General features: G+C 31.3%; 5 protein-coding genes across 11 annotated transcripts; 2 read left to right on the top strand and 3 right to left on the bottom strand.

Moving 5' to 3' along the window:
- Positions 1–708: 708 nt before the first annotated feature.
- LOC148278881 (uncharacterized) lies at positions 709–9,908 on the bottom strand. Its single transcript, XM_088230754.1, has 3 exons — positions 9,533–9,908; positions 5,066–5,252; positions 709–4,376 (listed from the first exon to the last, which is right to left on the bottom strand). Exons 1-3 carry the CDS (start codon positions 9,704–9,706, stop codon positions 4,156–4,158), a joined length of 582 nt encoding a protein of 193 aa, XP_088086880.1. The 5' UTR covers positions 9,707–9,908; the 3' UTR covers positions 709–4,155.
- A 3,040-nt stretch (positions 9,909–12,948) lies between these two features.
- LOC148278880 (protein Son-like) lies at positions 12,949–36,953 on the top strand. Of its 6 annotated transcripts, none has more exons than XR_015823047.1 (14): positions 12,949–14,728; positions 17,372–17,491; positions 17,632–17,739; positions 20,069–20,247; positions 21,359–21,537; positions 24,015–24,211; positions 26,026–26,126; positions 26,420–26,499; positions 26,578–26,688; positions 27,652–27,765; positions 33,509–33,617; positions 34,209–34,376; positions 34,522–34,692; positions 35,719–36,953. XR_015823047.1 is itself a non-coding variant. In XM_088230748.1 (13 exons), exons 1-13 carry the CDS (start codon positions 13,797–13,799, stop codon positions 35,830–35,832), a joined length of 2,574 nt encoding a protein of 857 aa, XP_088086874.1. In that variant the 5' UTR covers positions 12,949–13,796; the 3' UTR covers positions 35,833–36,953. The 6 variants fall into 6 exon arrangements, 4 of the variants coding, with proteins under 4 accessions (XP_088086874.1, XP_088086875.1, XP_088086877.1 ...); XR_015823048.1 differs by lacking the exon at positions 35,719–36,953 and adding an exon at positions 29,477–29,498 and having other exon boundaries at positions 34,522–34,676; XM_088230748.1 differs by lacking the exon at positions 33,509–33,617.
- A 4,222-nt stretch (positions 36,954–41,175) lies between these two features.
- Positions 41,176–44,357, bottom strand: IscU (Iron-sulfur cluster assembly enzyme). Its single transcript, XM_088230744.1, has 3 exons — positions 44,099–44,357; positions 43,568–43,871; positions 41,176–41,982 (listed from the first exon to the last, which is right to left on the bottom strand). The coding sequence occupies exons 1-3, from the start codon at positions 44,186–44,188 to the stop codon at positions 41,915–41,917; spliced, it is 462 nt and encodes a 153-aa protein (XP_088086870.1). The 5' UTR covers positions 44,189–44,357; the 3' UTR covers positions 41,176–41,914.
- Positions 44,358–46,835: 2,478 nt separating this feature from the next.
- Positions 46,836–47,558, top strand: LOC148278878 (transmembrane protein 230). The gene is made up of 2 exons (XM_088230747.1): positions 46,836–46,971; positions 47,059–47,558. Exon 2 carries the CDS (start codon positions 47,070–47,072, stop codon positions 47,412–47,414), a length of 345 nt encoding a protein of 114 aa, XP_088086873.1. The 5' UTR covers positions 46,836–46,971; positions 47,059–47,069; the 3' UTR covers positions 47,415–47,558.
- A 992-nt stretch (positions 47,559–48,550) lies between these two features.
- LOC148278877 (uncharacterized) lies at positions 48,551–53,688 on the bottom strand. Of its 2 annotated transcripts, XM_088230745.1 has the most exons (5): positions 53,546–53,688; positions 53,153–53,367; positions 52,529–52,692; positions 50,899–51,038; positions 48,551–50,126 (listed from the first exon to the last, which is right to left on the bottom strand). In XM_088230745.1, exons 1-5 carry the CDS (start codon positions 53,626–53,628, stop codon positions 50,105–50,107), a joined length of 624 nt encoding a protein of 207 aa, XP_088086871.1. In that variant the 5' UTR covers positions 53,629–53,688; the 3' UTR covers positions 48,551–50,104. The 2 variants fall into 2 exon arrangements, with proteins under 2 accessions (XP_088086871.1, XP_088086872.1); XM_088230746.1 differs by lacking the exon at positions 48,551–50,126 and having other exon boundaries at positions 50,895–51,038; positions 53,546–53,680.
- Between the last annotated feature and the right edge of the window lie 7,260 nt (positions 53,689–60,948).

Below are 60,948 nucleotides of genomic sequence, written 5' to 3'. Positions count from 1 at the left end.
AGATATGTGCACGTACAGTTTTAAAAAATCAAATTAGTAAGAAGGGTTAACACATATTCAAGAAAATTTTAACGACTTTCAAAATTTTCGACTTGTTGTTTTATATTATCTCTTTAGCATAACGACATCAAATTATGAAGAAAGCAATACGCCCTGAATCAGCAATGAAAGCTAATACTGAAAGATATCAAACAAAACATTGCATTATTTGTCTAAAAAGGCTATTTTATTTATTGAATGCTCTTTATTTTAACAAGTAGCGTCGTAGCTAGGGTCATGAGCGCCTCTGGCAAGATTTAATTTTACTCTCCCAAGATTTTATTTTCTATAGATGAGAAGGCTATGGGTCTGCAAAGTGCACCCCCCGGATGGTTGCGCCCCTGGCAGCCTCCCGCCTGGCCACCGCATTGTCTCGATAGCTACTTTCGGGTAAAAATTCTGAAAAAGAAATCGAGTGGAGATAAGTCCACCTCGTAGTGTACGAGTAGTTGTAGGCAAGAGCATCTACCATATTTGAGATCCTAGTTTTAATTCCTAGCAGAGTGGATGAGGAATATTTTTGTTAAAGGAAGTTCTGTACAACAGTCTATCAAAATGGGTTTAGCAACATTAAATACATTGGATATAATCTATGTCCTATAATAAACTAAATACATAAATAAAATGAAATTTTAACTAGCCAAACAAAAAATAAGTGAAAATGTATCATTTTTGAACATCGAATATATATTTCCATTAAAGTGATATCTGACATGAAAGAGTAAACATTTATGAATCAAAACATAAATCAGTTATTTTAGCATAAATAACACACATTTTTATACAGGCCATAACAATTAATACATTCAAGTTTGTTGGTGAAAATTCTTAGAGGAAGATAATTGTTATATATTTAAGGACGTATGATACAAAAATCCACAAATTCAGAATAACTAGAGACAGGCTTTATCGCTTCATCGAGACATCTTCAAGACTGGTATTTTTATTTTTAAAATAAATCAATTTATACTAAATAAGTAAGGTAGAGTTCAAATTTATATAATAGTAATTACAATAAATCGACAGGCGCCGTGGCGCAGTTGGTTAGACGGCTATCTGTGAAACTGGCGTCGCGGGTTCGATTCCCGCCAGTTGCAAGAAAAAAATCCAAGAAAGATTTTTTTCTCAATTGGTCTGGGTGTTGTGGTGTATTTTTCATAACCTTCTTCCATATCCCCTCTATCCCACCTGCTGACAAGCCTTAAAATAGAGGCTTAGCGGGTTATTCCTTTAAAAAAAAAAAATTATAATTTAATTATTTTTGCTCAAATAACATATACATAAGTTTATATAATGAATTTAAATAATAGATTATTGTGGCTCATTTTTTATCAGCTATTTGATTCTCCTGGTGAACTCTAAGGTTCAACGTCCTAATTGACAATCTTGAAGATATTGCGAAAGCGATGTAATCGGTCAGTGGTTATTCTAAATTTGTGAATTCAAGTATCAGTACTCTTATTTCTATAATAAACATACATATAGTTTACACTTTTGATATTTTAAATTTTGGCTTTCATAAAAATTAAATATATGTATAATCTAGGTACAGAGTATTTTTAACATCAAATATTTTTTTAATGCATACGAATCCATAAGTGATAATTTTGGCACTACCTTTTTTTATATATACTTCTTATATCTATGTATTTTAACTAGAAATAGAAAATACATTAAACTTGTTTTTTGACAAACAAATACTATCACATGAAGTATTTAAAAATTAAGCTGCATCAATTTGCAATATAAGTTAGTATCACTTTGCAATAAAATTTCATATAATAATTGAAGACATGAGTGGATTATTATGTTATGTGACAAAAATAAAAAACAGACATGTCTGGGGTTAAAGTTTTGAACACCAATACAATTATTGATAAAATAACACCTTAATTCGCTCTCAAAATCGGTTTTCTGCTATTTTTTTATGATATAGTTGGCTTTATGTGAAAAGCTGTACATAAAATCTTCATTTATGTAAAAAGTACATTTTTTAAAATTTGCAACAGAATGCCTTGTCTTCCATTGTATTCGACAAACAACATTGATTAAATGATCGGGGAAAAGATGTGTTGACTTTTATTTTTTATTGTGGTCAGCCTCATGGTGCAGTGGTCGGCGCGTTTGCCTGCTATGCAAAAGGTTTCGGGTTTGATTACCGACATGGTTGACATGAAATAGTCATTTAAAAAGTTGTTTTTACACTAAAATATTTCATAGTCCTCTGGACTGGCACCTCAAGCGTAAGACTGATCATCTTACCTTCATGTAACAAAAATGATCAAGATACGCTGCAATTGGTGTGCCGATGTAGTACCCTATGCACCACTAGGTGCAAAAAGTGGAATGATTATGAACCAGTAATTTATTAAAACAGGTACACATACATCATATAAGCTGGACGAAAAGTGATGAATCCTGGCTTGAATATTATGTATTACGCTAACATAATAAATTCCCACTAATAAAATTTCAATGCAGTTTGTTTAAAAATGACGCTATCAATATAGTCTTACAAAAGGAAATAAAATGCATAGTGTACCCTAAATTAACTAGAACCTTAGATTTTTTTAAAACAGTCATCATTTTTATAATCTACTAAATATTTCAATAAAATATTATATTAAGTTTGGTAACACATCAAGAATTCAAAAATTGAGACAAATTTCATATAAGTTGCGTTCATATGAGTCACTAAATATAGAGAAATAAACGGCACATGTCATCCTCGTTTGGATGAGTATCCTAATTAAATACATTTCTCTATCACTTAAATAATAAAATATGGAATAGGGGACTTCGAGAATATAAGCCTAAAATTACACAGACGGAGTATTGAACTAACATCAAAACATCGATTCTATTGAAGCAGAGATGACACTGTTATAGGTAATACATTACTTTTAAAATAAGCTCTAAAATGATATGAGTAGTCAATCAATTATCAATTTTTCAAAATGTTGACCAAAAATACACATTCGACCGCTTTATGATTAACCATTGTCGTTAATTCTATAATTCAAGTTGAGAGAGTACAACTGACCGATCCTAAAATTTGGCTTCATTAGATACCTATATAATTTTTAATAAAGAGCAAAGACGGCTTATAGTATTAGATCGATATTTTAAGATTGATTGCTAAATAGGTACAGGAATGAAGTAGACGTAAATCTTTTCAGTGGAAAAATATTTTAGATCAGTTTTAATCATATTTTTTCAACATAAAGGAATTACCTCATTTATATTTTGTTTAAAACCTTTTACTTTATATTAGTCAATGTGACACAGAGCTTAAATATTGTTAAAAAGAGTCAAGTTACTCGATTCGAGTGATTGAAAAATACACATAAATAAGAATTATTATATTTTGCATGGAATAGACAATCAGTTCGTACTTTTACTTTAAAATGTTGCAAGTACTTTTACTTTAAAACGTTGCAAAAAACTAACAAGTACACATTATTCTTTAGAGCGCTGTCAAAAATCTCCTGCGTACCATGCCATCCTTGCCATAAAGAGTCTGTTATAGTGTAGTAAAATGAGATATCAGATTTTGAATGCCATCGTATCTTCATACCACTATGACTTAAGCCAAAATTTGAATTAGTGTCACTATGTGAACAAAACGCACCCCTTGAAGTCACTGTCAGCAGTTTAATTTAGCTATTTTGAATTATTAATGCGGTTTAATCACAGTTTTTCCTCTTTCTCAGAAGAACATTCACGTATCTCTATGATTATTTTGAGCGAGATAATACACACACTTCGGTATTCTTTGAAATCAATTGAGTAAAATATCAAGAAGAACACTGCAATAATTATGATGCTAGTGTTGCTCTCATACTTTAACGGTCAAATGACCAAATACCACAAAAAATACTGGGCATTATATTGTCAATACAAGTGAAGTTTTTGCTCTCCTGCAAAATGGCCGATTTAGACATATTACAGTGTACTTCTGAGGGTGAGATAAGTATCTCACAGTGTCTGAACATGTTAGGAACAAATATTAAGACAATTTTACAAGAAAATGTTTCAGTAGGTACATTTCAAAAGTAATTTACTCTGGTTATAATTACAAAAATAGAGTATTTAATATAATCTGGACTTTATTTTTTAGGCTGGATACTGGTGAGCCGTTAAATCGAATTTAAGTTGAGCATCATCTTTTAATAGTTGTGCTGCTTCGGTCTGGAGTATTGCGCATCTCAAGTTTTGGCGAGAAATTTTCATTTTCATCGAATGAGCTTCCCGATCTTGCTGAATCAGAAGTTTAAGCCTCCTTGTTTTCAAAAAATTTTCATCAATCTTTTCGTCACAAGAGTTCAATGGGGAATCTTAAAGTATACAAATTATGTTTAATTATTATTAAGGAATATAATTTATGACAATTTGAAAACATTTTGTAATTCATGTTTTTTCTGATGTCCAGATCGCCATGTCCAATCGCAGGATGAAGAATACAGTTCTATGTGTTAATTGGAGCCAGGACTCTGCACGAGTGTATTCCACTCAATGTCTACCCTCAGGAAAAATTCTGAATAAGACAATCCGGTCACATTAATCCATTTGCTAGCAATGCCTGTGTGCTGGGTTTGATTTCTGGCAAGGTCGAAATCAAACAACAGCTTGATTCCCATTTTCTAATAAGTTAATTACAAATTGTTGAAAATCAGCTCAAAAATTGATATATTTTGGTATGCAATAATTTAAATTTTACAATAAATTAATCGTAAACTGGATCTGAAGCACAAGACTTTTCATCTTACCTACATGTACCAAATCATAGATTCATCCAGATATGCTGCAATTGGTGTACCAGTGCAGTGCCCTACACACCACTGAGTGTGGATATGATAAAAACGATGAATTCCAATTTTGGAAAATATCGGGGGAATATTTTCCATTAGCATTCCAAATTCTGGTAAGATTTTACAAAATGTAATATTTTGTGAGTTTAGACATTTAGGATATAATAATCACTGGTGATAAATTTCATGTAAAATTTTTTGTTGATATAGCTAACCTAGATTGGGCACTGACTTATGGCTATCATCGTCATTCTTGACAGTATCATCAGACTCAAATTTAGTATTATAATGCTCTTCGATGCTGAGTTTTTTAGATAGCAACATATCAATCGGATTATCGTCTAACAGACGTTGTTTATCTTGAATGTTTTTCCAGCACGATCTTAGTTCAAATTCGGATCTCTGAAACAAATTGAATTGTGATGTTAATAATTTTAGAGCACACATTATTTAAGTTTTTAGTGTAATCATCGTATACAATTAATAATAGAAAAGAGTGATACTAAATGCACAATTTTGGAAAGTGTTAGCATACAGTACTCTCAGTAATTTGTCGCCTAATTATCCGGCAAATTGTTATAATCTGCTGCTCAATTATCCGACAGCTAATATAATCTACTGTTATTTTTACTAGTTGAAAGCACAAAATCAGGCTCTATAATTTGCCAGTATCCGTATGTCCAATTCAGTAGTCCGCCACGTACCTATAGACTAGAGCTTTGTAAAACCTTGGCGCTCAGATCAGGTTAAATAATTGATAAACATTGTTTATATGTAATTTTATAAATAATTTCGATCAATTAAACCGTAAGGTGCAAGTGAAAATTTCAAAATGAAAACAGTTTTTTCCAAAATAAATAAATGGTTTGAAATTTTGCCAAATTTTGCATAATCGTCGGGTTTCTGGCACAGAACTTACTTACTACTTACTTGTACTATATTTTTACTAATTGGGCACTTGCCTGGTTCTTAGGGTGGCAGATTACTGAGAGAGTACTGCATTTATAAAAAATAATGTTACTATTATATAAATTTTAATCCTTTATTCTTATTGATTTTGTACAAATATGTTTATTTTTATAGTAAAAATATCAGTCTCGAAGATGTCACGAAGGCAATGAATCCAATCACCGGTTATTTCAAATTTGTAGACTGAAGTATCACTCCCTTGTATTTTATTTCCATAATAAAGCAATCGCAAGTGCTAATGAACATTCATAATTCTTATAAATATTTTTATGTGGTATTCTTGTTGTTCGCATTATCCTGAAATACATTATCTAATGTTGTTTCATTTTTATTGTATATCGGTGGAAAGTTTAAGCAAGTGTAACTACTTCCATGAAAATAAACTGCAAATACAATAGATGTAAATAGTGTCTTGCTGTTTCCAAATAAAGTCTGTGAATAAATCCTTAAAGTTTTTTAAAAAACCAGAAAAAAGTCACATATTTTTCACTGCAAAACACGGAACATTGAAACCAACAATAAGTCTCATCAACAGATGTTATTTTATTTATTAAATATATGGCCTAAGCCAATTACAACAGTTATATGAAGAAACGTATGTACAAGAAACTGAACAAAAATAACATAAAACAATGTAGCAAAGACAAACAAAGGATGAAACTAAAATAAACTTTTTTATTTTTTTTATTTATTGTATTTTTTTTCTTACATTTCATAGCATACAATCATAACATAAAACAGAATAAAATAATAAGAAAAAAATCCCACATAGGCGTAGCTTGTGAGTCGGTATACATGATTTAATCAGTTTTACTTTACAGCACGTACAAAATGAAAAAATACACAGTATAAATATTTTAATATAAGAAAAGAAAAGAAACCAAAAAGTAAAGATGAAAACACAATGTTTCCCAAAAAACAGTATCTCTAATAAACTCTTGTAATTTGTTTATAAAGACTTTACTATCTAGAGACTGTGGATGATATACATTTTAGTCAAACTTATGCGAGCGGCATTTGAGTAGTAAAATGTTATTGTAGTAATATTAATATTATTGGTAATTTCTGTATTAAGAAAGATTTATAATTTAGATTTATATGATATAAACTACATTCAAATGTAAAATAAATATTTTTTTAAATACAGTAGTCTCTATCAGTCTTCATATTCCGAAAAATTTAAAATCAAGCCGGTTCGGTTAAACTCATTTTCAGATTAATTAAATCTTTAAAAAATTAAATATTTTTTGCATGAATAAGATTTATTTTTGAGAATAAATAATATGACGGTATTTTCTTTAAAGAAATTCAGTAATAAGATTCCAAAAGTGACATGATTTTGTAACTTTATCATTTTTTCAACATCAAATATAATATAATGTTTTTTCCAAAATATTTATAAATAAATCATACATTTTAAATATGAACTTATTTTGGAATAAATGAATAGTAGATAGAATAGAAATCACTCTTAAAGACTTTAAAGAAATCAAACTATGCTACATACTAAATTAGTAACAGTTTGATCACAGCTGACTATAATTTTATTCTGCATAAATGTCATTCATCGGTACAATTTGTCAAGTGGTAAAAACTTGTGCCAAAAACATAAACACGGTTGGCTGTGCCATATACTGCGGATGCCTCCTGAGATCCTTAACCACTCATGCCCACAAGGCATCAGGTTCTCGACGCCCTGGCTGCTGACTGTTCGTCGGCAATTCATGTTGGAACTATGGGACACGAACCTGAATTGGGAGGATGCGCAGGAGCTGGCAGCCAACAGAGATACCTAGAGGCTCTTTGTGGACAGCATATGCTCCAACTAAGGAGTGAACATGGAATGATGATTGTTTTTAGGTATCATCCTCTATAATATTAATACTCTAGTATTTATAAATTGTGGATGTCCCTTATACGCGCGCACAGGAATTTTAGTCTTATTATCGTGGTATTGCTGCTAAATCAGGGTCATTTTCGTGTGTTAAAATTTAATATTCGAACGGAATAATAATTATCTCTCTATATTTGTACTATATTTCAAATAACTGAGGATTTAATAAGACCAAGAGGACAGATTCATTAAGGCTGACTAAATGAGACCCGAAGGGCTGAATGTACTAGCATGTAACAGTCAGCCACAGCCTGTTATCTTTTTTAATTACTTATTATTTTCTTTTTAATTTTAATCGCTTACTAACTAATATTTCTATGTAGATATTCAATATTTCTGTAAATTTTGTGTGATTTTTGTAGCATTATATCGAGTGTGAGACATTTAGATTACTCCAAACAAAAAGAAAGTGAGGCCCAAAGAGTTGATACTTCTACCTGACCGAGATCCTAATCAACCGAGCCTCGAAGAGCCAAAAACTAAAGCCCGTAGGGCCGATAAAACAAGGATGGGAAGACCAAATTCTCTGGCATGTAATAGTTGCTGTCTGCTCATTAATATTATTCTTCTAATTAGAAATCCATCTGATGTTGCTGTTTTCCACAAATAATGCAAAAGGTCCATTTTTGTATGATTTCTTCAGTATTAGCTTTCATCCGGTACATGTCAAATATGCATAGCAGGTACATATGGGGTTTTCAAAATTCATTATATCTAGTATAAACTAATTTTCGATGGAGGGGGTTTGGACCCCTAACCCCCCCCCCCTTCCCCAATCCCCTCATATACGTCGTTGAGTGCGAGTGCTTTTTATATGAGTAGAATCTCAACCACATATACCTCTACTAGTCTATAAAATATTCCCTTTACTTCTCCTAGAACTATCCAAACTCTCCCTACTCATTAAAATATAATTTCTACTTGATTCTTCTAAACTTCCTATTCTCATACTCCTGTAAGAGTCACCCGGAAATCAATTTTCAGTGTCAGCACCTACTATCGTATTAAGTATGTGCAGAAACGAAATCACACATTTCCTGTAAACAATTCATTATCAAAACATTCAATTGACTATTAACAAACTGCTGATACAAGCAGAAGTAAAATCGCTGAGAAATTAGGAAATAGTAGGTACACGATCTCAAAATCTCATCGGGAAGTAAAATGAACACTGGACAATATATAAGTGATAATATTCTCAGTTACATTATGCAGTTCATACAATGCGGTTACAACATGTGGTTTGGAGAGCCTCAGACAATTTCAAAATATAGTCCAGTTCTGTGCCCAGTGGCTCAAAATAAAATGTCTACGCAGTTACTCTATTTATACATCATGTAATAAATACACTTCAGTCCTCAACATTGTTCTCTTCTTTCTACCACCAACTGGGTAGGAGCTCCCATACCTTTCCCCAAGCATCAATCCTATACTCTTATTAGAATTCCTTGAAATACACCTTATTTGGCTGTGATCTATTATAAACATGGCATCGGCAAATCACTATAATATACTGATCCACTTTGAATAAGGAAATAAAAATAGTTAACTAGATATACTGACAAAGAAATCGTATTTTTGAATTTTAATTTTAATATGGCCGCAAGCCCCCTAGTCACGGAAGATGTCAAATTAAAAACCAAGTAGACTTATCGATTTATTTTATGGGTAGGTATTATATGATACGATACCATATGTGTCTTTGAAAATGAGCAAATGCGAAACAGGCGTCACATTATCGAAATGAAAAAATTGCTGCTTAAGTGATAATAAAATAATCTACAAATAATAATAATTATGTATTTAAAAATGCACCAACGTCATGGGATTCAACGGAATTGAATGCATTAGTTATGTCATTCCAAGCTTTACTCCGGTCCGCAAATAAACTAAGATCAAGAGGTAATTCAATAACCACAGGGTGATTAGAAATCAAAGTCTTCAAGCACTCTACTTCCGATGGTGTAAAAAATATGTCATCATTTCTTTCCATTGTTAATTTAGAGCATTGCTCCACTTCTACAAAACACTAAATAAACAATGCGATACTTTCGTTGTTTACTTTATTTTTAACTATCTAGAGTGTCCAGCGCGAATTTGCACTAGAGTATGAATTTACACCATAGGAAATCTACGCCCCGAACAAGTTTTCAACAACTTGCAACTTGCAGCGCCTGCAACCTGCAACAGTGTGCACACCAACATAATGCAACAGCGACAGCCTTTAAACTTCAAATTCATGAATGTAGATGTAGGTACAGAATGTACCGATTCTTAATAGATTTTCGACTATTTGACAGTTGAGTACCATAGATTAATATAATTAGTGACGTGACTATCGGATATAGAAATCGAATACCTACTTCGAGTTTTTTAATTATTTGATACCATTTTTAAATAGGTTCGGAATACCACATAAAATATTTGATTATTAAAAATATTATTAAAATACATACAATAGTATATTAATATTAACTAATTAGTTGAAAATAAAACCCTTACGCGTTTACGTTTAAAAATGACATATTATTATTTATTATAAGTACATACAGTCCAGTCAAATTAAAAAGTTAAACCGTTGCATAGTTGCATTGATAAGTTTGTTTTTTAAATTCAACATTTTTTTTTACATTTTCGTGCTTAGATTTATGTTATAATTTTATATTAAACGTTTCTACCCAGATAGCAGTGAAACTTGGTACAAACTTGATTTTAGATTGATGGAAGGTTGAAAAGGAAAATTTGACGCAACAAGTTTTTATCAAAAGTTGCTGGAATATTGTTATGTCAAATTTGAAGAGACAAGTTTTGACAAAACTTGCTGGAATCTTGTTATGTCAAGAATGATTTTTCAGAATCCAAAAGTCATACAGTCATGATCAACACATTGCCATATGCATAAAAATATGAAGAGAATTCCTTTTTTTATTTAAACTGTTATATTTAATCCCAGAACTTTTCTACCAGACCAATTTTTTTTTAGCCCCACAACAGGCCGTGAGGCCCAATCACATTGGTGAATTACAGCACGGTACACCCAGCCTTAAGAAAAATCATATTTAATTTTTGTGTTCTCACCAGGAATCGAACCCAGAACCTTCCATGTGTGAGCCAAATGTCTTAACCACTACACCACAAAGGCCACCGAATTAAATTAGTGCATGACAAATATCCAAAAAAGTGGTTAATTCCAAACAACATTCCGATTGGCAATACTTCAAAGTCATAGAATAATGATATATTTCACCGTTTTTGTCCGTGGGTTACATGTCATTCAAAATGCGCAGTTCTTTAATTACGCATTTATCATTGGACGTTTTTCCGGCGATTTTAAAACTTTTAATATTGTCGAAGTGTTAATACTCAGTTTAAAGAATAAACTATTGATATGCCACTGAGGAAAAAACATTAAAAATGAGTTTTTGTTGCACTGTCACTCGACAAAACCGTCTTGTCAGGAGCTCTTTAAAAGTAAGTATGATTTTAATATCTCATCCACTGCATAATGCTTACAATAGTTTAAACTGATTAATTATTAAATATCACAAATATTTTACTATAATTGAATTGAATTGATTGAATTATGTTTTATTTACAGAACGAAAAGGCTGTTGATAATATATCGATATAAAAACCAATACTTTAACCCCAGAGGCTCTTATACTTCACAAAAGTTAATAGATGGAAGAGTTGAGGAAATGAAGATGTTTAAACATAGGCAGAACGCTTAATGTTACACAGTTTGTAAAGTGGCCACTTCAACCAGCCAATGACAGTACATAAGCCCAGTAAATACCTAGACTTCCATATTTCCTTCCCAAAATGTTTTCTCTCTCTGTTGCAACAAATTTTGATTTGAATGTCGGATACTTTTTACCATGAGAAATCCCGCTAGTCGAAAAGCTAGTAAGTCATAAAACAGTTTTATTTATTTGTTTCAGAGTTGAGAGACAAAATAATGCACCGGGCTCTGATCTCCAGTCAATTGACATGAATTATTTGACATCACATCATCTGACTTTCTTGGCAAAAATAGCCCGTATTTTTTATTTTTTATTCAAAATAAATATACTGAGTAATAATAACAAGATATTTTATTTAATATTTTTAAGAAGCTTCGTGTATTTTTTTTTGTTTTTTCTTGTTTTTTTTTTCTTTTTTTTCCCTTTTTTTTCTATATTTTTTGTTTTTTTTTGTATTTTTGGTTTTTTGTTTTTTTTTGCTAAATAAATCCAAACATCATGCAAGTTTGTTGGATGGTAACTAGGAAGTTTGCTTTAAACTCAAGTTTACAGAGTTGCAATCTCAAACTTGGGTCAAGCTTGAACTCTTGGTACTTCGAACTTGATACAAGCTTGAGGCAAGTTTAAATTGCCATCTGGGTACCTCTCTAATTGAGCAAGATGCTAATGTTCAGAGGGAGAATCGATTGAATTATTTGTATGTTGTCTTGGGATGATATTACGAACGCAATTTTAACACGTTATAGCGCATATTTAGAACGTAAATAGAAATAATGTGTTAAAATTGCATTTACAAAATCAGCCCTGGTCAGTACCACGACCTTTATTAATTTTTAAATGATGGATCATGATAAATTAGGTTAATTAAAATACGTATAAAACACGTAGATAGTTTATTATTAGTTGGCGTACAAAAAAAATCTTTTCGGTTTTTACTAAACGTGAAATATGAATGGCAAATAATGTTTAAATGAAATAATATGCTGTTTTTTTTATAATTTTTGACGTCGTCTTTTCGAAATGTTAGTTATTATAACAAGATCAGTAAATCACATACAGTAGTTTAGTTTATACAACAACCAATCGAATTATTAAATGTAAAAGTAACGTATTTTGAGTAGTTTCTTTAATAATTATAATATTTCTTGTCACAAATGTGGTAAAATAATAAATGATTTGAATGTCATCCTTTGAAATGTCAACAGCAACGACGTTTCAGGACATGTATTCAAATACAATTAAATTTCTTGACCCACAAAGTAAATAAACGAATTTCCAAAGCCATCTTTATTTAAGTTCTAAATTAAAAGATAATAATTCTACTGATCGACGATATTTATGATTTTTTCCCCTTTTTGTTAATTAAAATATTCATTAAATAAGGAACACAAATATAAAAGCCTGTTCTCAACCAAACGCTCGTTTTTTTTATTTTATATGTATTTTTTTAAAAATTCGTCGATTAAACTTGATCTCATTGCAAACATGTGTTTAAAATTCTTTGACTAAACTCCACTCGCTCGCGTTTTTTTGCTTTAAAAGTGATGAATTGCTGTTAAAACAACAGTGAGTTATTATAAAAACAATTTTCGCGCATATAAGAAAGATTTTGACTTATAAACATTGTTAATAAGCGGCGTGTTCCTAATTGCAAAGGTAATTATAAATCTGGTACAAAAGTTTACACTCTTGTGTTTTCCACTGACCTGATTTTACGATTAAAATGGCTTAAAGCTGTACATCGCAAATATTTTACACCAACGAAATACTTTTGTCTGAATAACAATATGTATTTATGCCTAGTTACCAAAAAAATAAACACCAAACCCTAAAATAACCTCTTATGCTTTATAGTTAATAAGGTATTCATTATAAGAAAAATACGCATAGTTAAATACGTGTGTTCTCAGTTACTTTCGTGTCAGAGTTTTTGAAAAGCCAACAGAATCATAACCTCAATTTTTTTGACGTTTACAAATGTTGAAAAAATGGCCCACACCATTTTTGTGCCAACGCCTTGAGTCTAGGTGGTGTTGATGGACCGTTGCTTGTAGTTTGTGGTGTTGGAATGTCTAAATGTGTCCTAAATCTGTGTTATTGAAAAGCCTAAATTAGTCCTACATCTATGGTTTTTTTGGCCGAGTTCTGACTTCTGGGCTACAGAACAATATTCTCAGTAATTTATTTACATATTGCCGGCTTCCAAGAATTTTGACATTTTAGCGTTTCGTGTAAATGAATGAAGTTTTCTATGTATTGGTGTTGAATTTCAGTGTCATTTATATTTTTTATTGCCTTTCATTGACATAAAAACTGAACATAACTTCCGTCTTTAAAGACATGGCGGAGATTTCTGAAACCGTGGCTAAATGTCAATTTAAAAAAGAAAAGATATCTGCACCTCCTCTTAAGTCTTCAACAGAAATTCTATCCGAACTTTTCGGCCAATTCAACGCGAAACCCCCGGAAATTTCCGAAACTGATCGGTATGAAAAGAAACTCAAAAAGAAAAAAAAACACAAGGATAAGAAGAAGAAAAAATCTGTTAAGCGCTCAAGAAGTAGTTCCAATGAAAGTTTGAGCAGTAATTCGGAATCACCCAAGAAAAAAACTAAAAAGAGCAAACGGAAAAAACATAAGAAGAAATCTAGAAATAGTGACTCGGAAAATGATTATATTAAAAAGGAAAAACGTTCGTATAGTCCTATTTTGCCTCTTCCCAAGAAAATAATTCCTGTTGAAAGCGTCCCTAAAATAGAAACAATCGACAGAAAAGTTACTGCTGATATGGGAAGCTTTTCAATTCAAGTGAATAATGATATTAATAACAAAAAACCCACCAAAATTTTGTTTGATTTACCTAATATTAAACCTGATATTTCAAGTTTAAATAAAATGGATAATATTCCAATACCCAAAACTCCTGATATATCTCAAATAAAATTACCAGATGAATTAATATCAAAGTCAGAAAAAGCCTCTGACAATACTGAAAAAAACAAAGGTGGAATGAATAAAATTCAAATTAAAAGTTTAAAGTTCAGTTCTGTATTTGAGGCAAATGTAAAGCAGGCTGAAGAAGAAGCGAGAAAGAAAGCTGAGATGTATGAAGATGGAGAACTGTCTTCAGATTCTTCCAGCTTGAGTTCATTAAAGGTTCCGAGTGAAGTTGATTCTGAACCAGATAATGCTCCTGACCTAAGAGAAAAGCTAAACATTCTCGCCCGACATAATTCGGAAACTGAAACTAGCACAACGAAACCATCAAAAAGGTATGCTGATCACTAAAATTCCCGTTTATTTTTTTCTCAACAGGCTATGTAAATTTATTCTTGGTGGAAGTTCATTATATATTATAGAAATAAAAGACAATTGATTCGTAAATCCATGAATTTGAAATAACCGGTGACCGGTTTCATCGCTTTCACGACATCTTTGTCACTGGCGTCTTTCCTATAAAATTCAAAGTATACAAAAACAGTCAGGTTCGCGTCCCGTAGTTTTAACACGAACTGCCGACAAACGGTTGGCAGTGGGCATCCAGGACGTCGAGAACCTGATGCCTTGTAAAGTAGGCAAGCGTGGTTAAGGCTCTCGGGAGGCATCCGCAGCACATGACCAAGCCAATCGTATCGCCTCCGCTTGATGACAATTGTCACTGGAGTTTGCTGCTTCCGTTCTCTTATTACTTCTTTACAAAGTCAAACCACCGCACACCCAAGATTCTTCTGAGACACCTATTCTTAAAACTCAGAATTTTGCTGTTTACGGCCTTAGTGAGGTGCCACGATTCACATCCGTGGAGAAGAATAAGTGTTATGCAGGCGTTATATAGGCAGCATTTGGTTTTCACTGAGTAAATATCCGATCTCCAGACAGCCTTCATACTGTTGAATGTGGCGCCTGCTATTCCTAGCCGCACTCCCAATAATTTTTGATTTGGATAGAGAATTCAAAATGATATAATAGTAATTGAATTTAGTTATTTTTGTCGGAAGGACCTTTTTTCAAAGTGTTGCGGGGCAAATACAAGAGTTTATACAACGTTATTTTAATGATTTTAAATACATAAATATATTGTTGTCGTTCAAGTGCTTGACTATCCCATCTCGGTTAGACCAATGACTGTCAATTTAACATCTGAAAAGTAGAATATAAAAAAAAATAATTTGTAATGTTATTGTAATGGATGCAGTAATGAGAAATGAATAATGCAGTAAAACTCCATCTATCTGGATTAATGAGTGCCGGACGTTATCGTGATATGCAGAAAGCCGGATAATTGGATTAACTGTTAAATTAACGCAATGTTCTCAAAGAAAACGCAAAATTTATACTGAGATCACTTTTTTATCGCTTTTGAAATAATACAGCGAATTAGAATCACATTTAAAACTAATTTAAACGTTCCCAGCAAAGTTGATTGCTTTGAGGAATAAACTCATGTACGAGCAGCGAGGTCCCGCATACTCGCTTGATGATAACATCTCCTACATTGTTTATTTCCTGATAACAATCTGGATATTTGGCAATTCGGATGATTGAAGTTTAGACAAATGAAGTTCTACTGTATATGCGTTAGCTGTTTATTTAATGATTCTACGCCAGGTTTATTTTTTAACCTATTGATTTTGGGAATTATCAATCTATCTAATTTATGGCATTTTGGAGCAATATGAATTCCTTGATGAAGGCTATTGCTATATTGACTATGTATACAAATAAAAGCTTTTAGATTTTCAGTCTTTCAGATACTGAAAGATGTCTGTGTCCAGGCGAATGAAGAATGCAGTTCTGTGTGTCAAATAGAACCAGAACCCTAGGCAAGTGTTTTCGATTCGATGGCTGCTCTCAGGTAAAAGTCCTGAAAATTGAGCGGAGAAAAGTCTGTAGTAATTGGAGCGCTCGCCTACCATTCCTGGGTTCGATTGCGGGCAGGGTAAATCTGAAATATTGATTTGAAGGCTTTTTGAATAGCACTTTTTTATTAATCCTGGACTGGCACCTGAAGCATGAGACAGATCACCTTACCTTTATGTAACATATTATCAAACTACGTTGCTTTGGTTTACCAATGCAGTGTCCTTTGCACCACTGGGTGTGGAAGGGAGATGATGATGCAGATACTGATGTGTTTCTGGATTGTTGTGCCTTGTGCCACCCGTGTATCTGCCCAGTTGATGGATGCTGCAATATTTTTCGTAATATCTACAAGAAGGATGAATAACATACCGCATAATAACCTGAAATTCTCCTTAAATATAAAAATTACCATGATGAGTGGAACTATTAAAAGTCGGAATCACGATGTCTGATATTGAGAAAATTAGAAAACTAATATATTTTTTTTTAAATTTTATCATCATCATCATAAGATCGACAGCCCTGGCTGGGCCTTGGCTGTAAACCAGGAGCGTCCTCTACTCTTGTCGGTCTGCTCTCCCTCTCCAGTTCCCCACTTCTAACGTTGTCGTATCTACGCTGATGCAGTCCATTCATCACATTTTGGGCCTTCCTGGTCCTTGTCGTCCTTGAAGCTCAGAAAGAGTTGAAGTTTTACAGGGTCGTCGTCGACCATCCTAATTATATGGCTAGCACACCTCAAGCGCCCCACCTTGATAGAGCTGATCACATCGGGCGCTCCATAGGCGTCACATAGCTATCTGTTGTAGCTACAAAGCCAATGGTTGTTTTCTTTCACAGAGCCATAGACAACTCTGAGGAGCCTTCTATTGAATGCCGTAATGGTTCTCTCAATATTCTTTGCCATAACCTTGGTTTTGGAGGCATATGTATGTCAGGATTGGTTTGATCAGTGTTTTGTACAGTATTATCTTAGTGTTTCTTCGTATTATTTTGGTTGATTTTTTTTTTATTTGGAATGTCTAAAATTTTGTAAATCTCATTGTTCACAGTGAAAGGCATCATTCACATACCAGCAAATCAGACGGAAAACATAAAGAAAGCCACAATAAGTCCAAAAAGCGATCACGCAGCAAGTCAAAAGTTAGATCAAGAAGTAGATCTCGCAAAAGGTAATCATTATAATATTTAAACTTGTTTTATTTTTTTGTAAAATATTTATTCAAATACCTGTATTCCTCTTTGTTGCAAAAATTTAATTCAATTTAATAAACTAAACATAGTGTACTTATGTTTTTTTTTTCAATTTTAGGAGTCGTAGTCGATCAGGATCATATAACCGTGCCCATAGAAGGTCTACCAGTAGGTCACGGCATCGTCATTCAAGAAGCTCTAGACATCGTCATGAAGACGAAAAAAGGTATATTATAATGATAAAGCTCAGTGGTTTTTTTTTAATTTGTTTATCGACTATCAAACTAAGCCAAAAAATTTGTTTTTATTTTTGTATATCGTATTATCGGCCTATTAGGCGGCCTCCGTGGTGTAGTGGTCAAGACGCTTGACTCACGCACGGGAGGTTCCGGGTTCGATTCCCGGTGAGAACACAAAAATTAAAATGTGATTTTTCTCAAGCCTGGGTGCTCTGTGATGTAATTCACCACTGTAATTAGGCCTCCTGGCCTGTTGTGGTGCAAAAAAAAAATGTAAAAAAAAATCATCGCTACCGTTTTTTTTGTTTTGTGTTTCATTTATTACTCTGCGCGTGACATCACTATAGTCCTTAAAATAAAGCTTGATTAAAATGACAGCTGCCAAACTAATGTCAATAGTGAGGGGAAATTATTGATCACTGATCGTGTACTGACCAAATCGATTTTATCAGTTTTTTCATGCAAACGTGAAATTCTGTTTCCGAAAATTAATATAAAAACGCAAAAACAAGCCTATTATAATGTGTTTAACACAACTATTCGCCAAAAAATAAGACATTTACACTTTTTTCACGAACAATATCAAATGAACTATTTTTTTTTATTCAATAAATTTGTCCAATTAGCTGACAACTGTCATTCTAATCAAGCTAATTTTAAGGACTATAGTTCTCTTCGGTGAGTTGGCTTCCTGGAAACTGGAAATCTATCTATTCTATATCTATGGATTTAGAATAATTTGTGACATCCTTTAAAGTAGTTCATTCTATTAAAATATTTTTTTTGAATTTTTCCATACATTTTAGAGGAACTTCAGCATACAATTAAATGCTCTAATTTTTACCACTTGTAAGAAAAAAAAAATTAATCCAATTTCCCGTTGCACTAAATTTCCTCATTATACACAATATTACTTTGATTATTTTAAAATAATATACATACAAGAAACACAATTCTGTGTTCTAATAAAAACCATGGGATATTCATTAACCTTTTAATTTTCCTTTCTTCGTAAAAAACTTTTTTATATTTCATATGTACTTTTTTACTGCCTTGTATAAAATAGTGTTATTATCATAGTCTTCTTAATAAGATTCTGATCTTTTCCCTGTCTTTGATACGAAGTATCAATCAAACTATGGTCCAATTGGCGACCTCCGTGGTGTAATGGCTGAGACGCTTACCTCAAGGTAAAAGAAATGTGCCAAGTTTAATTCCTCAAAATGTGTATTTTTTCTCAAGTCTGGGTGTTCTGTGCTATAACAGAAAAAACAAATATACCAATGCTGTGTCCTAGGTGTGCAAATAGAAAAATGATGATCGATTAATAAAATGATAGTCTTTTGGCAATATTTATCACTAAATAACGATATTTTACAGGAGTGAATTTGAACTCATTTTATGTTTAAATTTAAACATAATTCTAATGGTTATTTTCCGATATTGAGAGGTATTTAATGAATAATTTTATTGTGAATGCTGTACGGTTGCATTACTTTTGATATGAATAGTAATAATTTGGATAAAGAGTCTTGAATATTCACCCCCTAACGCCAACCTCACAACTGAATTCCGCCCTCCGGGCTCTCTCCTCCCCCCCCCCCCACCCTAAGGCTACTCGATGATCACATACGCAGTGCCCCTCTCCGCAGTTTTGGATCTACCTTTGGGCCGTAATATGTCATTTTTGCGACAATGTGTCGTCCGTTAGTAACTGGTCCATATCCTGTAGATCCAGAATTCATTATCGTGAAATAATTGTTCATCTGATTACGTCTATATTTCATGGTTCGTTTAAACCGGTGAAATAATCGGAGACTCCTTTGTAAAAGTTGCCACGCGCAAATTGGTTCTGTATTCATAACTGCGCTACAGACGAAAAATACATTTAACGCGGGTTCAAAAATTCTAGAACTTTCCGTGGAACATGGAACTTTAAAAATTCTTAAACGTGGGTAGTATCATTTTAATGCATTTCGTACGATGTGGTGGCGTATTTGGCTTTATAAGTGATTCATTGCAGTGAAGAAAAAACATTAAAAAATAAGATGGTCTGTGGCTAGTGTCTCGGACTCATGGACCAAAGGTCCGTGGTTCGAATCCTACTCTACCCTAACTTGATTCCCATTTTCTAATAGTGATTTATTTACAACTCGTTGAAAATGGCCCTCAAAATTAAATATTTGGGTAAATCATAAGAACGCAAATATTTCTTTTTTACAAAAAAAGAAAGAAAAAAAAAAGATAGGACATAAATGTCAGCATAAAAAAAATTGTATTTGTGTTTTAAATCAACTTTTAACGAACTTCTTCCAGAACTAGTCGCTCTGAATACAGAAGAAATAAAGAAAGCCGATTTGAGATAGATAAGAAACGCTTATTGGAGATAGCCAGGAAGAATGCCATCACCATGCTGCAGAATGGAGCTCTGCCTGCTGCTGTATCCCTCGGGCCCCTTGCTCAGCAGAAGGTTATATCGGCTATCAAATCTGGAGGTTAACAACTCATTTTACTTATCTGAAATTTAATAAAGTTTTTACCGATTTATTTCATATAGTTTTCGTGTACGAGTACCCTCTAATCTTAAAATATTAAATAGGTCATATTAACCAATAATATTTCGATTGTGTTATTTTTGTAGACAAGTAGATGCTGGATTTTACTCCCTAGGGAGTTGATCAAAATTAATATATGTATGCAACAGACTTGGAGAACATTTTTAAGAAAGAAATATAAAAATCTAGACATTCACAGGCCTGTCGCTGGCTGGTTAATGCAATTGCTTTACACACTGCAGCATTCACCATTCTGCCTGTATTTGAACATCCATAATAATTGTTAAATCCTTCCTTTTGTTGGTTTTTTTTAGAAGTAAAAGAGCTGAAAACTTTTTCAATGTGGGTGTGATTCACCAAATTATTTCACCTACTAGGCGACGCCTGCAGATGCATAGTTTTACATTTTTTCTCAGACTGGTTCAAAAATATTTTGGGTGTGTTAGAATGTTTGTAGACATCTAAGAGGAATATAATATACACGGTTTTTCAGGGCCAGACCGCGAAACTTCAGAGTAACATTCCTCATGGTAAGCTTTAAAAAAAATTGTAATAAAATTTTTCCAGTCATTTTAAAATAAAAAAATTATCCTAAAATGTAGTAAATTCTTAATTTCTCGGACAAGCAGTCCCTCCACAATTTTTTTAAAGCTACCATGAGGAATGTTCCTCTGAAGTTTCGCAGTCTGGCCCTGAAAAACCGTGTATTTAATTGCCCCGACAAATATGTCATTACGACATGAAAGATGTGATTTTTTTCTAAGTATGTTTACTATATCATGCTAATATTTAATAATAAATGTATGTATCTATGAAAAAGTTTAAAAAAATAGTAACCTCAACACAGCCACTAGAAAGGTTACTGAAAAACTCCGATTAAAAATTCATGTATATTTTCTGAAATAAATAATGTTGCAAGAAATATGGATGTTCAAGTATAGGCAGAATGGTTAATGTTATACAGTGTAATATTTCACATTTTAATATTAAAAGCAGCTTAAAAATTATTTCTCAAAATTATATTGTATCAATTTTACTTTGCATTTTCTAGGTAAATCTGTGGATGAATTGACAGATTTTTGTAAAAATTTATCCAAACAAGAGGCATTGGGGGAATTGTCTTCAGTGTCGGAAGATTCTGATAACAGTGAAATCAACGACTCTGAAATAAGAGCGTTCCATCACCCATTCCAAGTTAAAGATAAGGCTCCTATTGTTTTGAATATCAAGGTAAGTTCAATAGTACTTTTTGTAGCTGAAATAATTTGAACTTGGTTGAATTTGGAAACTTTTAACAACAATAAGCGCCATCTGAAGCATCACACTATAAAAGTAATGCTTACATCGTCAACCTAAAGCTAAAGTAAAGTAAAGCTCATAAATCCGCAAATATTTATTTATTTATTTAACACGTTATATTCAATATATATATATATATATATACATATAAGGGCGGGCATATTGACTTAAGGTAATTTCTTCCTACCTACCCAAACCGTTCAGTTTGAGAAAATTACAAATACATGGACATATTGAATCTTACAATTTTATACAAAAATTAAAAACAAAGATTAACAAAATAAAAATATATAAAGAAATAAACACTATACTATGAAGAGAGGAGAGGGGATGGGAAGGAAAGAAGAAGGATAAAGAAACAATTTAAATATTTGGATATTGACATTTCAATCTTGACTTAAATGTAAATAAAGAAGGGGCGTCTCTAACATTAGTGGGTAGATTATTCCACAATCGAGCGGCTACTACTGTGAAAGAGGAGGCAAGAAAATTAGAGCGATGACAGGGTATTAAAAGGGTTCTCTCGTTACTTGAACGAAGAGATAATCCGTGTTGTGAAAGAGGTTGGAAGAGCTCTCTCAGATAAACAGGCGAAGTGGGATTATTTAAAATATTGTGAAGAAGCGATAGAATGTGAATGTTTCTTCTATGCCTGATATGCCTGATACCTGAGCCAGTGTAGTTGCGTGCGATACTCGGTTATGTGGTCAAATTTGCGAAGATCAAAGATATTACGTATACAAATATTCTGCAATCGTTCTAACTTATCAAGTAATTCAGAGTTAGCATCTGGATAATATACATCCGCATAGTTAAGGAGTGGAAGAAGTAAGCTCTGAACTAATGTTTGCTTAACATTAATTGGCAAGAAATTCTGTAATCTTTTAAGTGAGTGTAAACTGCTATAAAGTTTACGACTAACTTCGTTAACCTGATCGTGCCACCCTAAATGCTTATTAATGATAATACCTAAGTTTTTGACTGAAGTCGTGAATGGAATAATAGTAAAAAATAATATTTTGACAATGTCTGTCAGGACTTCAAATAATCTATATGTGCGTAAAACTTGTATATCCTTACAGTGTTGCATTATTTAAAAAAAAACTTCACCATGGTTTGTGCTCCTGATATAAAATCTATTTTTACTCTACCCTTAAAAGGAAAGTTTGGGATTTACAAGTTGTTCATGTTAGGCCGACGATATTAATAAATAATTCAGTACTGTGATAAACTTACCTTACAGTGTTTTATTATTCTATATGGAAAACTAATAAGGTAACATAGTCTAAATAAATAAATGCGGGATGTAAACTTAATTAATGGAAAATATACAAATAAGTATTACGGAAACAATTTTTATAAAAAATAAATACTCTTATCACATTCACGGGATTTAAAAGAAACATATCCATAAGAGAAAAAAGGCATAGCAAAAAAATATTTTTATATTATTTGTGTTTATTAATATCTATACAGGTGTTCATTAAACCCTGTCACATCTGAAACCACGATGATCAGTATGAGCAAGAAGACTTATTGGTACATTAAAATAAATTTTTGGAATGAATAAAATAAAATAAAAATATATTTAAAAGAAAACAAATGGTTGCTTACTTCTGCAGGGGAGGAGGGGAGAGGGGGGATTCTGATACACCGTCAACGCGCGGACGCACTCCCCTCGCTTCTTCCCTGCAGAAGTAAGCATCCATTTGTTTTTTTTAATATTTTATTTTTTTAAATTTTCTTCATTCCAAATATTTTTTTAAATATGCTAATATGTCTTCTTGCCCGTACTGATCATTGTGGTTTCGGATGTGACAGAGTTTAACGAACACTCTGTGTAATAATAATATATAAAATAATCTGTCTCCATTGGAGAAATGTAGAACTGCGATGGAAATATATGCATTTTCAAAATATTTAATGCTATAAGTGATGTCCCATCTCTGTTGCCATCAATTTCTTTTCATGTTCCCAACCATGTAACCAGAAGTCAAAATCTGCCATTTATTCATTCTTCTAAGAGCAACTTTTGTTTTTATGCCCCAATGTGTAGATTAGTCAATTTGTCACACAATTGTAATTCTTTGGGATAGATCTTCCAGCTTTTCGTAGATCTTTTCACGACTAAAACAGTGTGGGATGAAGTTGGATTGGCATGGTTTAGCTCGAAGTCGTTCTTTTGTTTTTATGAATATATTGTATACCATTATTGTATTGCCCTCGTTTGTCTTTGCCACATAGTTTTATGTTCTTTTTGTTCAGTTTATTGTATTTATGTTTCTTTATGTAACTGTTGTAATCGACTTAGGCCGTATATATAATAAATAAAATAAAATAAAAATAATATATATGTATTTGAACAAAATTGTAAATTTTCGTAACTCTTTTTTTTTTTTCATTTTAAGGGAGGAACTGCATTACCAATACAGTCTTTTCAAGAGAAAACAATGGAACAGTCAAAAGTTTTGCGTCTGCAGTTTCCCGTTTCTTCGGGCAGCCAACATCGTGGGGCTGAAGGAGAATGGAGGCCCGTTTCTCCCTCTGCCTTACCCCCTCTACCCAAACATGTGCCCAACCCGCCGCTCATCAAGTCTTCGAAACCGTGAGTTTACACACCAGTATTGAAAGAAAAACAAAAATGACAAAATTTTCTACATTATAATAAAGTTTAACTCTGAAACATCCTTTCCATGACAAAATTGACAACAACATTACAAAATCTAAAATTATCAATAGTTTCCTTTTCATCGTGAAATCATGTCAAACAGAAATTTAAATTTTTAAATTTATTTCAACAGAGAGGGAAAACATTTTTGAGAAGGGAATATGGAAGTCTAGGCATTTACAGGGCTTATGACCTGTCATTGGCTGGTTTAAGTTGATACTTTACACACTGGAACATTCACCATTCTGCCCATGTTTGAACATGGGTAGAAATTTTAGTTGTCGTGTTTAGGTTAATTTGGGATTTTTTTTTTTTTTTTTTAAAGAAAAAGAAATATTTGCGTTCTTATGATTTACCCAAATATTTAATTTTGAGGGCCATTTTCAACGAGTTGTAAATAACTCACTATTAGAAAATGGAATCAAGTTGGAGTAGAGTGGGATTCGAACCACGGACCTTTGGCCCGTGAGTCCGAGACACTAGCCACGGGACCACAACCCGATCAAAAGTTTTTTTTCAACTCGATTGGGAAAACAGGCATATAGCTTCTAGTTCCCGATACATTACAATTTAGCTCATGATGATCTTTAACATTTTATTTTTCCCGAAAGCTATCCAACCTCTTATCATGAGTGTTCTTTGAATTCTTGGTAAGGGTGAGTGGTAACCGATATTCAATCCATAGATTGTTATCTGTAAAAGGGATGGTTGGTGATGTTGTGTTACCTGGAGTGGTATTCTGGATCTTCTCTACCCCCTCCCCTAGAGAGTGATTAATTTGAGGATTTTTATTTTTTTAATGCGACGACACTTTGCTTCATATAATGGCCACACTGATGATTAAACGTCAAATGGTGTATAAAACTGCTTCAAAAACGGAAATAAAATTAATACGGTTTGGTCAATTCAACCTAATTAATTGTTTTGGGTAATGCTTAAGGTCGCAATAATCTTCTAAATGAAAATCATAATGTTTGATCTCACGTGTTCATATTTTTTGCAAAAATTAGCTGCTTGGAAAAAATTAATATCCCCAAATTAACCATTCTCTAGGGGATAGAGAAGATTTATAATTGCACCCCTGGAGGCAAACCATAAGAAGAGTGATAGGGTGCAGCCGCCATCCTCAGTCACAAGGGCAAGGACGAGAGAGAACTGATGTATTGTATTTCTTAAATAGGAATAAAAATTATTACATGACAGACTTTTTAATAAGAGCAATTAAAACGCATACTTAATCATATTTTGAAGTACATATTTTTATTAAAATTAAAACAAAGCATTTTAATACTTATCTAACATGAAGGTTGAATCTGATGCACTTCAATAAAATCAGGCTTGAATTTACTTAAAAATAGCTTTAAGTCGCAGGATTCGGTGACATGCAGCAGATTTGTCTATTTAGTGAAAAACGTTGCTACAGAACTAAATCTACGTTTATACGAATACGACAATAGCAATACTGTCAGAAATAGTTGAACGTGATTGCTCCAAACACAGCACATAGGCTAAGTAAGAAAGCTGTGATAAAGAAAACAAAACAGGGTAGGAATAAGAACGAAGTTAATTTTAGTTTGAAATATCAGGAAAACAGCATTTTTCACCTTTTTTTTTTAAATCAGGCATCGCCCCCCAATTTTTTCTGGGACTTCTACCGCCTTCTTGAAGGCCTCAGCGCCCACAAGGGGGTGTTATCGCCCACTTCGAGAAAGATTGGTGTAACTGCATAATTTATTATTGAATCATTCCAGACCATTACCAAGCAATACTGCTCCACTGCCTATATGCGCTCCTCCAGAACCTCCTAGTGCTCCAGAACCATATACTGCCCCTAGTGTACCTTCGCCAAATGGTAAGAACCATCCCCACATTCAATAATCATGGTTGATAGATGCATATTTCCGCAGGGGTTGGGAACCTCTTAATGATACTTCCATATGGTACCTACCACTTTCCATTATGTTGTATCCCAACTCAACACAGGGCCCTTGGCCTCATAGAGTTTGGGATACATTATTATTGTATCTATTTGTATGAATAAAAATAAAATAAATACTAAATACTTAAACTATCCATAAATCTTGATAAACTCCCAAGGAGAAAAATTTTATGCTTGTCTATAAAGATTTTGACTTAATTTCACAGTTCCGAGCATTACTCCGCCTGCTGTTGCTCCCGTTCTTCCTCCTGGACCTCAAGTCTTCCCAACTGAAGCTAACAACCTGGTAAGTTATTTTTTCTGGGAATAAATTATCCCGCTCAAACAGGCACTTATAAAATTCTATTTTTATTTATTTTTTCAGTCGATTGACATTGGATCGATTGTTTCTCAAAGGCTGACCGCAATACGAAGACTTCAGCAAAATCCAAATGATATTAGCGCTATTAGTCAAATGTATCAAGTAAATAAAGAGGTATGCATTTAATAATTATACATATTTGTAATTTTTTTACATTTTATTCCTTTGTGTATTGAATTTATTACAAACATCATCATTATTTCACTATCTGCACCTAATGGTGTATAGGACTCTGTACTGAATGCAGTGTGCCTATATCGATAATTTTTTGTTACATAAAGGTTAAATTATAATCTTACGATTCAGATGCGTCAGTCCAGGGTTAGAGTTCAGATTAAAGAGTTTTATGGGATAACAAATTTTATTTTAACATAAATTATTTCAATTTTATTGCCGTAAGAATTTTTACTCTAAAAACTGACAGTGGAAAATGAAGTATATCATTTTCTCCATACTCTTTTCCGAGCCGGTGTAGTCTGATGATTAGAAAATTTAAAAATAATTATGTCTTCCAGACGCCACAACAAAGGTATATTGCACATATATTTGGTACTTCAATTATCATCAGTCTCATTTTTATTTTATTTATTGATTCATACAAATGTACGTATTACAAAAAAATAATAACGTAAACCTAACTCTATAAAGCCAAGAGCACTGTGTTTAGTTGGGATACAACATAATAGAATGTGGAAGCATGCACATTATTAAAGAATACTAAAAATAAAAAATATTACATTAACATAAATTTAAATTAACATCTGGACAACACGCTTAATAGTATATATCTATGCAATGTCTCGCAGCAGTCTCTTCCCTAAATTAAATAAAATAATTCAATCATTCATTAAATCATAAACTCCAGTGTGTCACTCGCCATTAATAATATCTTCTTTATCTCGCTCTCTTTCATTCTCCTTTTCTTTTAATATTTGTTAATATAATTAGTGATGCGAGTATTAGTCCTGGAAACCGGTCGATACTGTAAATTAACAAATTTATAATCAAAAACATGTATTATTAAGTGTTCAATTATTTTTTGTAGAATGAAATACATGCCATATTGAATGTTTTCAGATGTCGAAATGGGCGCAATCAAAACAAGAACCCGGGCAGTTTACCGGTAGTACCGGAGCGCAGATCCTTACGCCGCGAGAGTTAGCTAGTGGGTACCAAGCGTGGGCTAAGAGGGTAAGTTATATCACTTTCTGAATATTAATTACCATAACTTAACTTGGTAGTTAAGTTTAATCATTGGACCCACTTTTTACACTTAATTATATCAAATGTCATTGTTTTATGAATATTTCTTTCCATAATAATCTAATTATTTTCTGTTATAAAATAACTACAATGTTTTATTATCTCCCAATCCAAAAATTTAAGTGCGTAGATAATATTTATTTACTTCATAATATGTATGTATATGTTTTGTTTATCTGAGATGCAGTATAATTAAGCAGCAAAAAAGTAATGTTTAGACATTACTTTTTTGTTGCTTAATAAAAAATGCATAAATAAAATAAAGAAAAAGTCCTTAAGACCAAAAAATATTGTATAATATGAATACATATATTTTTTTTTCCAATTAAAATACATGGTATTATTTTACCTATTTTAGATACCCCTGTCATCATTAACTCTTTTAATCCTAGCCTATTTGGCAAAAATCACAAGCTGTTTCCTAACAAATAACAGTAAAATACCTATTAATTTAGTTGATTTGAGTTAGATTTGCAAACTTCAAAAATATAATTTATATTTTACCTTCAAAGTTACAAAAATAATTCTTTAAGATGAAAACTTTTGAGGTCCGTGTTAAGTGTCCGTGTCCCTATGGAATTTTCGGCATATACCAGTTGAGACAGGCCTCGTGGGATTGAAAGGATAAATAAATAAGTTTTTTGATGCTAAGAACCAGAGTTCTGCTAAATGTCAATAATTTTATACAAATAATCTTCCTATAGTCAAAGAGTCGGAAATTATTTAATATTTTTCTCAATATGGACTCTAATCCTTTTTATGCGTTGATATAGTTAAAATATTCCTTAAATAATATGTATTTTTTTTTTTTTAAACGTAAATATAATTTTAAAGAAACATTTCTGTTTGTGTGATTTACCCAAATATTTCAATTTTTGGGGCTATTTTCAACAAGTTGTAAATAACTCACAAAAATTGGAATCAGTTTGTGGTGGATTTAATATAACAACCTTGGTATGTATTTTAAAAATCATCAGAATTTGTAATTGACTGTCTCAAAGATTCAATCAAATGTTTTATTTACATTTTTCTCCTGTTTTTTTTTCCAAATTTGTATCATACATTGTATTTTATATAATTTATATATAATTACTTTAAGTATGTATTTTTATTTTGTTAATCGAAACTTATTTTTAGATCCCTTGTAACAAAAACTCACCATTTATACATGTCAGAGCTCAAATCAGGCTAAAAAAAAATTTTTGTGCTTATAAAAACTTTTTCATTCATAATAATGAGCTGTTTTCTTCCAATAAGCTTAATTGTTATGAAAAATTGTAACCATTTAAAGTTATATAAAAACTAGCTGTCTTTCTTATAATTTAGGATATAAAAGGAACTTGGCACTGCTAAATATACCATTAATTAGTTTGATGAATATATGAATTTGTGTGGCTACAGTTTTATCTGTAATTTTGGCACAAAGTAAATCAATAATTCAATGGGGTCGACTAAACGAATAAAAATGAATAGCATTAACAATATTTTCTACCACAGTATGAAAAATATAAATGCATTATTTTGTAATGCATATGTTGATATGTATTTTACTTTAAAAGTTTTGATTTGATCCCTGATACATAAATATAAATGGTGTGTTATTTGTTAAATGATGAGACAAAACTTACTTTTCTTTCAGTTGGATATTCTCAGACTTATCGGTCAGTGTTCAAGAGGATGACTTCAACTCACATTATTATGTTTTCTAATTGTCCTTATATTTAATCATTTCCCTTAAGAATCCCAAAATTTGATTCAATTTTTTTAATTTTATTTTAGGTATTCATATTTTCGTAAATATCTTAATCTAAATAATCTATCGAATTCATTAATGTTGTTGATTTTATCTCGGATAGAATGGTAGGGTCGTGTAATTTGTGATGTGATAAAAGCAAAAAGACCACTGTCCACTGTTTTTGGGAAGACCAACAAAACCAATAGCGAAAAGACTTGATTTTAAGTTCAATGTGCAACTTGTTTTAACGGATAGCTATTTATTTCAAGTTGAATGTGCAACTTGTTTTAACGGATAGCTATTTATTTCAAGTTGAATGTGCAACTTGTTTTAACGGATAGCTATTTATTTCAAGTTGAATGTGCACATTGAACTTAAAAGAAATAGTCTTTTCGCTGTTGGTTTCGTTGGGCATCCTAAAAAGAGTGATCATAGACAGTGGCATTTTTGCTTTTAAACCCCTCATATTTGAAATTTGCCTAAATTTTTTTCTTACCAAAACATAACTCTTAACATAATCCCTCTGAGTTTAATGCACTGGCTTAAGAACAAATAGTCTGTGCCTTACCAGACTACTTCGGTTATTCTACACTGTGTAATCTAGTGCCTTACCAGACTACTTCGGTTATTCTACACTGTGTAATCTAGTGCCTTACCAGACTACTTCGGTTATTCTACACTGTGTAATCTAGTGCCTTACCAGACTACTTCGGTTATTCTACACTGTGTAATCTAGTGCCTTACCAGACTACTTCGGTTATTCTACACTGTGTAATCTAGTGTAATACTGACTTCATGTAACAATTTTTTTTTTTAATGTTTGTGCTTTATGATTTACCCAAATATTTCAATTTTGGAGTCCATTTTCAAAGTCTTCAAAGAACTCATAATTAGAAAATCGGAATCAAGTTGTGGTATAGTGGGTTTCGAACCTCGGTGAGTTTTTGTGTACCGATGCGGTGCCTTTTACACTATTAAGTTTGAGTATTATTATTATTCTTTATATAGGATTCATTGAATCTCTTATAAAATTATAACCATAAAATGTAAATCTATAATTAGTAAATTCAACCTATCAAATGAAGAAATTTGAATCAACAACACAATTTAGATCAAAAAACTAAAATCAACAAATTAGCAAGGACAAAAAGATAAAGAAGATTCAGTTTTTAGATTGCAATACAGTGAATGATTACTAAGAATTAGATTATTTACTAATAAACTTTACAAAATTTACATTAGATGATGATAAACTGTAAAATTTAGGAAACATATTTATCTACACATTTATTATGTAAATCATAAATTATTATCTATATCCTTTATAATCAAATCAAATCATTAACACTCCTTTAACATATTGATTTAAATTATGGGATAAATTTGAGTTTATTGTTTATTTATATAAGGACAACTATAAAACACAAAGGTCTAGACAAAATTGGAACTTTTTTGTTTCATATCGATGTGCCCTACGTAAAGTACTCTAACTGCATTTTTGACCATCTGAGATTTTATGTTATTATATGATATTTTTATGATGTACATAAAAACATATGTATAAAGACACGTAATTTAAAGACGTATACAATTCGATTCAAAGGTTAATTAATAAAAAAAAAATATGGAGAGAAAACCTTTTCAGTTCTCTCCTGCAAAGTGTTTAGTATATAACAGCATTTAACGATGTTATTCCTGGCCGATTACCTTTGTTTCCCATCCTTCCCTTAACCTATCCTTATGGTACCTACCTTACATCAAGATAGAAGAAATGCAAAAATAGAGCATTTGGATTTGGAACATTATAAAAAAAAAATTGACATTACACATAACATTGCATAATTATTCTTGGAATTGTCGCGTGTTGTGAAAGTTATTATAATAATCGTATAATATCACAATTCAAAAAGATTTTTTTCATCCAGTGCCCAAAATAGAAGAACATCCTCATAGCATCAAAGGTAGGTCCATTTCCGTGCTCCTTTCCTTGATTAAAATATTTACAACCTTTTACAAAACTTAATGAAATTTGTTTTTTCGCTACAGTCCGCCTTTCGTTAACACAAAGTATGTAATAGATTTGCAGATAGAGCTCTTTACGTAATGCATATCAATATTCAAACATAATGTTTCTAAGAGACATTTTTTTATGCCCAAAGTAATACTGTTCTTCTGATATTTTATTATGTTTATATGATTGCTCAGTGGTTGCTCAAATAAATAAAAATAGCATAAAAATATACTTTTCATTTATAACTGATGCTTTTTTTGGGCATTTAAAAATGTATCTTGCAATAATTTCTTTAAAAATCGTATATTATAAATGTTTCCTTCTACAATGTTCCTCTAATCAGTTTCTAAACTGTATACCTTCAAAATATTCTAACAAATGTTCAGGTGTTCTTTGCAAGAGATGCATATTGACTTCCTTAATATATTTATGTTGAATCATTTTGGTTACTTATTATCCACTGTAATAATTGGACCAATTTGTAAAATGTTGATGTATAAAACTAAAAAATTTCCAGTGTGCAGTATAAATTAATGAATTTCCTATTGATATTTTAAATGCATATCATTTTATGCCATAATAAAATCTGCATAACTTTTCAACTAAAATTATAAACACTAGAAATATATAAAATATATACCTTGATTGAAAGCTACAGTTTTAATTGTATTTCAGAAAATATATTGGAGACTGGAATAAGTTCTCCCTGCTTTTGTTTGATGTCTCTCGCCTTTAATTCGTACGGCACCCAATACACACTTGCTCTTTCGAATCATTCCTAGTGGGTTTAAACATTTGTCAACTGTTGTGTGATCAACTCCTAAAAATTCTGCAAATTAGTTTTGCATCTGACATGGGCCTGCGTCGAGTAATGCTTCCAATTCTTCGTCTTCAAACTTTGTCGGTGCGTCAGAACGTTCTTTATCTTCGACATCAAAATCATTATTTTTAATGCGTCAAAACCATCCTCTTCAGGTTGTTTTTGACAGAGCATGTCTCCACAAAAATTCTATGTGCTTCAGCTACATATTTTTGGAAAAAGTAGTGCATTAAAATCCCCCGCAAATACTATTTTTTTGACACGAAATTCGACATGTTGAAGGCCATGAAAGATATGTTGGTTACACTTTGACGGAAAAACTTATACTGTCATTTTAAAGCCCAATGTTGGAGTTTCATGATGAAGTTGGCTGTAGTATTGCCCGATGTAAAAAGGCTAAGATAACACCATCGGTCTGGAAACAGCGAGAACTTATTAAAATCCCCAACATTTCTGAATTACCATAATTTATAATAAACACGTGTAAATAACTTTTTACTTAACCTTTTCTGTGCCGCTAGGTATAACAATGGCAGCTTTTAGCAAAAACACAAGCTAAAATAATTATTTTAAAAACATGTATATGTCAAAAAAGAGTCATAAAAACTTACCAATAAATATTTGATGTGTCATTGAAGACACCATTGCCTCGGAAAAATGCAATTAAAATTTTCACAAAATATCAGGGTTGTCACTTTCCACATACATTCATATTACATCATTATATATTTCATATATTATATCTTCATACAATGTATACATCGTACATTCATATTCTCCTTCATATTCCTATATATCTGTTGTCGGTAAGCATACTCATCTTCCAAAATGTGTTTATTACAAATTAAAAAGTTGTTTGTATTTTTATAAGTTAATAAATCATGAAAGGAAGTTGACTTGCATCTTTTAATTTTATGTAGCTTTGGTCGCAAACAATAATGTTCTTGGCAATTTCAATTCATAATTATAAAAATAAACATTTTTGTCCAGTACATGTTATTGAATATATATTGGCATTTATGAAAGTGTTTAAAACAATGTTGTTTGCTGCTGTTTATGTCTGTCTAAGACAGAAAGACAAAGCACACCTGAATATTTGTTACAGACGTCTTTCAGTGACAGACTACATTTACCTACACGAGTTGGGGGGTAATGTTTGGTTAGGTGATTGCACTGTGACTTGGTGCTACTGACTCGGGAGACTTCTGTGGTAGGTGAGTTCCATTGTTGCAATAGCTTTGTCCCTTTCCTCTTCAACCCTCATTCACTCTCTCTTGGGACAAAGCTGGCAACATTGGTTTAAAAACGGATTTTATGTATTTATTGGCGGACTGGATAATTTATAGGAAAAAAATTGAATCGTATGTCATAGTTCAAGAATTCTAAATATTATTGCATGAGTCTTAGTATTATTTATAAAATATTTAGAATCATGAACTAATAAACCATTTTACAATACATATCAACAATTGAAGTTCTTGAAATAAATATCCATAAACATAAAAGCACAAAATTATTGGATCAAATAAATAACTTTTAATTGAAATGTGCAGTTATAATTTTTTCAATGGGTTGTTTCATTGATTCCTTGTTTTTTTTATATCACATCATTATCTTTAATATTTTTTTGTACAGCAAATAACATAACTTAAAACTTCATTGTAACTTAAAAAACCCAGGCGATTTTTTTAATACTGAAAATGAATTATGTGTTTGAAATTAAATTTAGTATAAACCAATGGATTATCGTTCGAAATGTATGTATTGGGATTAGTGTGCTGATGGTTGATTGGTTGTCAATGTAGGATCAGCTTCAGACGGCTGCTCCCGTGAGTGGTGGTATGGGCATGCATCTCCTACAGAAGATGGGTTGGAAGCCAGGAGAAGGACTTGGGAAGGAGAAGAATGGATCTCTCACCCCTCTGCTGTTAGAAGTCAAATTGGACACTAAAGGACTTCTAGCCAAAGAAGAGGTATTTATGATTTGTTGCCAAAAACCAATGCAAATTCCTCCATTGCACAACCATAAAATAATAAAAGGTTAAATCAAATCAAATTTTACAGTTATCGAAATTCCTGTATTTTAGTGAATAATATTTCATTCCTCTTCATTTTCAGGTAAAGCATCGAATAAATACACGACGTGGTACAGCCACTAGGAAGACTCTTGCTGGGAAGCATCCTGTCTCCCTTCTGGGAGAATTTTGTTCCAAACGAAAGCTGGGAGTACCTTCTTACTCGCTCTGCTTTGAATGTGGACCAGATCACAAAAAGAACTTCTTATTTAAGGTAACATAAAAACCCTTTTATTTTCTTGAAAATCATATTTTACAGGTAAAATCACCATGTAAGTGCTTTAAATATCAATTTCATGTTCAATATTCAGTTCAATTAAGTGTTCCCAATTTGTGCAATGAAATCAGAGACTTGTGATTTAATGTTTTCTGTTGAACCTGAGTGTATGTATGGTGTATGCTGTACCTCTATCCCGCTGAAAATGGGTTATGTTATTGAAGTCATCATTTTGCTGTAGTTATAGTATAAAAAAGTTATCCACCATCGCACAATATCTGAATCATCACAATATCAATAATCTGAAGTAATTGTTCCACGATTTAAAAAAAAATGTACTACTTTTTGAAGGTTTTTCTCACTCGAGTAGTGTATAGTATATTTATTGACATACTTTGCAATGTAAAAATGAGTATCCCCGCTAAAAAAAAAAATGTTGTAGAAAATCCTTTCAGAGTGTCTGGCATAGTTTTCTCATATGTGCTCATTTTCCCTTACCTGCTGGATAAATAGTGGCTTCTAGGAATGAAATTTCATTTTTCTTCTAAATGTTGTGTGCTTAAGTATTTTTAATGCCAGTAGATGCTGCAACCTTATGTCTGGAAAACGTAAACCACGTTTTCCAGACTCAAAACATAAGTAAAAGGTCTGGGTCGAGGCTCAGTTACAACTGATCCTGTTCTTTAAAACTTCTGCACCTACGTCCATATCAACTGATTCTACAGCCATCACTCGATATTCGAATATCGAACTGAGACCAAAAACGTTGCCTTGCCACATTGATATATATAATATGCCTCAACCACGAAAGCCTGATGAGCTCCTGTCCACATACTCATGGTTAATAAAAAATCCCCAACACTCCTGAGTTAAATGATGCCCTAATCACTCCGCTGCCTCTACTATAACCAGAGACAGCGCAATTTAAAGTGTCAAATCTGCTGGCAGACACACTGTACAATAGATTATGAGTATTTTTTATTGTGTACATATTTATAATTGCATTGTTTTTGTTTCTTCTAGGTAACTGTTAATGGCATAGAATACCAACCAAATGTTGCCAGTGCTAATAAAAAGCAAGCAAAGGCTGACGCAGCACAACTTTGCTTACAAAAGTTAGGTCTTTTACCTAATTGAATACATAAATGTTACTTAACTGGATACTCTATTTTACTTATCCCAAAGAAATTTGTTTCAACAAACTTAAATTTTTAAAATACATATATTTATAATTTGGTTTAAATTTACGCACAGATAATAAATGTGCTGAATTGTTTTATTTTTATGTAAATACTAATTACAAGCAGAATCTTGATTTATTTTTAATGTGAAGGCTCAGGAAGACAATGTTAAAGAATAATCACCAATTTGATATTGGTTTTTAAATTATTACATATAAAATTGTGGGTATGTAAAATATTTTTACTTACTGAGGTAAAATTCTTAAAGCTTATTTAATATTAATTAACCAAGTGTGTGAATTTGTGTAGGAATCAATAACTACAATAATGACAATTATTTAGAAGAAGAAAAAATTGATATCTTTCATGTTCAAATTAAATTCAAGTCTTTTTGATTTGGTAGGGAATTGTTTTTTTTTAAATAAATAATATCTTCTGTGTATCTACAATATTGATATTGCATATTGATATTTATCCTTTTATGTATTTTCCAAAGTGAAATAACCAATTAATTACACAACCTCCCTAGGCGTACATAATTTTGCAGTTTGTGTAATTTATAAGTTAATATCATCCGTAATCATACAAAATACTGTAAATAACATATTTTTCAAGAAAATATTGGAATGTCATAAGTTTTTCTTGATCTATTTCCACTGCACATTTTTTTATTAAAAAAATCAGTTGTCCTTTTTTTATATCAAAATGATTTTTTAAAGAAATAGACATATTTAATGTTAAGGTTTTTTTATGAAATACAATTAAATATAGTGGTAATTGTCATTTAAATTTTATAGTTTTACTCCAAAACCTATTTTGTCTTCTGTTTGTTCTTTATAATACATATGCTTACATACAACTGTTTATTGTAAGAGCCCTCAATCAATATTATGTCATAATAAATATGTCTAGAAGTAATTTTACAATGAATTGTTTCAAGCATATTGATGCATCTTGATATGAGTCATTAATTTATCAATGTTAAAAGTACTAAAAATGCAATCTAGAAATATACTAGTCTGAAGATGCCCATTAGAGGGTGAAAGCAGTAATTGGTCTAATAAATAAGTGGAAGTGTACCAAGTATTTTTAATTGGTAACTTTTATTTAAATATAAGTTACCAACTTATATTTAAATATACGTTGGTAACTTATATTTAAATATAACTAGAAATATACGATTGCACGAGGACAAATGATGAATAAACAATGTTATCTGGGCGCCATTGTATTTTTTATATTTATTTTTTTATATGGGAGTTGCTTTATTATTTACCTTGCTTATAATATACAAGGTTTATATTTCAAAAGGTGGATTTTTCTGCAATTAAATATCTTAAAATTTATCTAAACTATTGGAATCAGGAGGGATATATTAATGTGGGCTAATCAGGAACTTCTCAGCATTTGCTCACGTGGAGAGGAAACCACTTAAATCTCTTCAGGAGAGGCCGGCCTGTTGGCAGTAGTCAACAGGCCTTCCGTTCCACTAGAGGAGTGTTCGGCATTTTGTTCCCTACTTTGGTTTATTTTACCAATTTCCTGCGCTATATTTATCATGTATGATACTACCTCTCGTGTGAGTTCTTTATTACCTATCACCGATGGGATGTCGCATAGATCTTCACCCAGGCCTCTGCATCGCGCCTCCAGCTGTTGTCTTTGAAAGCTGAAACGCCATTGTACTTGAGAGAGAATATTAATTTAAAATGGGAAAAAGACTATTCTTAGATATTACACTATGCACAAATTGAAATTGGTCATTGTAGGTCGATGTATATTTTTATTTAAATTTAAATGTCTCATAATAAATCTTTTTATGATAAAATATAACAATAATCATTGTTTCAACTTCACAAAATTTATCTAGATGTAATGTAGATTTGATTATAATTTTTACACACATAAACAATGTTTCACTTTAAAATCTTACAGATGTTTCTAAAATTGTTAATCAATCCATTCTACTGCTGAAAAATGTGACAGGTGAGATCGCGAGCCCATTCCATGAATTTAAAACCTTTTATGGTCGCTATTTTAGCTCGATTCCGGGTATGACCTTATGCTATGTTTATAAGTAAGAATTTTCACACACCCTCCTTATTTACTGCTATTTTTTGGCATAATTTTATACCAGGTTTATATGTAAGGCTCATTGTTATATTATAATATGCATTGTCTTCGTTTTTTTTTTATTTCAAATTATAATGTAATATTGTCGCTCTTATAACTCAAAAATGTTTCTGTGAATTTCGAATGAACTCAATGAACTTTATACATTATTTTATAGTTAATACAATCTTTTGTTTTACTATTAATAAATTTTGAAATTAATATTTAATTTAGAAAAATGGTAAATAAATAATATAAAGAGTTATCTAGTCACATGAAAAATAGTTTTTGTAGATATAAGATTGTACCAGAGCACCATAAATCTATGTTATACATATAAATAATTTAAATCGGACGAGAGTGTTAATCTGGTTCAGGTAATTATACCTGATTATGATAAGATTAAAAAGGGCTCTCTGAGATAGTTTGGGCATGTAGAACTAATGGACGACGAAAGAATGGTAAAGCAGGTATACAGGGTCCATTATAAAGGCAATGCGCATTTTCTGGGAAAATTAGATTTGCAAATGCTTAAAATTCTTTAAAGTACTCTCCCCCTGCATCAATACACTTGCGGAGACGTGTCTGCCACACCTGGAAGGCACCCTGAAAGTTGTCGACGGTAATTTCTCTCAGGAATGTTGTAACATGCTTTTGGATGTTTTACACGGTCTCCCAATGCTTTCCTTTCAGCTCTCTCTTCAGTCAGGAAAAAAAAAGTCACACGGAGGCAAGTCGGGACTGTAAGGAGGCTGAGGGACCACCCCGGGTATTGCTCCGGGCCAGGAAGTTGGTAACGATGAAGGACGTGTGACTGAGGACGTTGCCATGGTGAAGCTTGACTGTGTCTTTGATGTCAGACCTCACGCCGACCTAGCGACCCAGTCAATGGCTGGTTTAAGTGGCCACTTTATGCACTAACATTTGCACCTTGAAGACTTTGTATGGTTACACACAATGAAATAGAAATTCAAATATCAACATAATCTCAAAGTAATAAAACAAGATTTACCTGTATTCTGGGACAGTTTTGCAAGCCGGAATCAATATATTTTGTGATTCACACAATGCAGTCCTTTTGGTTTTCAATCGTTCATTTATCAAGCGTTTTCGACTATTTAAAGCAACGGCCTTAGGCGAAATGGCACTTTCACACAAATTTATTTTTGCCCCCCTCCTATCTACCGATTTATTTTTCTGAATTGACCTATTTTCGCTTGATCGAGTCTGGCAACTCTGGTTAGAAGGGCAGACCCCCCTCCACATTTCCCGTCCGGTTTTACGGCGCTGCCATGGATAGTCGCGTCACAATAAAATCATGAACATTACTTTCATAATAGACCGTGTATATGGCGAGAACGAATGGTAACATAGGACGAGGACGAACAAGAAAGACGTGCCAAGATCGGATAAACCAAAATCTTAAGTCTGGTCACGTCAAAAGCAGGCAGAACTGAAAGGCATGTATGACAAGATGTATGAATGTGGAATAAGCTAGGAATGTATGCCAGAATAGACGTGTGTGGCGGTCTATCCTCTCTGCCCCTACGGAGAAATGGCGTGAAAATTGGTTTTGACTGTTTTTATTTGAATTAATATCAATTAAAAAAAATTAATGTTTGTTTCTGCCCTCCTGCAAAATGACCAATTTAGACCCATCACAGTGTATGGTACATCTGAGGTATTTTATATTTGTAAAAATTATTATGTAACATATAGTAAAATATTTTATAAAAAGATGAAACAAGAATGGAAAGAAAAAGTTAATGAAAAGAATCTTTATATGTTTGGTTTAAATTATCATAACCATTGAAAATATACATACATATTTATGTGTACATTTTCAATATTAAGCACATAACAGCCACTTCGGTCATTGAAGCAATTACATATTAGATTGAATCCCCAATTTGTTTGAGGAACAATAACATTTAAAAAGAAAAATACTAAGCCCCCCCCCCCCCCCTATCATATAATTTTTTGTAGGTCCAGACAGGAAAAAAGCGCTATATCACTGTATTTTTACTTAGACTTAATTTTCTCCACAATAATCATTATATTAATTTATAATATCTAAACTATATACCTTTCTAGCCATTATTTTTCACTTGATAAAATAAAAATATGTTCTATTTGTATGAATTCAAAATACATAAGACCCAAGCTTATTAATGATTAAAGTTTTTTAAAAGTAATTTAAGAACTTTGTTAAATAGAACTTTATGTTACGGAGTTTTGCTGTGATGGACCTTCAAGAAAAATGTTTTTATTGGTTTCATATTTAATACTATGCAAATTACTTACTATCTTTTACATTCATGTCGGAGATTATAGTAAGATTATTTTCTTCACTCTTAATAATAATGTAAGTTATGTAAATATGAACTATGTATACGATTAAACGGTTAAACTAACTGGATCTGCTCCACAAATAAAAATTTCATAAAGTACTAATTGATTTTATTTATTTCTTCACACCTTAACTTTATGATGTACCCTAACTGTATTCATAATTGAAATGTTAAACTGTAAAAGATCAAAATCAACTTGAATTATTTTTAGATATAGAATTGCATTTTTTGTAAAATATTTTACAAAGGTTGAACAGTTGTCAAGGCCATGCAACCAGTTTTGTTTATTAAAATGCATGCCGTAACATTTAAATTGCATTTAACATCACAAATTATTAAAATATCACTATTTATAGTATGTGTGAAGAAGACGCAACTTGGGCCATGGCTCCCCTGGGGCATCCGCAGTAAGTGCTAAAGCTGCTGCATCTGTTCTCGGACCTTTATGTCGGTAATAAAATCAAACCACCTTATATATGTATCTTATATTTTCCTCTAAAATTGGAGTTTTGGTAAGGTGTCAGGATTTGCGATAGTTTTTCGGCTGTATTTGACAGAATTGGGAGGAGGCTAGAGTACTTGCAATAATAAACCTTTTATAATGTCGTAACATTCAACTTTGCCATTTATTCAATGGATAGGTGCTAAAGCTGCTGCATCTGTTCTCGGACTTTTATGTTAGTTATAAAATCAAACCACCTTATATATGTATCTAATATTTTCCTCTAAAATTGGAGTTTTGTGTTTTGGTAAGGTGTCAGGATTTGCGATAGTTTTTCAGCTGTATTTGGCAGAATTGGGAGAAGGCTAGAGTGCTTGCAATAATAAACCTTTCATAATGTCGCAACATTCAACTTTGCCATTTATTCAATGGATAGGTAAAATCTCCACACATTTAGTTTTTATTTTATTTTAGGTTAATAAAATAACAATTCTATTCCAAAATGTATTTATAGGTACATACATGTAATTTTTAAAGCCTAAGTTCATTTTATACTACATATATAGTTTTTGAGAATTTAAATAAGAAATAAAATTTAACATTTTTAACTATGAAAACTAAAACATTGTCTAGTATTCGTGGCTTAATTTACTTAAACCAAGTGTACATAATCATAGTGAAGCTGACTAAATATAAACATGTACATGATTGGTCATGTCAATAAATTACAAAGCTAGTTTATTGAAATACATGAAAAGCTCGTAAATTATAAATTAAGAAATTTAAATTGTAAATTTTTTACATAATTGTAAAATAGCAAAAGTTTAAGTATTATTTGTGTCAAAATTACATTTTATGTGGTTACCATTGCATTATTATTTTTTTTTTTTCTAATATTGAAATGTTTGCATGTTACAACATTTTGGGATCTTACCTGTACTTTTTTCATTATATTATGACTAAAGTTTACATATTTTCTTGTATTGAAAATATAAATCCAAATCAATATGTTTCGTGCGATTCTTTGAGTCTAACTATTCATGGCTGTATAAATAATAGCAAAAATATTTTATATAATGTAATTATAGAATCTATAAAAAGAATGAAAGGGTGCATAATTTAATTTCTTTAGCTTATTCGGGTTTCTTTTGTTTTATTCTGTAATCTGACAGAGCAGCTTTGATAGCGTCTTCAGCAAGCACTAAAAAAGAAAATGTAAGAATAAGTTTATCTCACATTCACACAAATTTCAAAATCATTTTGATTACAAATTATAAAATAATTCAATCTTATATTGGGCGTTTGCTGGTGAACATGATTATTAATTTCATTAGCAAAAAAGAAACCTATTGATACAGTTGGGAATATGACCAGGACCCAATCCATGGCAGCTCAACCCACCATCCAATATAATATAGGAATTCAAGAATTACTTTTAAAAAAGACAAAATATTGAATGGAATAAATATATCATTGGTGATATTCCAAATGCTCTCGCGGCCGTAGAAAACACTTTTATCTTGCTTATTTTAATTGCGTATTTTAAATTAATTTAAGCGACAACACCTTTTAGATCGATCTCCAATTTTAATCACAGGTTGTGATCTTACCCCTAGTATAAATGTTTAACTACTGGGTGTTTATTTAGATTCAGATCTTTCTCTTCATTCTCAGGTCAATAAAACGGTAAATGCTGGTTTATTCCATCTCCAACAAATCAAATCCGTACGGAGAAATATTCCTATAGACGCAGCTAAAGCTCTTGTGAATGCTTATGTCGTTTCGCATCTAGATTACTGTAATGAAATATACACAAATCTCCCAAAATACCAAACCGATAAACTTCAATCTGTTTTCAATGCAGTAGCAAGGCTTACTACGGGAGTAAAAAAATATTCTTACATTTCACATCTAAGAGATTTGAACTGGTTAAAAAGCCCAGAGATAATAAAATACAAGCTTTGTTGGACAGTATTCAAATCCCTTTATGAAATGGCTCCAAAATACCTATCGGACCTTTGTATTGGAGAAAATACATGTTGAAGTAAATCTACATTTAGGTCAGCATTTGATTCAGGCAGAGGAAAACTTGTCGAAATCCGGCGCTCCCCAAACACTAGATTCGGAGATCGTGCTTTTGACGTTGCTGGCCCCTCTGCCTTCAAACTTACGAATCATCGACAGTCAGTTCAGAAACCAACGAAAATCTCACTTCTTTAGTTTATCATACCCTCAATTATAAATCAGAAAATATAATAAGTCAGTTTAGCTTAAGTTTAAGTATACAATTGTAAAGCACCCTTGAGGTGACGTTTCACAAAAATCGCGCTATATAAATCAGACAATTATTATTATTTGCATGTAAATACATGAGATAAAAATGTTTTCTAAGGCCGCGAGAGCGGTTCTTAATAGCACCGCAGGAAGTTTGAACCCCGCTCTACCACAACTTTTTTATAACATGGTTATTTACGATCAAAAGAAAATGGTCCCATGATTGAAATATTTGTGTAAATCATATAAATGCAAATATTTATTTTTTTCTTTAAAAAAAAGATGTAATAAATAATGATGAACACGTCATTGGTAGATAATATATTCCGTAAGCAGATTGTGTAAATAATTTGTTTCAAGTGCCAGCAAAAATGTATTATATTTTGGCATCAAAACAAAGGAAGTAAATACTAAAAATATAACTCCCAATTATGCAATACATATTTGGAAAACAATTTCGGTATTATTTAATTATTATTATTTACTTAGCTTATTGACAAAAGTATACTTACTAGAGCAATGCAATTTTACGGGAGGTAGAGAGAGTTCTTTGGCTATATCTGTGTTTTTGAGTTTAAGTGCCTCATCTACAGTTTTTCCTTTAACCCATTCTGTGGCGAGAGAACTCGATGCAATAGCTGAACCACAGCCAAATGTTTTGAATTTGGCATCAATAATTTTACCATTCTCGTCCACCTTAATTTGTAATTTCATCACATCTCCACAAGCGGGAGCACCAACCAAGCCAGTTCCGACATTTTTATCCTTCTTATCAAGAGATCCAACATTACGTGGATTTTCATAATGTTCGAGGACCTATAATTAAATTAATAAAATAAGATAATTATGTTGTTGGAAGGAAGAAAAATAATAAAGTGCAAATTATGTCATAAAAGGGAGTTGCATTACTGTAATTGGAACAAGCATGCACTCAGAAGATTGTAAGGCTTAAACCAATGTTTTTAAGAACGGTGTAAAATATTTTTACAATAAACTGCGCATAAAAATACGACCAACTATATTATTACAATAACCTTACTTACATTTGCATGGTATGTTGCAACAGGAAAACCTGATAAGTTATTCAAACTGACAGATTTTCGAAGGCAAAGGGCTGTTCTGTAAAGAGCCATGTTTTCGTCCAAAACAGAAAAAAAAACGAAAAACTGTCTAGTAATTTCCTTCGGATACCACAAAAATAGTACACTGCGACTGCACTCCACAGCTGATAATAATTGTCAAAACATATTACTCCAAGATGAAAATATAAATATCATAGACCAAAAGGTAGAAACGTGAACCATAAAACATTTAAAAAATATATTTATTGAATAAAAATTTCTGACAAAATAAGTGTAAAATTACGAAATGAAAACATAATCATACATACATAATCAATAATAACGTTTCTACCTCTCTAATAATAATAAAAAAACTCATGTTCAGAGATTGAGTTCGTTTAGAAAATAGAAAGATTGTTTTTTTTACAATTGGGTTGTGCTGCTGATGACGATTTTTTAATAAAAAATAATACTGATATAAGGTTTACGTCACGTTGAGGGTATTGTACAGGTAGAGACGTACATATTTATTTTTAGCAACGAATTAAAGCAGTGTATAAATTCATGTTTTGAAAAATACGTCTATTGAATACAAACTCCGTTTTTTTTTAAATAATTTTCTTTTTTGGTATTTTATCAGAAATGAATCACACCAGTACAGATACATTTGAATTTATTTTATTAATAATGTTTTTATTTATTGACGGACTTATTAGTCCATTCAATCAATAGTAAACATATTTTCTTAATTTTATTTCATTTATTCAAAGTATTTTCGATGTTATAAAACATAGAAGCGCGTTCGCCTACATTGAAGGAAGCTAGGACCTTCACTTTCAAGCATTGGCTTGAGGGTGAAGGTCCAATGCTATGCTTGAGGGTAAAGGTCTTAGGTTCGATTTATTTATTTACATACATTATTGTACATATATTATTGTACAAGTTAATTGTACATTATTTGAGACATAAGTCCCAGTTCCATAGGACTAAAAGTCCTGTATTGAGATGAGACTAGCAGTTAGTTAACACAATTAGTTGATTCCCAACAGGGTGAATGTGAAACATTAATTTTAAATGTGGTTCCACGCTGCAATTTTTTTAATTTCCTGAACTGGAACCTGAAGCGTAAAACTGCCAATCTTGCATTCATACATATTATAAAAATTCGCTGGTACGTTGCGATTGGAGCGCTGATAGTGTCTTATGCACGACAGGGCGCGGATAAGATAATAATTCTGTAGACATTTATAAGAGTTTTATTAATAGGTCAAAAGTTGAAATAATCAGCGTGCGTACATAAAAGATGGATGATCGTTGAAAAAGCGATTGTGGAATGTGAGTTATCTTTGGCTATTTATTTAAACCAATATTCTTTCTACCCAGGTCTGAGCACTAAAGCAAACCTAGCGGCAACATTTGAGAGTCTCTACAGTAATAGAGAACATTTATATTCGAATATATTCTAGTGATCAAACCATCGCTTGCTTGCGATTTTTAGTTAAAAAACGGTAAGTTGTTAAAAAATGACTGTTGATTTATGTAAAAACTATTACACGTGAATGTTTTTTTCAATCTATAGTATGGTTAATAAGTGGTGTGTTCTCAATTGAAAGGTGATAAAATATTTCGTTCAAAAAGTATATGCATAAAAAGTATGTCTTGTAATGACTGTATTTTGTTTAAAGTGGCTCCAAGCCAAACATTTTCCGTCAGCTAAATACTCCAGTTTAAGTGAAATGAAACATTCTAATCATATTATTTTATTGATAATCAACAATAAATAGTAGTGTCGCCAACTTTATTTTAATGCTTTGTAGTTAAGTGTAGGTATGTACTTGGTATTAATTTCTTTTAATGTACGCATCCTGTAAAAACAAAATTGCACTCTTCTATTCATTTGTAATATGTAAATGTGTGTGATCTTTTCTGATCTTCGAAATAGAATATAAAATACAAATTACATTATTTGATGTTTGTAAACGTCAAAATTTGCAGACTCTAAGATAGCCATTTTGTTTCCACTGCCTAAGCCTTGAGTTTAGGTGGTGGTGTTGTCAGCAACAACAACAACAAACCATCACGCCGTTTTCCCGTAGGGGTAGGGAGAGAGGATATAACGCCATAACACTCTATCTTGGCATACAGACCTCGCTTCCTCTACATTCATACATCTTCTTATGCACGCACGCCGATTATTCCTACTTTTGACACGTCCATCTTCAAGTATTTGATGGACTTAATCGTGCCATATCTTTCTCGGTCTTCCTCGTTTTCTGCATCCATCAACATTTGCATCGTAGATGCTTTTAGTCGTTCTTTCGCTGTCCCTTCGCTCTACATGTGGTATTGTCTCCATAGATAAAGTCGATAGTGTCCAAAATTTCTGGTCTCAACTCTCGATGATAATCTGTGTCTTAACTAGAGATGTAACATCGCCTACCGAAACGTGTCATCACATCGAGCCGTCGATGTATCGAAGAATTAACAACAAAACGATATAAACTATAAAATTATAAAAAAAACTGACACGACAGCCATTTTTCCAATTTTTATGATAAGAAGCATCAGAGGGGGTGGGGATAAGGGCAGATTCTGAAGAAAATACATCGCCATTTCGATAGATCGATGTTTTTTTTTTCAGAATAAACATCGATCATCGATGTATCGTATGTATCTACAGCCCTAGTATCAACGGCTGAAACGTCAAACTGTCAAACAAAAGCTGTCAAAAGTCAAAAGTGCCAGTCAAAATAAATAACTAGTCGAACCTCCCGGCTTTTTAAACAACCCACTTTTCGCTTAAAGGAGTACTCCATTAACTTGTTTGAAAAGAAACTAGTAAATTTTTCAAAGACGTGTGTTATTTTATCATACTAATCTATTAAAACAACCAAATCAGCTACTTCATAAATATTGATTAGATTTTTTTGAATTGCTTCTAGATTTTTTCAAAATGTCAAGACGCAGAAATATTACATTCGATGGGGTACAATATTCTAGGCTTCCCGAAGCCGAAAGTGACTATCTTGATGAACAGTTTGAGTTACCACCGCCCAAAGTTCCCTGGAAGGCAATCATCCTCTCAACAATCTTGTGTTTTGGAGGCTTTACATTACTTCTTGTTGGAAGTTTGATAATAACAGGTCATATTGATGCCCAATATCAGGATAGAATGCATTCTTTGATCGTTTTAGGAGCTATTATGTTTTTACCAGGAGCATATCACTTAAGAATAGCCTTTTGTGCTTTTAGAAATATCCCAGGGTATTCCTATGATGACATTCCCGAATATGATTAATTTTAGTTAGATTTTTTTAAAGAACGATTGACGGGACAGTTTCTACTCAGGGATGTGTTGACTCCCAAATCGAATCCACTAAATGTCAATTTTAGTTCTGTATATCAACTTTTTGTGGGAAAATTATACAGATAAAAGATACAGCTTGTAAAAGTAAAAATATTTATGCATGCGGAATTAGGTATGTCTAAACACACAGTTGATATGTTTTGATTTATGTTACCTATATGACGTGTCTTAAATTATGACCAATTTTTTTATTTAATAATTATGTATTTGATTTGTGGATTGGGAATGTTCCAACAAACACAGGACAAAATCCTCATGGAGTTGGAATGTAAACTGTTAATGTATAATTTTTTTCTTACAGCATTGCAAAGTTATCTTGAAATGATTTTTTAACTCTGATGTGATTTTAGTTTTTTACGGGATTATTTCTAAGTGTAGTGATATGTAAGTATTTTTAAAAAAGGTTTTTACAAATATGTAAATCACCAGATTCACAAATATCGCATTTCTAGAAACAAATCTAACACGTTTTTAGCAAGAAAAATATAAATTTAGCACATTTTCAAACTCAATATGAACCTGCAATTTTATATCTAGTTTTTATATAATAAGGTATAGTGTTAAAATATTTTCAGATTATACAATAAAGTAAGGATCGTTATTTAGAAACAAATGTTGTATTTCCAATCTCAACTCGTGTAGAGATTTATTAAGTTGCCTAATTCAGATCAATTTGGCAATTGTATTAATATATTATGTACTGCTGTGATATTTGATACAAACATACATATATGCACAGCAATTAAAAAAATAAATTATGTGACCTTTTTAAAATGTAAAGTATGTAGAAAATTCTATTTTTTCTTAATCTTTATACTTATTTGAAAATATTGATAATTTGATTATCTTATGCAAATTCACTCAAATAATTTCAAAGAATTAAATAAAAATTACATTACCATTGCGAAGTACCTGGGTATATATTATTTTTTAATTTGTTTGATTGCAAAAATATTATTATTATTCTGAACAATTGTATTTATAAGTCACCTTCAAATTATAGAGAAGTTATGTAATCATAATTTTGTTATAAAATTGATATAATAAATAAATGAAAAAACCACACAGCAAACTGATAAATATATATATTTAATAATAAACCACCAACTTTTATTACACAGATATCAATATATCGCATGCAAAACAAATGTTTAAATTACAAAAAAGCTAAGACAGAAATGTACAGCAATTTCAGCATCTCTGCAGATTTGGAATTTTCGTAAGGTGTTCAACTCCTGCCCATGTCAGTACAATAAAATTATCCATTAGTTGATTTGATTTACAGGCTATTCATTAACCCATGAAGATAAATATTCGTAAAATTAATTAATAAAAAAATAAATATAAAAATTTCCTGTTTTGTGGGGTAAGGTCGGATATGCCTCATTTATACAAGCGGAAGGTTGGAAGAGGAAGAGAGAAGCCGAATCAGCATTAAGATTCACAAAATATGAATAAAGGTAGATAGCTTGGAAGTATTGGAAGTATGATACAGTAAATTATGTGTTCGAGATGTAGCTGCCAAGTCTTCAGTACCAAAAAGTACTTTGCAGGATAGATTATCAAAAAAATCATTTAAAAAATGTGGTCAGACAATTTTATTGGAAGCTGAAGAGCTTAAACTTAACGAAGTAACGGGTATTTCCATTAAAGGTTATAGATGTGTGTCTACTGGTGCAAGATTATTTTAATAAAGTTGATAAATGGTAAAGCGCTTTAAGAATTAGTAAACATTGGTTTGATGACAATACATTAATTATGTATTTGGTCTGTCAATTATATAATAAATTCATTGATTCTTTACCAGCATAACTAAAGTTTTAAAGTGTCTCTCTTAGCTTACACTTTTAAAGATTTATATCTATTTATATTTTTAAAGATTTATATGATTTGAATGGTTTTAATAATAATTATTGTTTTGATTGAATAAACAAGTATGTTTTTCCATTAAATTGTCATATTTATCACCTTTGTCAACCCCTCCTTATGTACATTTAACCAAAAAATATAATATTTGGGTAATTTAGTTTCGGTTGTCGCCGCATCTTCAGTTGAATTAGTTAAAGAGAGAATTTGATAGCTGCAAGGAGTCACCGCGTTTAATGTGGTGACTCCAAACACTTTTCAAAAATCATAAAAAATATATCATAAATACGATTTTGTTGATGTGCTTCACGTGTACTTAAAATTTTGAACTGTTTGAATTCTTTTTTCAAATTATTTTGTCTACCTGAATCTTCATTAACCTAAAAAAAAAGGAAAAAGTGTCCAGAGTCACCTCGTTCCACGATATATTAACATAGAAATAACAATATATAGTGAATATGTTTTACAGCGCTACACCATTTCCAAAATAATTAATTTAGTTAAAAATCACAAAAAGTTTTAAATACACACTTGTGCAGTGAAGATTATTATGACATATTTTGATTGCAAAATATGATGCCATTTTTTCACACGTGTTTGTTGAAAAAAATATGCTAAATTGTGATGACCAAACAATCAGAATATAATATAATGAAGTTCCTTTTTGGATGCAATTTTCGGTAGTGATAGTGAAAAACCTACACTACTTAATTCTTAAAATTATGTTTGTTAAATTCTTTTGAGTAAATCGCTGATTACAATTCCACCTTATCAGACCTGAAAACATAAAAAGATCATAGTAATTGAGAGAAAATGTTTGATTAGGGGATTAGATGTATAAAACACATAAGACTATTTTATACATAATAAGTCATGATCGTAAAACATAAACAGATGCGAGAAGAATTCGACATTGACTTTCTTTTATATTTGATCTTGAAAAGCCTATATAAGGGCTTTATATTCCAGGTTTTAAAAAAAGAATGTATAATTAACTCGAGTATCAAATTATATACTTTTGTACTTATTAAGTTGTGACGTATGTCAAAAAAAATAATTTTAACTGCAGTCATGTAAAGTTGAAGAAAATCACATGTGTCGTTCTACATTCACGATGAATATTACCTCTTTAACTGAGATAAGTTAAATTTAACTAGTATTACGGTGAAAATGGCTTAAAATTAATTTAAAAACTTTTATTCTCATCCTAATATTATAATGTTACGTAAGTTTGTTTTGCATTATCTTATTTATTTCAAAATAAAACAAAAATAGTTGCGCACTTCTATGTAATATGGCAGAAAAGTATCTAGTTTTAATGTACATAATTTTTGTGGTACATATTATTCTAATATAAACTTAATGACTCAATTTAAAGAAATAGGGTAAAATTTAAACTTTTATCGTTAAGATATGCATAAATATTTTTAAATGTACTAATTGAGCTAAACTTCCCGATAAATATTGCATTACACATTCAGAAAGCAATTTTTAGATATTACATAAAAATATATACCTGGTAAAAGAATATTAATTTAGTTATTTTTACCAATATTTCTCTAGATGTTTGACCATATCCTTAGGTTCTGTTGTAGGTCCATGCCTTTCAACAGGAATACCATTCTTGTCAATAATAAATTTGGTGAAGTTCCATTTTATGAAACTGCCCAGAGTTCCTCCTTGCTTATCCTTAAAAAGAGATGTAAGTATAAGTTTACAGGTCATAAGATTTTCAAGTATTTAGTCATTGTTAAAAAAAAACTAAGTGGCTCTGACGAGATGTATTCCGATTTTTACTGTAGTCTAGCACCTGTAGAGTAAGCCATACTTATTAAAATAAATAGCATCACATAGCGATAAAATTTATTTTAACCATGATTAAAGCAGTGTTAATTCAACTCTTATTAACAAAGATGCTTTAAATATGATTTTCCAATGCCATTAAGTACACAAATAAACAGAAAATTATTACTAAGATGAGAATTTTAACACTATACATTGCAAATGTTTTCACAAAACAAATTGTAGTAACTAGAGAATGAAGCAAAAGGGTACAAGCTTATTTAATTTTAGATTGAACCGGGTTGTGGTCACATGGCTAGTGTCGCGGACTTACTGATCAATGGTCCGAGGTTCGAAACCTGCTCTATCACAACTCGATTCCCATTTTCTAATGGTGAGTTATTTACTATTTATATCTAATGGAAGCAAAATTGAAATGCTTGGGTAAATCGTAAGAATACAAATATTCTTATTTAAAAAAAATAATAATAATATTAATTAAATTAGAATACTTAAATACTGTCATAAATGAATAAAATTATTATGTTTTTCAAAGAAAAAAGAACGCATTATTAACTATTAGTCGTGAATTTTTTATAGAAACTATTAACAACAACAAAAAACCATTACGCCGTTTCCACGTAAGGGTAGGCAGAGAGGATAGAACGCCACATCACTCTATCTTTTCATACAGATCTCGCTTAAACTAGAAACTATTAAAACTTTAAAAAACGAGATAGACCATTCCACATAACTGTAGACTGCCATTAATAATAATAATGGTGTTTATAAACCTCGAAAAGAGTGAGTTTTCGGGAAAACAATAAATCTATTTTTTTCTTGGAAATATTTACACAAATCATCCATTGCCATATCCTTTTAACTAATAATTTCAACGGAAGATTTTAGACAAGCGACCTTGCACAATAGGGAAATACCACATTTAACATCTTTAAAGTAATAAGGGATATGAAATACTGTACAGTAAAAAAAATAAATTTTTGGTAATTAAAAATAAAAAAGATTTTTAAATTTGTAATTTTGAATTCCCGCCACGATAATACATCATGATTCATGTTTATTTGTTCCTGGTCATTGAAATTTGTTTAGCTCATTGTCACGAATCTTGACATTACAACTGCCAAGGCCAAACATGTTGCATTTTTCAAGCAAAGTATTTTTATTTAATTTGTTTTTTACATTTATGTCTAAAAACATTTCTCCACAATATACATATTGATTTTGAAAATACAATTAATTATTCTAAATCCATTTCATATATTTTTATAGGTATTTGTAGTATGTGATATTTCCCTATTATGTCCATACTCCTTTATGCATAAATTATTTGAGATGTAGTGTTAACACCAGTAGATAGCAGACAAATACAATGTTACCTTTAAATAACTCCACAACGGGTGTGCATTATTTCCGTTGACATCAATTTTATCAAACATGTCAAACTTTACATTTCTCTCATTTGCAAAACAGACTATCTCTTCCGCATTTCCTGGCTCTTGTCCATTGAATTGGTTACAGGGGAATGCAAGAATACGTAATCCTGAAACATTTTTTTTTTATACGTCAATACTACATGTATATAAACAGACAAAATAAAAGGATAAATTTGAACTTATTTCGGAAGCTAATGGATAGTAGTTAAACTCCCTTTGTGAAAAATAAGCAGATAACATCTAATATTAAGTACTACACGGTAAATGGAATCCGTTCTTGGTCTCCGTGTGAATTTTTTTTTCAATAGACATATTTTGATTGTATTACATCATGAATTACTTCGAGCCATTTTAATATGATTTTTTAAAATTAATAAACTATATACAACTGCGTCACAAATGCCTTATTTAACAAAATAAACGAAAGTCAAAAAACAATAGGATTGTGATGAGAGTAATAAATTACAGCAAATATTAATATACATTTTTAGTATGACTCATCAATGATTTATGAACAATATTCAATATTCACAGTGATTCAATATTGTGTAAAACATATTTAATAACCTTTGCTCTCAGAATATTGGTCATACAGCTCATTTAACTGCTTATAGTTGTTGGCAGTCAATCCACACTGCGAAGCAACATTAACAATGATCGCAACATGTCCCTTATATTTGTCCAATTTTACTGGGTTTCCTTTTATGTCCAGGACAGTAAAATCATATATTGACGTTGCAGTTTTGTAGTCAGGATTTTCAACAGCGGATGAAGCCATGGTTCTGAAATGATTTATTCTGATTGAATAGTGAGCAAAAACAAATGATTTTTTAAAATGCATATTATCATTGTGTTTAATAGTGTCAAAGTTCATTCGATACCGGTAAAAATAGACCAAGTTATCAAAAGAAAGAAGAGTTTCCTGAAGATCTAATTTGAATACAGATTTATTTATCTTACCGCGGTGCTGTCAAATGGAACGCAATACAAGTTGTAGCCAATAACTTCACTGGAATGCGGAGGCTGAAACTGGAAAGGGTCATTTTATTATGTACGCGCAATACTTCTCGCGCCTGCTGTCAATGTCAAACACTTTTAGTGTTGCAAGCACACAAAAATTTGACGTTTACGAATTTTGAAGACAGCTTACTAAGTACCTGCTTCAAAATTGCTAGGTTACTAGGCCTCGGAACTGAAAACCAAATGGTTCTTAGAATCCGCAAATTTTGACGTTTACAAAATAACGTAAACTAAAGTACAGGTAAAAGTCGTTTTACGCCGGGGTTCTATTCCAAAAGACACCATCGTAAAATGAGCACAAATATAATGGAAGATAAAAGTTTAGGTTCCGTGTAAAAATTTAAGAACAATCTAACGTGTTTATATGTTTATTTAATATATATTCAAAATAAATAATAAATATATTTAATAAATACGTTTTAAATTCGTTTACAAAATTATAATAATATCTGAATATAAATAATATTTTTTTATAGTAAATACTAATTAATTTGTCGGTACTACATTAAATGCTCACATTAAAAAAAAAGCAGCAGATTTCATTTGCTCAGATTGTTGCTTTCTATTTTGCAAAATCATAGCATAAACCACAAATATTTTAATGTTCTTTTAATTTGGATAATAATGAAATAAAACACAAAATCAAACCTTTTTATTTTTCTTAAAATTAAATTTAAATTATGTGTTCAAACGGCAAAGTATTTACGTCCAGCTAAGTACTATTAAAATGATATATAACGCACTTGTATAGGCATTGCTTTCCTATGGTATAATTAGATGGGAGAGAGCTTTTAACTCCCATATTAAACCATTTGAAACTGTTCAAAAATTTATCTTAAAAATAACGCTTCACAAAAATCGCACTTTTCCCTATTTCTAATTGTTCCAAGAAGCTAAACTTTTGGAAATATGACAAATATATTGTTTTTAATGTTCAAAATATATATTTAAGAACCAAAATGTATTTACAAGTAATTCAAATATATCAAGTCAAGAAGGAATCGTGTGTTAGAAATACCACATTGTAAAACGAGGGTAGCACAGAGGCATGCATATTTTATAGGCTAAAATTTTTAAAATTCTTTTTCTACTGATAATATTTCATTAATTCCAAACTTTCAAAATTTTCCTTCTTTTAAAAAACACGCACTTTTCTGAATTCTAAAGATATTAACTCTTTTTCTATGATATATTATGTTGCCCTCAAATAATAAGGAATATTTTGATGTTTTTGAAAATATTTTTTATTTCCCTTTTTGATTACTATCAACAAAAAAAAGTACCTTCTAATCTTTTACATAATATTTTCTTTTCTCTTTCTTAAATTATACAAAAATATTATACCGGTCTATTTATTATAGGAGCAAAAAATTCATAAACATTTCTTAAATACCCACGAACAGGCCATGCCTTTGTGGGATTTTTTGTTTACAATTTTTACTGTTAATATGTATTTCATTGCTATGTAATTATCCTTTATTTTTTAAATACTCTGTTTTACCTCTTAAGTATATTGTAAAAAAAAATAAAAATATAATAATAAATAAAAAACGAAAACTAACTCAGAAACAATTTCGCACACACCATAGGCTGCTCACACGGTAATAGAATAAAACAACGTGTGAAAGTGTGTCTGCTATTAGAATCGCAGCGCTTACTGTCATCTGGTGTCAGCCGAACCGGAAAATCCCACGCCGGCAACAACCGACGTAATTGTATATCGGCGTAAATCGAACCGGCGCAAAACGACGTTTACCTGTATTTTGAATTATATTTTGACGGTCACTAACACATTATCATAGATCACACAAATGTACATATTGCAAGTAAATAGAATAGAGCATTTTTTTTACAGGATGCGTAGTTACATTATTAGAAATTTATATTAAGTACCTGTACTTAACCACAAACAATTAAAATTAAGTAAGCGATACTGCTATTTATTTTTTATCAACAATATATAGTAATATATTCTATTTCAGTTACACTGTATAATTTCAGTAACACTGGAATAAATGTATAATTTAAGTTACACTGGAGTATTTTGGTCGATGGAAAAGGTTTGATTCAGAATCATTTTAAATTTGAAATTCTCACTCTCACCTTTCAATTGAGAAAATACATTTATTAACTATATATATACATAAAAACTTATATTAAATCTTCGTTTGTCAAAATAATTACAAATATTTTTTGAGAAATTTACAGTTTTCAAAGAATAAAATGCAAACGAGCGGTAGTTTGACTTACATTTTATGTTCGAATATGTTTCTTAAAGTACGACAGTTTGGCAGTAGCTCTTCAGTGGTATATTTAAGCTAACTCTGCCGCTAGGGGCGCTGTCAGTATTCAGGCCTCAGTAGAGGGGGTATTGATTTTACCCCCTATGTAGTTTACGACGTTAAACAAATAAAATGAATGTTCGAATATTACATTAAATGAAAAAAAAATGCTGACAAGAACACGCATGGATCTGTTTACTCCTTTTTTTACCAATTATTTATTTATTTTTCCAAATAGTACCTAACTTACGTGGATCTTTATTTCATTTTTTTCATTTCATTTTCATTTATTTTTGCACCACTACAGGCCAGTAGGCCCAATTACAGTGGTGAATTACATCACAGAACACCCAGGCTTGAGAAAAAATCATTTTGATTTTTGTGTTCTCACCGGGAATCGAACCCGGAACCTTCCGAGCGTGAGTCAAGCGTCTTGACCACTACACCACGGAGGCTTTATATAATAAAAATGCCATAGGGTTTTCATCGAATTAATTTACTGGATTTTTAACAAACCCGAATTCAAGTTCTGCTATTCAATTTTTAACAAATTAAAAAAGCTGAATGAAATATATTGTATCTGCTAAATAATAAAAAATGTATTAGGTGTCGTAATTTAACCAACACTTTGCATTGAAGTCAAAATACAGGTAACTATTTAATAACTGTTTAAAAATATGTTATTCTACATTTTGGTCGAAAACGAGTTTCATAAGCAGATTGAAAATTTTGGAATTGCAGATTCATGTTTTTAAAAAAAAAAATCATAGGCTGAAGCAATTGTTTGTAAACAGCACATAAGATATATTTTAAAGCCCCCACCCGTTTGCGAAATTTCAATTTGTAAATAAAATTAAAGTATATATAAGTATTTTGTCTATCACGACCGAATATTTAAAAATTGATTTGTCATTTAAACTCATTAAAACAAGTAAAATAAATAAAGTATAAAAAAATTTACTTTGATGATGGTTACTTAGCTAGCATCGTAGATGGTAAAATATATTTTTGACGTATAGGCTAAGGTGTGTCCGCTCTATAAAAATGGGTTTCAAAAGTTGTATTAAGCTTATGGCAATAAGAAAGGCAAAAGAAAACTGATAAAAAATCATCTTTTGTTCGCTAAAATGGATTGAAAATTCGAAAAATAAGAAACTTATTGCTCTGAAAAAATAACAATACACGAAAAAAATAAAAGGTTTTAATCTTTTTTTTTTAAACATAAAACATTATTGTTCGACTCGTTAAAAAATAAAAACACAAAATTAAAATTAATTTATAACAGATAAGGCGAACATAAAAAATACCAAAAATAGCGTATTGCACACAAAAATACAAAATTTTACATGCGTTTTAAAGGCGTAGACTCTTTAAAGTTTATTAAATCGATAACAAAATACAATATAAACATTTTGTCTACCTAAAAAGGTATGTGCAAAAAAAAACAAGAAAACAAACTTAATAAAAAAAAATCTTAATATTAAACGTCGCGTCGGCATCACTTTTTTCGAATTTCGTCTGGCGCATATAAAAAATTCTCGCATTTTTTCCCCCAAGACATCGCATCTTTCCACTGATTGTGTGTGACAGGAAATCTTCAAAAAGTTCAACACCTTTACATTGTCTTAGTTTACTTGTTGCAACAACATTACTGACGTTATGGCTCGCAAAAGTTGTAGTTATGTCAAAACAGGGTCGGTATCATGCCGGTCAATTAATCCATGACAATTATCGCTTTTAAAAATAAATTTAGGAGTGGAAAATGCTCTTATCAATCCTGAACAAATTAAAAGAACGAGCTTGTATGATTCTTTTGCAAAAAAATATTTTATTTGAAGTCGTTATCGGTTATCATTGATAGTAAAAGATTCCCAGGATGGGCAAAATTGCAACAGCAACTAATTCAGTAACGCAATAATTTTTATCTTTTAAATATGAAAATGTAGCTTTCTAGAATATTCTAATAGTTCCTTCTGAAGGAGAAACATGGCCAATATAAACTGATCCAGGTTCATGCACGAGAGTTTTGTGCTCTTCATTTATTCGTCAATAACAATTTTTCTTTTTTTTTACAAAGCACAGATATCTTACGTCCGTTGAAAAACAATCCATCAACGTGGGAACAAATCCAACACACACGGTATCACCAACAAAAAAAACATATTTACAGTCAATCGATGACAAGCATAAGAAGAAAAAAATCTATTATAATTGACTACCTCTTATGAAACACGAAAGAAACATTGAAAATAACACAAAAACACAGAAACATCTTTCTTAATTGTAAAAACCACCCAATTAATTTAAAGTGTACTCTGTTTCTGACAAGTCTGCTCTGAACATAAAATATTATTTTACTGAATAAATGTAACAGATCAGGGCTGTCAAATGTTAAGTAACCAGAAAATTGTGGGGTCACGTTAAATAAGATCAACTTGAGTGAAGTAGAAAAAAGATTTTATGTTTATTTGCCACTAAAAATATTAACTTTATTTAAATTAACAATGTTACGATGTTCCGCTATAAATAAACGTACCAAAAAAAAGGTGATGTATTATTGGTTTATCCAATTATTCATATTTGATTTTCATACATAATGCAACAAAAAAGAACATGTATATTAGTTATTTATTTACTCGTACAATTAAATATGGTAGATTCAAAATATTTATATTTTTAAACTCATCACGAAAATGCCAATCGGGAATAAAACAAAAATTCTAGGCTTAGTAAACTAAAATATCACTAAGGTGGACCAGATCTTGTATTGACATAGTAATTATTATTCATTTTTTTGTTCAAGCTTTAATTTTCTTTACTTGTATTATATTTCAATTGTGCCTGTGTGTATTATAAGGATATGTGTTTGCCATTTCTTGAATGGACTAAGTCCGTTAATAAATAAATAATTATTTATTTCTAAGAATATGTATTAAATGTGTTCTAATAAAGGTTATTTTATTATGTAGGTGAATTTCTAAGAGAAAGTGTAACACAATAACAGTGTTTCGTTTATTTCATGCTTGATACACGTGTGGTGTTTTTTTAGTGCTTAATTACAGGTTTTAATTATGCTTCATGTTCGGGCGGATGAAAAATACAGTTCTGTGTGTTTTCGAGTGTTTTCAACCCGATAGTTACTCTGAAGTAAAAATCCTGAAAAGGGAAATCTAGTGGAGATAAGTCCGCCTCGACGGATAGTGGTTGGTGCGGTCGCCTACCATGCTTGAGGTCCCAGGTTCGATTCCTGTCAGGGGGGATATGAAATATTGGTTTTAAATGTGGTTTTACTCTGTACTATTTTACTGTTCCTAAATTGGGACCTGAAGCATGAGACAGATCATCTTGCTTTCCATGTAATGAAATTCACCCAGATACGCTGCAATTGCCCTGTGCATCACCTGGACGTGGATTAAAGATTACTAATGATGATTCGATATTATTTAATAAAATTGAATAAAACGAACGAAGCTCAGAGAAATAAGGGTGTGTAAATAATAAACAGCGCCTACACATCGAATAATAAGTGAAAAAAGTGAATTATAAATTTAATATTTAGTAGTATGAATCTTTGTGTATTGAGTGCGGTTATTTTTTATACAAAACGAGTTTCTTATTCATGTGATAAGTTTATTTGAAAAAAAAAACTTTGTTTTAACTGTCAAAACACAAAACTAACAAAGCATAGTGGTTCTCTGTGAATAGAATTTAAAAAATCCTTATTGATCAGATTCATATGAAGTTTGGTGGATTGCCATTGGTTAAATACTAGCAGTAGGAAACTGAACAAATTCGTAGGGCGACCACACGATCTTTCAAAATATTAAAAAAAAAAAACTGTCATGATGCCCCAAGATACTGTAACTCGATCTAAGTCCAAACAAACTGATGAGGGGAAATTATACAATGTCCAATTAGAAATAAGGCAATCTTGGACAAACTAGACAAAGAAATTAAAGCAATAAAAAAATCCACATAGTTTGTATCTGATGACGAAATTGTCAGTCAACTCCAAAATATAACTCGGTAGTCAGATGGCAGAAGGGACCATCTGTAATTTTCAAAAATGTTCAGGAGAGCTGAAATACGTCTCAATTTCAAGACTTTAATCCATAAACTAAAATATTTTAGTGTTGTTTTTCCATAATAAATGATCATTCTAAATGACGCTGATTTTTTTTTTCTGCGTGTATTTACTGAAATATTAATTAAAACTTTTGAAAACTAAAACATAGACAAAAATACAGATGGTCCCTTCCGTCATCTGACTACCGAACTGTTATGAAATCCCAAATAAACGAACTGCAGAGTGGCATTAAAAAAAAGGGTGAAAGAATTAAAAAATCTAGAAAGCAGAGTATCTCTAATGGGAACAATCTCCTTGGAATGATTATGTTGAAATTACGGGAGTTAAAGAAACAGAGTTCAAAAATACAATCAAAACTGTCGTAGACCTCCAAAAAATATACAATCGGACTTACTTTCTGCACAACGTCATAACGAAAGAAGATTAAACCAACTGAATAAAATTACCATAAAAAAAATCAAATTAAAGCAGCAATTTAAGAAAAAACTTAAATGAAATTAATAAAATGGAAAAGTTGAACATTTATTTTGAATATTATATGGGGTAATTACCCCTCATAATAAAAACCTACCATTGTAAACAAAACAAAAGAACTCCAATACAAATTCACATGTTTAAAAAATAGTCAAATATTGACAAAAAAAGACATCTCATCAAAATTTATAAAAAATATGAAACCCTACCTAATTTTTTCAATCAAATTTATGGCTCTAGAAATTTTATAAAAAATTGATCTTATCCAACCCGGTAAATTTTAGTATTACAAAACAAGGATAACCTGCCAAATAATTTAAGATGAAGCTGCATGTAAAAGAATTCAATAATCCGGTATGCGCATGCCTAGTAATAGAAAGGACAAACTCCATCAAATATCTGGAAAATACCATTGATACATTCCTCAGATGGAAAGAACATGTCAACATAACCGCAAGCCGAATAAAAAAACTAGTGCACTCATTCCACAATTTGAGAAA

The sequence above is a fragment of the Micrasema longulum genome, unplaced genomic scaffold (assembly GCF_059751315.1).
Source record: "Micrasema longulum isolate JH-2025_06_02 unplaced genomic scaffold, ASM5975131v1 h1tg000815l, whole genome shotgun sequence".
NCBI classification, from domain to species: domain Eukaryota; kingdom Metazoa; phylum Arthropoda; class Insecta; order Trichoptera; family Brachycentridae; genus Micrasema; species Micrasema longulum.
This window is presented reverse-complemented; position numbering and strand designations above follow the sequence as displayed.

Excerpts from the sequence above, each read along its gene's own strand:
- LOC148278878 (XM_088230747.1), top strand. The coding sequence starts at position 47,070 with ATGTCAAGACGCAGAAATATTACATTCGATGGGGTACAATATTCTAGG.
- IscU (XM_088230744.1), bottom strand. The coding sequence starts at position 44,188 with ATGGCTCTTTACAGAACAGCCCTTTGCCTTCGAAAATCTGTCAGTTTG. Across the intron at positions 43,872-44,098 it reads TTGCAACATACCATGCAAAT|GTCCTCGAACATTATGAAAA; the intron begins GTAAGTAAGGTT and ends ATTTAATTATAG. Across the intron at positions 41,983-43,567 it reads CGTAAAATTGCATTGCTCTA|TGCTTGCTGAAGACGCTATC; the intron begins GTAAGTATACTT and ends TTTCTTTTTTAG.
- LOC148278880 (XM_088230748.1), top strand. The coding sequence starts at position 13,797 with ATGGCGGAGATTTCTGAAACCGTGGCTAAATGTCAATTTAAAAAAGAA. Across the intron at positions 26,500-26,577 it reads CAACTGAAGCTAACAACCTG|TCGATTGACATTGGATCGAT; the intron begins GTAAGTTATTTT and ends TTATTTTTTCAG. Across the intron at positions 26,689-27,651 it reads TGTATCAAGTAAATAAAGAG|ATGTCGAAATGGGCGCAATC; the intron begins GTATGCATTTAA and ends GAATGTTTTCAG.
- LOC148278877 (XM_088230745.1), bottom strand. The coding sequence starts at position 53,628 with ATGACCCTTTCCAGTTTCAGCCTCCGCATTCCAGTGAAGTTATTGGCT. Across the intron at positions 52,693-53,152 it reads CCAATATTCTGAGAGCAAAG|GATTACGTATTCTTGCATTC; the intron begins GTTATTAAATAT and ends AAAATGTTTCAG. Across the intron at positions 50,127-50,898 it reads AAACATCTAGAGAAATATTG|GTCTGATAAGGTGGAATTGT; the intron begins GTAAAAATAACT and ends TTATGTTTTCAG.
- LOC148278881 (XM_088230754.1), bottom strand. The coding sequence starts at position 9,706 with ATGGAAAGAAATGATGACATATTTTTTACACCATCGGAAGTAGAGTGC. Across the intron at positions 5,253-9,532 it reads ATTCCGTTGAATCCCATGAC|AGATCCGAATTTGAACTAAG; the intron begins GTTGGTGCATTT and ends AATTTGTTTCAG. Across the intron at positions 4,377-5,065 it reads TAAGTCAGTGCCCAATCTAG|ATTCCCCATTGAACTCTTGT; the intron begins GTTAGCTATATC and ends GTATACTTTAAG.